Here is a 58,418-nt window from a genome sequence, read left to right as displayed (position 1 = left end):
AAATTGGATAGGTGAATTGTCTTTATGGTGCTGAGCGGCATCAGTAATATATTCGCCCTCTGAGATGATCCAGCACTTTTGTATACATAAAGCCTTCTGTGGTCACATTATTTAGTTGAGCCGGGATTTATTGTGGATTGTGTATTGAACAACACACCTCAAACAAAAGTTGAATGTAGTCGGCTGAAATTAAGTCAACGCTCTGTCGTCTTTTTTTAGCTGTGGTTCGCCTTTTTGAAAATAAAGTCTTGGGAGCAAATGATACAACACTCCTATGTGCTTAATTGTTGACAAAATGTATATTCTGTTTTATTCTATCGGAAACAATTAACAAATAGAAGTTTATTACACAAAAATATTTTACCTTTAATACTCTAAATACTATAATAATACCCTGTAATATCAAATGTTCTTTCCTCCAGCACCACAATTTAAAATCAAAGATAGAAGATGGATACAGGATTTGGTGATTCCAGCTCCGCTGTCACAAGGACAGATACAGGAGAACATTCCTGCCCTCTGCTATAACACTGTATAATAAATCCCCTCTGGCCAGATCGTCATCCTTCAAATGACTACAACAACGCTACACGGTTGTTGTTTGCTGTTGGTGATTCTTGCACTACTGTTCAGTTCATTTAGTTTACCCAGTTGTTAATTGAATACCGTCCTAATTCATTGTATATACTGTGCATTTTTTCCATTTGTATTTTTTATTCTATTTTATCTTATTTTTTATTATTATATTTCTTCAAATTCAATATCTGCTCTGTTATTTTATTGTACTGTATATATTGTGCATTCCATACATAATATTTCATATTTTATTTTACTCTGTAAAATGCTGCTGCTACATACTAACTTCCCCCTGGGGATGAATACAGTTTCTATCTATCTATCTATCTATCTATCTATCTATCTATCTATCTATCTATCTATCTATCTATCTATCTATCTATTCACTGACCTGTTCCATAGTGCCACCCATCATACATGTTAGCCTCCTGTCAGCAAGACTTTAAGAATATCAAACTCATTAGTATGTTATTTATTTAGTTGAGTCCTTTTATATTTCTGGGTGACTTACGGACAGTTCTGTCCTGTTTTTAGGTCCGTCTCATTTCAGAATGTATTTCTGTATTTATTTTTAGTTCTTTTAGTCAAGTGTATTTTAATAAATACATTTTTTAGGGCAGGATCTCTCAATAAGTCACGTTTTCGAGGGCAGCATATTGTCCATAAAGTTGGATTTCTAATAGCAGCATATCAGTAATATTCCACAAGGAGTCTGTCACCATCCTCCTCGGCCAGCGTCATTTGAATCAGTGTCAAGGCTGCCTTTTCACTCACTTTTGTTTGGTAGAGACAATTTTTGTGTTACGTTTGATTCAACCCTTTCTTTCAATCAGCACACAAGTCGGTCTCAGTCGATTATTTAAGCCTTGTCGTCTTGCCAACGAGAATAACTTTTGAGAGCTAATGCTTCTTAATAAATCTCTGTGACTTTGCTGTTGTAAACATTACTGTTGCTGCTCTACAAACAACATTTAGCCAAGTTATATTTAAAATAATCTATTCTAATCCGCCTCTGAATTTAAAGACAACCAGGCTGACATAGGAAATGTATTGCTAACTACATACATAATGTTAGAGCACATTGCAGATGACTCATATCACAGTGATGTATGTTCAAGTGATACTTCTTTTGACAAGTTTGGTCTAATTTAGTTATTTGATGCTTAAAAAAGGGGGCGTGACATCCTGATTGACAGCTGCTCTGAGTGAACTTACAGTCGTGGAGCCAGAGGCGACCACATTCTCACTCCCAACTCGTCAAATACTGCTTGGTCAGTGGCCGTACGCTTCAAACTATGACACTCTAGGTTCCCCTCTAGCAATAGTTTTAGATGTGTCAGTTTCCGCTCATTACACAGTGTCTTTTCAAAATAAACTTCCAACGTAAATTCACTTAGTTTTAGTATTACTTGGTTGCGCTTAGACAACAAAACTACCCAGTTAGGCTTCGGCAACAAAACTACCCAGTTAGGCTCCGGCAACAAAACTACTCAGTTAGGCTCCGGCAACAAAACTACTCAGTTAGGCTCCGGCAACTAAACTACTCAGTTAGGCTAAGGCAACTAAACTACTCAGTTAGGCTCCGGCAACAAAACTACTCAGTTAGGCTCCGGCAACTAAACTACTCAGTTAGGCTAAGGCAACTAAACTACTCAGTTAGGCTCCGGCAACTAAACTACTCAGTTAGGCTCCGGCAACTAAACTACTCAGTTAGGCTCCGGCAACAAAACTACTCAGGTAGGCTAAGGCAACTAAACTACTCAGTTAGGCTCCGGCAACAAAACTACTCAGTTAGGCTCCGGCAACTAAACTACTCAGTTAGGCTCCGGCAACTAAACTACTCAGTTAGGCTAAGGCAACTAAACTACTCAGTTAGGCTCCGGCAACAAAACTACTCAGTTAGGCTCCGGCAACAAAACTACTCAGTTAGGCTAAGGCAACTAAACTACTCAGTTAGGCTCCGGCAACAAAACTACTCAGTTAGGCTCCGGCAACTAAACTACTCAGTTAGGCTAAGGCAACAAAACTACTCAGTTAGGCTAAGGTAACTAAACTACTCAGTTAGGCTCCGGCAACAAAACTACTCAGTTAGGCTCCGGCAACTAAACTACTCAGTTAGGCTAAGGCAACTAAATATATGATTGATAGATTGTGTTTTGGGTTAAAATAAGTGCCTTTGTTACGTAACTTGCGTCTGCAGTGTTGGTCAAGTAGGAAAGTACATAACAAAAGTAAGGTAAAATAAGTCAACATTGACTTGGTTTCATGCGGGACACATACAGCGGTCTCCTAAGTGAAAGTTTGTGTGTAGGACTCAATCATCCACCCTGATATCGTCCCAAGGTGGACCTTCCAGCTTTTTACAGTTTCTCTGAGCTTCTAATACTGCTGAGGATGGGTTTACATAGGAGTCCGTTGAAAGCCCGGTGGGTCTCATACAGACGCTAAAGGGTGCCTCCGTATCAGGCGCCGAGTGGGCCGCCGACGGCGCGTCAGTATTTGACGAAGTGACGAGATGGTTGGATGCACCTGCTATTCAGATCTGCACTACTTAGCTGAACTATTTTGCCACGTGAGCGACAGTATCAACTCTAAAAAAAAATCTGCTTTCATATCATCATTAGCTGCACAAGTGGAGAAAGAAGTCAATGAGAAAGTTACATGCTGTAAATAAAAAACTATTTTGGCAATTTTCTCCTGCCTATCCGCATCGCCACCGCCTCGTGAGTCTGTCTCCTCAATGAGGAGAAAACGTATGAAATCACTCTCCACCCATCAAGGAGGTTTATTTATATATGGTGGTGATGGCAGCTTTTCTCAACGGCTGCTATGGTTACCTTCACACCAGATACAGTGAAGAGCTCAGGTTGGCGGTGTTGTTGTCGCTTGTACGCTCACCTCACTTTTGTCTCATAGCAGATATTTTTCATTGGTGGAGGTGTGAGGCGTCACCAAGGAGTCAGTGGGTGGGGGGATGGCGGGGAGCTGCGGCAGCGTGTGATGGTGGTGATGATGATGCATGGAAAAGCCTACGGAGAGTTTACCTATCACGCACACTGTCAGCCACTCTGTCATGACCGTGATGATGTGTGTGTTTCTAGACATACGGGAGCATGTCGCTGAACCAGAACAAGGAAATGGAAAAGCAATGAGGACGGTCATGATTTCATGGCCATTGAACACAAGACAAACAATACAAGGGTACTATATGTGTGTGTGTGTGTGTGTGTGTGTGTGTGTGTGTGTGTGTGTGTGTGTGTGTGTGTGTGTGTAAATGTGCTGTAAATCATGACACATAAGATAACGCCAGGCTTTACAGTGTGTGTGTGTGTGTGTGTTTGTAACTACATGTGGGAGTATTAAGCTTGGCTTCTGTGTGAGATGCAGGTCTCCAGGTTACTGGGGAATGTAAATGCAAACAAGGTTGCTCAAACAGGAAGGGGGAGCGTTTATGAAGCCCAAGGCGACACACATTGTTGAGTATTGTGTACATGTGTCTGTGTGTCTGTGTGTGAGAGAGAGAGAGAGAGAAAGAGAACAATATTGAATTGGCCGATATGGCCACATTTACACATAAGCCGTATTACGTATGATGGTTTGGGACATCTAGGTGTTTTCACACTTCTCACACTGTTTGGTCCGGTTCAAACGAGCTGTGTGTTTACCCGTTTGGTTCGCTTCGTTTGGGATCGGGTGCAGACCAAACAGCAGGACCAAGACCAAGGGTGTGGGTCTCAGCCTGCTGTGACTCGCTAGTCACATGACTCGCTTGTCACTCGCTAGTAGCATGAGTTGTTAGTCAATCAAGTTAACGTCAACCAACCATTTTGAGTGTTTTTTTCTTGCCTAAACCTTAACATTGAAAACTAACGCTAGAGGGGAACCTAGATCGTGAATCTCCCATCCAAAGGGGTACTGACCAACAGTGTGCGAGATAAAGGGGGTGTCGGGGGGTCCGAGACCCCCTGAAAGCCTCAACAGCAAAATGTTGAGGGAGCTCTAAAATCATTAGACAAATATTTGTCACTCGCATTTGTCACTAAAATGTCTTTCTAAAGCTTACCAATGCCCAACTGTTTTTTTCTTATTCAAACCGCAAAACATTTATTTACAAATATGAATAGTGAATCAACATCCAACTTATATGGCAGGAAACTAAAAGAACTGTAAAAGTGAGCCTACTCTGGTCTGACTTTCAGTGAAGACTTCTTCTGTGTCCGTCCCATGATTCATTAAATGTTGTCTGTGCTGCTTTAGAATGTAGAATTGGTTCACTGTGACTGATATGTCCTTCTGTGTCAATTAAAAAATATCGGCACACTGGAAACGTTCAAACCCGTGTGTCTCTGTGTGTGTGTGTGTGAGTGAAGGAGTGGATTAATCATTTATTGAAAATACAGCAGAAACAAACACAGCCACGTCCTTCAGGAGGTGAGCAGAAACATCAGTGTCTTATCGGGTTTGCTGGACTGGAAGCTGTTTCAGGTGGCTGGTGATCAGAGATCCTCTTCACTGGGTCATCTGACTGGAAGAGGTCAGTTAAACACTGAAGAACCTCAGTCAAATACCGTAGAAAGATACGGCTAGTGGAAATGTCTAAAACCAGCAGGATATAGCTGCTTCATAAAAATAACCTATATTGCTGATTTGTGTCCCAGATACGTCGGCAAACCAAAGGCCGTCAGGTCTGGGTTCATGACATCATCCGCAGGCCCGCTGTGAATTTCACTGAGCTGTAGTCACTGTATCTAGCAAGCCACACATAGGCTGGTTTACTACAGCGCTATGAACTCAAAATAAACAGGTTTGCTGTGATTTCATTGCAATAAACATGTAAAAACGATGCCAAAGTAACTAAATGATGATGTCATCCGCAACACGTCAAGCAAACAACTTTTAAAATGCTTGTTTTCTGAATGCAGTTTGGTTTGATCGGGGCTAGGCTATGCTAACATTGGAGCTGCTCCATTGACACTCAAAGTAACATAATCTAGACATTAATACTGCAGCAATATTATTGTTTATACCATAGACAGTTGACGGTTCATACACATACATTTATACGTAGTCACAGTTTAATCCGCTCTGTGTACAATATGAGGTACTATCGTAGAACTTTGCGTGACCACAGACTGCTACAATATTTTCCCTACGATCAAGCAGAGTATTGGTCCACTCTCCTCTGCTGCCCATTTCAACCTGCGTAACCTAGGGGTAATATTTGACCAATCAGTGTCGTTTGACCCCAATGTTAAGCAGCTGTCTAGATCCTGTTTCTTCCACCTAAGAAATATCAGTAAACTGAGATCCGTAGTATCAGCAGCTGAACTAGAGATGATTATACACGCCTTCATCTCTTCATTCATTGACTACTGTAACACACTTTTCTCATCACTCAGTGTATCTGCTCTCAACCGTTTGCAGGTCATCCAAAATGCTGCCGCCAGATTACTTACCAGGACAAATCGACGGTCTCACATCACCGTGATCTCTTCACATTGATCTCTTCACAGTGATCTCTTCACTGGCTCCCTGTAGCATTTAGGATCCACTTTAAAAATCTCACCCTCACTTACAGAGCACTACACGGTCAGACTCCTACATATGTGGCTGAACTACTTCACCCATATTCACCCGCCCGCGCTCTCAGATCGAACGTGATAGGTTATCTGTCTGTCCCACTTACTCGCCTTAAGACCCGTGGTGACCGAGCCTTTGAGGCAGTGGAAGGCTGTAGAATGCTCTGCCTGCACCCTTACGTCTTGCTGATTCTGTGAATTATTTCCAGAATCAGCTTAAGACACACCTGTTTAGACTGGCGTTTGTTTAAAACTCATGTCCTATGCTTTTATGCCATGTTTTAATTGTGTTCTTTCAGTTTTTTGTGTCGTCTTAAATGTTGTTCCTTACATGGTCACTTTGTGTTACTTATGCTTGTAATTCCACTCATGTTAAGCACTTTGTGACTAATTTCTGGGAAAAGCGCTTTATAAATAAATGTACTTTTAATGTACTATGTGGGATCGAGTCCCAATAAACTACAGTATGTGTTCATGGTGATGAAGGAACATGTCACCCAGAGCAACAGAGTGGCTCAATGATGTGTTTTTAATGGAAGCCTATGGTACAGAGGAAGACGCTCTATCAGGCTTTGATACTAACACAGTATATAGTAGCCACATGTTTAGCATGGGCTACCTTAGAGTCAGTGATCCCTACGTATATTATTACAGTCTTGTATTTTACTATACCATTAGCCATATAAACTGTTAGCATCCCAGAGGAGGAGAGTTTGCATGCTATGTTGTTTAAATGAGATTAAAACTGGTTGATTCAATGTTTAAAGGATTGTACAAAATGTCCTTGATCCCTGCAGATTTGTTTTGACAGATTTTTCTCTATAGCCCCTTTCCCACTGGACAAAAAAAACACTAACACCCATTAACATCTGACTTTCAAAATAAACCCTTCGTTCACTGTATAAGATGTGAAAAAGAAACAGCTGTTATATGGGCTCCTCAAAGCAACCAGACTCCATTGACAGAAACAGTCATTTAATCCCTCAGGGATCATTGTAAAACACACTTTATTCAAACTGGACAAAAACTAAATAACTCTCGTCAAAACCGACTTTGTTAGTCCAACGATCACTAACTCTGGTTTGAGAGTTTGAAAGAACTAACAGATATAAAAAATGAAGTAACCACCGTATCATTTCCTCTGTTTGCTAACCCTGTTTTCTGGCTCGTTTGTGACGTTGAAAGTGGCACACCAGAAACAAACAGAAAGACATACTCATTTACTGATAGTTGGAGTCTACTGCCTATCTCTAATGAAACCTACATACTGTGCTGATTCTGTTGGGAAATGAGCATTAGACATTCTGTCTCACCTGTATCTCAATGTAAAACAAATTTTACTGGCCATGATGGCAGTGGCTGATCACACGCAAGAAAAACCACTTATTTGTCAATCAACTTCTACGATGACTAATAACAGGGAAAGACTGTAAATTAATCATTCATAAAGCATTTTAGCTCGAAAATAATCTCCACAGTCTGAGAGAAGCTAGAGACAGTCATCATTGTGTCAGTAATGATGAACTTTTAAAAGCACATTTTGATTTGGGGACTTGGAAAGACTCAAATCAGCTCAACAACAAATGGAAACAATCCAGTTAGACTGGAGACTATGGAATGGCCTGTCAGCAGGTCATACAGTCGGATTTTTTAATATGTTGATTAAAATCAACTGGAAAAGTTGTGAACCAGAATAGCAAACTGATGACTTACAAGAGGTAGTTTGGTTGTTGGGTCATTTTAACCATGTAAGCTTGAGAAAAGCACTTACAAGTTCAAAGAAGCAAATCTTCGTCTTCCTCATTCCCAAAGTACCGTCCGAGGCAAACAAGCTGTGAAGCCCCTGCGAGAGGATGATGAGGAAGGTTGGATGACATATTTAAAGAGGCCAATAACACCGTTTACTCATGTGGTCACCTCGTATGTAAAATTTTGTTGAAGATGAATGTGTCTAAATCAGCTACTCCAAGTCAACGGTTATTCTGCAGTTTTTCTACGAGTAGGTTATCTGCTGTCTACTGGACTGGTAGAAGTTCTGCAGCAAGCCTGTTTCACACACCGATGGACCCCGAGTTTCCCCTCCCCACTTCCTCCCCCTCCTGCATGATAACAAGACAAGAGAGTGGAAGTGAAGAGATGTTTGCTTGTGTTCTGAATGTGATTTGCACTTCATTAAGGTCAGGCATTCACACCAAAAATAGCACTGCCTTTAAAAAAAAAAAAAACACAAGGAGCTGCAGCGGTGTGGGTGTGTTGCTAACGGTGTTGATGTAGACGTGGTTTAAAGAATGCATTGATAGTTAAAGGTCATTCCATATTGGTAACGTCACGCTGACAGTCACTTTCTCCGAGTAATCTGTAAGTGGCCGACAAAAAACAAGCTGGGTTAACACTGAGGATAGTCCACTGTCACAGTTGCAAGTGTGAGATGACGAATTCACACAATCACAATTAGTATCGTGAGAAAAGCCCCAATACTGTCGATTCACTGATCTTCATTATCTCTTTATTGACCTCAACTGCAGAACTGTCTTTATTTGAAACGGGCTCTTATTGCTTGTTTTATATTTCATCATATTTTATTATATTATTAGTGTGCATTTCCACTGCAATAATTCCATCAATACAACAACAGACTGATGTGGCACTCGTCATCTTCAGCTCTGAAGTTCTTTTCTGAAATAGATATACTGTTTCATTCACGACTTCCACTTTGCCAGTTTCAGGTCACTGTCAGTGACTATTAATGGAACTGATCGTATCCATTCCATACCTCTCCATTAGGATAGTGGAACAACAGGAATTGAGGGGACTTTTTTTTTGCTGTGCAGGCTGATGCTGTTACAGGTCAGTACACGTGTTGTAAGAGATTGTTTTGCTTGGTTTTGCATCTCATTTGGTCAATTTACGTCTCTTTGTGTTTGTTTTGCGTCTCTTTGTGCTTCATTTATGTCACTTTGTGGTAGTACGGTGTCTCCTAATGCTAATTCTGTGTATCTTTGTGGTGGTTTAGCGTTGCTTTTGTTCAGTTCATGTCTCTTTGTGGTTATTTGACCTCTCTTTGTGGTTGTCTCATTTAGGTCGTTTTGCATTTCTTTGTGGTTGTTTGATCTACTTTCCGACCAAAAATGTTAATAGTAACATCAAGGTAGGTCTATGCAGGAACCAACTGCCTTATCTAGTTTGGTGTGTACACTGCACATACTCATACATGTTATGTTGTGATTGCGGATGGGGGGTCAAAAGGGGTCAAACAGCATTTGCCCAGGGCCCCTAACAGGTTGATCTGGCCATTGCATCTTATATGCAATTGGCCTGTCTGTCGGTCTGAACACCTCTACAGTGTGAGCTTTAGGACATTGTTATACGATATATTTAACCGGTGTCTCATCCACCGCATCACAGGTGAATAATGGATCAATAATTATCAATGGATAATAAAGGACAGAAGTGTGTAAATATAAGAGTCTAACACAGGAGCCAATAAATCAATGCTCCCTGTCACACAGTGCTTCAGCCAAGGCGACGCTGAGCATTGAAAGAAAAGATGAAAGACCACAAAGAAACATCCCACTCCAGGTTGCTTAGGAACCTTTTGGCCAAGTGACAAAAGCTCATTAAGAAAGAGATAACGTGATTTTTAAACACTTCGTGGACGAAGAGCTTCTTCATCCTATTTCGATATGAATAGAGGAAACACGGAGCACATTTTGTCACCGTGTATACAATATGTCCTGAACACAAGGTCGGCAGCAACAAGTTCTGTGATTCCACCTCGTTTCCTTTTTCATTGATTCTTTTGAGTCTAAAAAGAAATGAGATTTAAACACAACTAGAGCAATACAATGAATAATTTGTTATTAAATTATTAAAATTCCTGTGAAAACATTTCTAAGTCAATGAATGATGTCACTCCAATTACTTGCATACGTGTGATTTCCAAATGGTCTGACTGACATAATTAACGTTTGTTCTCTTTATATCAGACCTGAAGAATGATTTGGTCATCAAATGTGGCATTTTGTGCAAACACTGCAATGGATTTGTTACTTTGGTTATTAGTGTGTTTTTTTAGTGTTAGTTCAGAAAAAACACTTGACATCACAGTTACATCGGAGGTTTCATTGAGTCCTCTACTTGACATCCAATTCATGAAGGTTTACGGTGTGGACATTATAACCTGACACGTGTGACTGTTGCTCTGCTGCTATACCCTCATGTCAATATCATTCCCTGCTGCAGCTGCTTCCACCATCACAACCCCCTCACGTGTTGTATTATTGAAGGGCGTAGTTGTGGTTTCAACATTATAACATATAAAGCAGGGGGGGTCTAAGGGGTCCTCCCCCAGAACATTTTGAGCATTGAATACTGAATTTCCTCTATTCTAGGCAAGTTTTCTGCAGCAATTTATGTTGTAACGGTCTGTATTTAAAGGAAAACACTAAATTTAGGCACCAGGTGACAATTAAAAGTATAAGTAAGAGTCTCAGGCATTCTGTACTGCTCTCAAATATTTATTCTCCTGTAGATCGACTTTCGTTATTTAATGTTACCTCTGCTGAGTAAACACACCTGTAGCCCTATAAAACCTAAACTAAGAGAAAAGACTGTTGCATTGGCAAGGCATACATCTCACTAATGTCTTATTGTCCACACAAATGTTAACTTCACCACCCCTGATAAAGTACAGACTAGATCCACCTGATCACAAACATTCAAACCAGCAGTGTTATTTGTTCTAATGAGCCATAACTATTCTATGAGCACCTTTCAATTGTCAAAGATATAAAAGATATGAACCAGGTTGAATCTTATCTGTGCTTTCTCACCATCACATTCTGCAGCTCAGAGGAAAGAGCCGGAGTGTCTGCTACTGACACTGGTGGTCAGCTGTGGATCAGCTGATGAAATTATCATCATCGTTTGTAGAAATATAACATTAAATAGCATAAAGGATGGCACAACAGAGCGCTAATAGTTTTAGATAATATCTTATAATACTGTGCAAATTTCTCCAAGTACGAGTTTAGCCTTCATATATGTTTTGTTATATTATTATTATTATAGGTTCTGACTCCTTAGAGTTTCTTTTAGTTGAGCTGACTGCGGTACAAAGGCTGGGTAGCGACCTGTCACTTTAAACGGGTGAGTTGTATAAAAATTCACCCCCTGCTCATGAACAGGGAAATTAGCTGAAAGACCAAAACCATTCTTTGTAGCAGGCTGTACACTTTTCTGCTGTAAAATTGGACATTTTAAAATGGGTCTCCATGGAGATTGACTCGCTTTTGGAGCCGCTTGGTACACTTACGTATGATTGTTCCTTCTCGTAGGTAAACCATAACTATACAAAGAATATCCCAGCATGAAGTCCAGTTTGTTCAACTAAAACGTACGTGTCAGGATGACATGCTGGTAAAAAAAAATGAACAGTTATATTTTCCAGCACTCAGCAATTTTTGTGTTGGGGTAAAGAAAAAAAAGTAGAACCAGGATTACCCGAAAAAACAGAAATGCTGGACAAATGCAGCTGAAAAGGTGTACCATGGTAACCATAGTAACTATTGTGTTCTATATGCTATCAATCCACCAGACACCCCTGAGCGTTACTTTGTGGTGTCAGATTTTTTATCTTGCACTGTATAGAGTCACTGCATTCAGCGTGTTCAGGGTCAGTTCTGCTCTGTGCAGGGAGAAAGCTCACTGTTGCTGTTGCTGTAGAATAAGAAGAAGAAAGAAAGAGCTTGTCAATACGATGCACAAACTCAGCCTTTGAATCCCCAAACTGTATATGTCATATATCCATGGGCCAGGCAGTGATTAGTCACATCACACACAATTGGATCTAAATCATAAAAACAGAACTTTCTGGCTGTAAAAAACACAAAAACTTTTTGTGATGATGTTCAAGGTTTTCTGAGTCAGATGCCCTTTAAAGATTTTCATCCCAGAAAGATCGATGCTTAAGCAAGTACCCCGATACAAAAATGTTTCTTGTTTGTCTCACTAGCAGCCTTAGAAATGATGGCTTTTGTCCGTCAGGTGATGTCCATATAGAGCAATAAAGTCAACAGACGAAGGACCTTAGGGTGGGGATAGATAGATCAACAACTACATATAGACTTTATCACCAGAGATCAATCAACAGTCAATGTTGATTTATTTTAACCATGACCACGATTGTTCCATCCATCCATTAACTTTCCGCTATCCAATGCCAGTTCGTTGGGGCGGCAGGCTTAGCAGGGCATTCCATTGGTCCTTCTCCCCAGAAATGTTTCCAGCCCTTTATGGGGAACCCTGAGACGCTCCCAGACCAGACGAGATATATAATCTCTCCAGAGTATTCAGGGTCTACCCTAGGGGCCACTTACCAGTTGGACTAGCTAGTAAAATCTCTAAAAGCAAGCATCTAGGAGGATCCAGATCAGATGGCCGAACCGACCTGCCTGCCTCTGAAAAAGGGCGGAACAGTTTGTGGCAGGTGTGGTTGGGGTCTCTGTTGGCCTTTTTAATGCACCACTGGTTGCAAAGGTCCTCTATGGATGGCAGCTCTGTCCTGGTGATGTGCTGAGCAGTTTTCACCGCTGTCTGCAGACCTTTTCTCAGGGCGGTGCAACTGCCACACCAGGCGATAATGCAGCCGGTCGGGATAATCTCAATGACCCCCTTTACACCTGGCATTAAAATGGATACGGGGCGCATTTGTTTTAGAAGTTGAAGAGAATCCTGGACTCCATGTTGAGCCTCCACAACCTGCAGAGGAAGAAGAACCACTATCTCGCCATGCTAATGATGATGTCGGTGTGGTGAGTCCAGGTCAGGTACTCACTGATGTGAACCTAGAGGAACCTGACGCTTTTGACTCTCTCCATCGTAGTCCCATTGGTGGAGATGGGGGCATGTCCTTCTCTGTGTCACTTCCTGTAGTTCCCAATCAGCTCCTTTTGCCGACATTAAAATGCAGGTTTTTGTCCTGGCAATAAGATGTCAGGGCTCTGACCTCTCTGTAGGCTGTAGGCTTGACTTTCATGGAAGAGACCGGAGTTTTTTAAACTTTTTATTAACTTAAATATAATCTTTGCCTAATCTGAACCAGGTGTAATGGTTGAGGTTACGCAATGCTTTAGTGTCTCCAGAGTGAGCTGTGGGAAGTCTGATAAACTGTTTCAAGTGATTTCACTTAAGTCAGTGTTGGTTGGGGCTGAAGACTACAAGTTTGAAAATGAAAAAATATATAGGGGTGTGGAGTTTGAAGGAAGCTGACCAGACCTCTGTTGGGAAACATTGGCATTGAATGTTAAAAAACTTCAACATAATCAGGAATTTTCATTCCATTGGGTAACAATGTTTAGGCCTTCTAAAAGAAGCCTGTAAAACAAACATCACAAAAGACACTCTAATTGTTCATTTAAACAGCATGCAGGGATCAGCACCAAACAAAATAACCGATGGCCTTACCGTGTTTATGTTGACTTTCCAGGTGGCTTTCCTGCGTGCTCGCTGTAGGTTTTGACATTTTAAGAGGGGTGCTTCAGAAAAGAACAGGAAGAAAAAATGGAGAGGGTTCATCCTCTGGGGGCCATCAGCTCAATAAATTCTTGACAATCTGTCCATTATATTTTGTCTGTAATAAAAGTGGAAATATGTGTCTTGATGGTGGCGCTAGAGGAAAATTTTACCAAAACCATCAGGATTGATCTTCTGGTGACCTAAGAATTTCCACAGCTAATTTCACAGCAACCTGGCCAGCAGCAGCGGGGGTCAATCTTGGAATCCATCGGCTATTGGGCAAGAGGTTATATTTCTGGGATTCGGATGTAGCCTGCCGATATCCAGGCCAAGACTTCCTTTTCTGCGCGCTGCTCATTGTGTACAGTCCACTTAGCAACTTGAGATGCGAGACTGGAGTTGGGGTTGAGAGACGACTTGTACGACCGCGTTGTTTCACAAGTAGCCAGTTTACAAGCTCATCTAAAACCAATAAAAATCTACATCACAGCCAGACAATACCCGGTGGGTTGCTAAATTTCATTTTGTCCACCTTCTTTTCTCTACACACAGACTGTTACCTGCACTCAGCAAAGCCTGCTCAAATGGGATTGGTCAATACTACTCAGACTACAAACAGAAAACCAGAACGCTTGAATGTAGAAAATGTGTATGGAGATTACAGTGGAGCTATATTGCTCTGGACCAACGTGTTGGGCGGACTGACAGAGTGACTGTGTTGGTGACTTAAATCCTCATGTTTAAGCGCTACGTGTTTTGTGTGTTAAAAGGATGTATTTTAACTGTAGAAGGTGTCAGCCCCCTGAGTATTGCTGAGCAGCACCTTCTACTAACTAGAGGAATATAACGCCGTCACAGCGTAGTAAGTTATGACTCGATGAAAACAGTTGTCATGATAGTTAAAGAGATTCATTTCTATCTCGAAGTGAAGATGGATGAAATAAAAAGTGCAAACAGGATTAAATATCACATTGTCAACAGGACTGTAATGTCAGTGCAAACATCGGCAAACCAAGAAATCATTTCTTATCTTGGAATAAGAAATATGAAAACCAATCCAAGTGAAACACTTGCTATCATGCCAGAGTGAAAAGCACTTGTGGACTGCACCAGTCAGTCGCACGGCCGAGGTTTCTCTTCATTTGTCAACTAAAACAAAGATACGGAGGCCCGACGGCGTAGCCTTGATCTATCAATGAGCTTTGAAAGGCTTCGACCTTGAAATGGGACCAGGCCCCCCGATTGTCATGTGTGGATCATTTCACCGGGGACCTCCCACAGCGCAGCGCAGGGCGCTCGCTGACCTCGCTTGCTGCTAATTTACTGCACAAAGCGGCCTGAAAGCATCCACCGACCACACGACACAGCATGAAGGCAATGATGACACCACGGTAGGCGTAGATTTGCCCGAGAGGCGAGGGAGGCGCGAGCATATTCCACTCAGGTTTGAGAAATCGTTAGTGCCCGACACATGTGGTGCATCATAAAGCTGCGCTTCGGGAGAAAGTCAAAGATACAAGGCCAAGCTTTGCAGAACAGTCAGCATACCTCTTGAGTTCCGGGTAGCATTGTGCTTAAGGCGCAAGCATGCTTCATAGTTAGTGCTTATCGGGTCGTTAAGCAATGTCCGAAATCTTCTTTCCATGGCCTCGATGCAGGGGTAGCTGTGGCCCGATCAGATTTGTAAGCTTCCGAAGCACAATCTGACAGTCACACCCAGTTAACACAGGGATTGGTCAGGTGTGCAAAGGTATGAAAGTAAGCGGGCCTTTAAATTCTCTCTCAAGTTATAGACAGAACTACCTTTTCATGCAAAAGGCCGAGTGCAACATAATGAATAACTTTGAGGAAAGAATGTCCAACAGTGTGCAGCAGTTTGCCCGTGTGTTCAATGAATTGCATCAAGACTTTACTCTACCTTTGAGTTTGGCCATTTGAAACAGGTACTGTATAAACACTTGTCTTTAAACGTGATAGGACGGCACTTTGTTAGTTTAAAGCAAACCCACTGACTTATCACCAATACTGCAGTTCCCCTGGGTTTTACAGCCCAAGACTTTATTGTTTTGGTTCAGTCTCAGTACCAGCAGACAGCAGGCAGCTGTTTTCAGTGAGAAAGCTCTGATAAACCAGGCGGAAACCCTCCGGGTCTAGAAAGTGAAGGCAATGCTGAAGTGCCTTTCATTTGCATTCTCTCTAACATCCATCAGAGGGCAACTGCTCTGGTTGTAAAAAAAAGAAGTCTGAGTGTACAGTAATCTATAAGAAAAATGACCCTACTTCTATCTGGATTTAATACCTAAACATTGTAAGCAGGGGCGGTTCTAGATGGGGACCAGAGGGGGCCGGTTACCCCGTAATATTAAGTTAGGACTCCTCCCCTCCAGCCCCCCTAACGGGGGGGATCAATTAAGGGTTCAGTGTCTTGCAGGAACACTGCCTGTTTATGGTCTCAATTGCTGTATTTCAAGTCTTCTTCAATACAGCATGATGTTCTTTTAGTAAATTATGGTCCATTTAGAGTCAAACAGACCATAAAGCAGGGTATGCTTTAGGGGCGGGGCTACCTTTTGATTACAGGTCGCTACCACAGCGTTGGAGTTGTCTGTGTTTTCGTCTTACAACTTTAACCCTTTCACTGTGTGTTTTCCCTTTGTCAAAGTTAATTGAAACATTTTGGTTGCCTAAAAATGTCAAATGCTGCTTTCAGTTGTACTTAGCTCCGCCCTTTTGTGTCACTTGTGGTTGCAAAAACAAGATGGCGACGGCCAAAATGCTGACCGTGAGACTTCAAAACAGAAGTCCACAAACCAAAGGGTGACGTCACCTTGACTACGTCCACTTCTGAAAGTCTATGTGATAAAGGCACTGTTCACAACCTGCTCAACAACAAACAGCAGAACGACACAGCTAGAGACGAGGAACACACCGGTGCCTTTATATTCCCCTCAGGAATAGTTAGAGACCAAAAAAGAGCTAAACGAAGGAATATTATACTTACATTCATCAGGTGGACACAAGCATATTTCAGATGAATGATCGTGCTGCTCCAAATCTGCTATGTGGCAAAAGACCCATCTGTTAACTGAAGTACAAAGTTAACAACTTTATATGGTGATAATGTTGGTGTTGTGTTCACAGCTTGTTCCACTACACTCAAATGGTCAAAAGAAAGGTGTGAGCTGAAGGCCAGCAATGTCCAAACCAGTCCTTTCTCTTAAGATGTGAATGACAGCGATGAATGAAGATCTCATCATCGTGTTTATATCAAACAGTGTCTTCTATTGAAGTCTCTCCTGTAGGTTACTTTCTTTCAGTCTTACTGAAAAAGAGAAATCACTTTGTTCATTGATGTTCATTGTGTGATTTTTTTTTTACAGCCCAGGTTTCTGATCGAGGCCCCCCGAGAGATGGAATGATGGTATACCTTCTCTGTGTGGGCGTTGTTTTCAAAAACCTCCCGAAGCCGGGAGGCGGTGGGCTTATTTACGCAGCACATTCCCCTCCCATTGGTCCCTTATTAGAATGCTCTGATGCGCCGCGGTGACACGACCGAGTCTCCGGCGATAAAAAGCGAAGGCGACGAGCCGCGCAGGAGAAACACAAAGAGTTGGAGGGCGGACGTTTGATGGTAGATGCGCCTCTGTGAGTCTTACTACGGCTGGAAGAATCTGTCCAACTCCTGAGGTACCGACTCTACACTTTTTTTTTAACTTTACTGTCTTTTCTGGTCTGAGTGAAGACACACTTCATATTTCTATTTTCTTGTAACAAAGTGCTGACAGAAAGACTTGGCTTCGGTGCGCCATTACGCACTGCGCACAGGTCCACATGATCAATATCATCGTGTGTTTTAACGGGCTATTATCAAAGCTGACTCAATTAAGAGTGTTTTCAGGAAGCAAGTCATTTTCTTGAGTAGCTACAAGTTAAGTTATGTATACAGTCTGCGAGTCCTCAAAACCAAGCCAGTTCAATTCTGAGCCTTACCCAGACTCACTGCCTGTGTTCTTTTTTGTGCGTGTGTGTGTGTGTGTGTGTGTGTGTGTGTGTATGCGTCTTTGCGTGTGCCAGGGATCTGGTGAAGAATGGAGTGGTATGTCCTGGTGCTGATGCTGAGCTTGCCGCCCTCCATCCACGCAGATTGCTCCTCGCAGTGCGAGAAATGCGTGCAGCAGATCCTCGGCCCCGACGCCGCCTTCAGCAGCCTGGTAAGACCGGAGACAACTTAACACGAAGCACGGAGAGAGAGAGGGAGAGAGAGAGAGAGAGAGAGAGAGAGAGAGAGAGAGAGAGAGAGAGGCGGAAAAAACTGCTGCTGTTTGGAGAATTTATTGGGCTTTAGTTGCATTCTTTTTTTTTGTCAGTTTAATTTTGAAATGATTGGCAGCGGGCGCCTAAATTGGAATTGGGTTAACTTCGGACATCTATCCACGTTTAAACTTGGAAATTGTTTTCTCTTCAACGAAACTTCGTTTATTTTTTTTGTCTATTTCAATTTCCTAAATCCTAAAGTTAAAAATGCCAAATGTGTCAGTGTGAATGCATGTATAGCCTCATATTGTCTCATACTCTTTTTCTCCTGTGTCCCGCAGTCGTGCAACACCGAGTGTGAGGGGCAGCTGGAGAGCTGCGACCGGGTTTCGGGGCTGGCGGACTTCAGCCAGGACGAAGCTGCGGCGGAGGAGGAGAGCCAGCAGGCGGACCTGGTCAAGCGCTACGGCGGCTTCATCAAGAGGATCGACAAGAACAAGAACAAAATCTTCGCCTCTCCGTGGCGCGACAACTACGTCCTGAAGGCCGGGGCGCTGCCCAAGAAGTATGAGGACTTGCTGAAGAGGCTGGAGGAGAGGGACGCGGACGCGCCGCCGGACTCAGACGACGCCGCGGAGGACCGGCTCCGCAGTTACGTGAAGCGTTACGGCGGCTTTTTACGCAAATTCGGTCCTAAATCAAAGAGGATTAGCTCCGCGGAGACGGAGAGCCAAGAGCCCGAGGAGCTGCAGAAGCGCTACGGGGGCTTCATGAGGCGGATCCGACCAAAGTTGAACAACCTGAAGTGGGACAAGCGTTACGGAGGATTTCTGCGCCGCCACTTCAAAATCTCTGTGCGCTCGGCCGAGGAGCCGTATTACTACGATGACTTGAGCCTATAGATGAACTCTGCAGGGGGTGAAAATAAAGAAAAACTACGAAGAACTTGTGCAGGTTCACTTGAAATGACACCATTTAACCAGAAAGTATCATATGCCTGCCTATATTACAGCCAGCTCGGTTGCCTTCTGTGTAAAAATAATTATCATCTCTGTGTTGTTGGCATCATCGTCTGTCATTCAATAAATGATGCTTGTTTAATAAAAACATGAATAAAACCACTTTCCTGTTTGCCAACGACTCAAAACGACTTGACTGATTTCAGCCCTCGCGCCAAACTCCCTTCAGCATATTGGTCCTTTTATTTTTCCTTATCGGCGGACTCATACCTGGACGTGACGAGACTGTCATAAATAAAATAAGATATTAAGATACTCTTAAATTTGGCATACGTCATAGTGGAATTTTAAATACTTATTTTTGTTTAATCCTAAATTTGGTTCATATTGTATGTGTATCCTTCATTAAAGGAAGGCGTGTGACATATTAATAAAATAATGAGATGCCTACGTTTGTGCCACATTTTCTCATAACTGACAATTTTTTTTTCTGAAGTGAGTTTGAAAATAAATAATAAACTTAAAACAGTAAAACATTTCAATGATCATACCACCATAACATTTGGTGAGGAAGCTATTGGTTAATACAAAGTTTAAATATGAGATCCATATACCCGAAACCAATATGGCATGGTTCGATTATTCATGTTTCTACAGGTATGCTTCCTTTTTATTTACCGTTTCTGTCAGACGTTTTTTTATAACGAAATATCCCGCAAAGCCAAAATATAACGTGTTTGCCGTTTTCCCGTTATTGGCGTCCATCAATCTAACCCGTTACTGAGATTCAGACAGTCAGTTCACGCGCTGCTTATTATTTTACCGTGATCCAAAAACAATCACATTATTGTGCGCAAAGAGTCCAAGAGGCACTTCTCAGGAGACCAGGAAGCTCAAATCTGAAGCGCGTGGACAAACCAGAGGAACGACCGGGAGCCGCTGGACGGTGAGACGGTTGCGCCATCTTGTGGCCAAACGACAGACGCGATCCAGAGCCCGGTTCACTGGTCCAGGTGCATCAGTCCTTCATTCTGACCTTTGTTTAATCAAAGGACTCACTGACCCACCAGATGAAGAGAACACTGCAGCCCTGCGATAGTGCTGAAATACACAGAACTGATCTGATATACTTTCTATACTAGTTATACAGCCTGATGGTCTATATCACTTTCCTCAATAGCAAAAAGAACATATTAGTGTATGAAACATTGGTCTCTTACCCTCCTCTTTCTAATTAGTAATAGTTGTCATGTGACCACAGCTGTGAAGCTTCCATGACAACCGAGCTGTTTGATGAAGACATCCGGGGAAAGCTAGTGAGTTGACCGCGAGTTGGGATTTAAAAAAAAGCTCTAAAATGTACGATCCAGTTTTCCTCTGCCGGTTGGTCGCTAGAGAACACGTTCATATTTACTAGAAACAGTGAGACACAATCTGTTCTTGAAAAGTGAGCGTTTATTATCAAACTAAACAACACTGTTTGTTACTCCAGCCTATGTGGAATAAATCCCTACAGAAAGAGCTGTATCAAATATATTAGTTACCAATACATATTTACAGTCACATCACACACCACTCACACCAGATGCCACGATAGAAATCTAGGTATCTTGAAAATTGACGTACACCTACAAGGAAGGCTCGTGTGTTAAGTGACAAGTGAAGACCGTGCATGAGCTGATGTGAAAAAGTCAAAATGTGGACGATCCCTCCATCCATCGCACGATCAGTCCAGCGTCCAAAATATTGAAATGAAGGTGGCTAAGGAGCTGGGGGACTGGGGAGAGGACAGCTGTCGTCTGTCTCACTGCTGCTCCCTGTCCTCCTGCTCCGGCTGCCTCTCCTCATCGCCGTCTGCCTGGCCTTCCTCTTGAGACTCATCAGCGGTCGCCGTGACGTCCACCACGCTGATGGTGCCAACCGGCTGCTGCGCGGCGGCCAAGCTCTGCAGCGCGGCCTGCAGAGTCACCAGCTGGAACTGGGGGCCGACCACCTTGAAGCCGCCCTCCTGACCCGCCGCCGCGGACAGCACGGTCAGGTTGGAGGCGTCGGCCCCCAGCTCGGACCCGGAGAGCGAGGAGGTCAGGAAGGTGTAGCCGCCCAGGTTGGTGCCGGGCGAGGCCCCCGCCACGGTCAGCATCTTGCCGAGCTGCAGGCCCGTCAGCTGGCTGAGTGGCAGCGTGATCTGGGTGGCGTTGACTGAGGCCGGGCCCGAGACGGCGCGGGTCAGCCGCGGGCGCTTGGGCGCTGGGGGCGCGGGGACCGGGGTGAGGGTCATCAGGACGTTGTTGAGGTGCTGGGATTTGCTCTTCAGCTCCTTGGCCTGCTTCCTGTGCTCGTCGCACTGCTGCTCCAGAGCTGCAGAGGGAGACAACACATCATCTGTATGCAGGGTCCGCGTTTCTCCACAGCTGACACACAAAACACGACTCCATCCTGAATGCTAAGACTCTGTTCAGGGCCCTTGTACTGACCGGCGAGGCTGCGAGTGTACTGCTCTCTGTAGCGGTCCATCTGGCTCTTGTGACTGGCCAGAACCTTCTTCACTAGGTCCAACATCCCGAAGTTCTGCACGATGTTGTTGAGCAAAACAGCATCTGAAAAAAACACCGCATGTTAAACATGAAAGGGGATTTTACACATCAAGGTGTTTCCAGTAATATAAGGTAATAGAAGGCCTTTAATGTCTGCAGAGGGAGCTGTGTGACGTCTGACTCAACGTCATTCTCACATCAGTCTAAAGACTTACAGTTAATGCTTTCAATCTCCATACGGACAAAAATCATGTTACTGACACACAGTAGAGGGAAAGAGTTGAATATTTTAGCCAATGTTAATACAATTAATCCTGAGTTTAAACTAATCACTTAACTCTAAATGAGGTGTGTTTGAGTTGGTAAATAATATGCGCAGTCACAGAGATGCACAGATTCATGTGAAGCTGTTGGAGACTGTGACAGACTACACAGGTTACAGCTGTTGAAGCACAGACCGTTAAGCTGCAGCTGTAAACAGCTGTATTCACTACGAACCGATGTCTACAATGAGCCGCTTAATATCAGAAACGCTGTTTTGGTGTGAAACCTAGATTACACTCGCTTCCAAGCTCTCATCCGCCTGAACAAGCAGAGAAACATTACATTTTGGTCTCTTTTGAGTTGGCTGACAACAAAACTTGTCCAACTAATTCAACTGAAACAGCTGTGCATGACGTTTAGAACTCTGACCACAGGGAATGTTGGAGGCCACAAAGGGTTGCCTGTGTAGCCGTGTCTTTGGTGGCTAAGCTCGTGTTGGCGCTTGAGACCGGAGGGAAAGCTCCGTTTCTAAAAGCCTCTCTGCGTTCAGCTCTCAACACGTTCTCTGGCTTCCACCTGAGTCTCAGTGGTTTGGACTTTCCTGTTTGTACTTCGGCGTTATTTTACCGTTTACTGATTGCTCTCACATTCCCTGCTGCCGCCTCTTCACATTAAAAGCTTTCCCCCGTTCCAATGCTATCATTATCAACGATTATAGGAAACGCAGCGGGTTCGTTGCCAAGCCAGCAGAGCTTCATTCTTCAGTGAAAACAGGTCCAACCACCCAGATACGGACATGAGCAGGTCTGTCTGAAATACTGCAGGGAGGAACGGTGCAAACAGAGAGCAGCGAGCTGTTGGGTGAAGAGATGCAGGCGACAGACTCTAACTGTAGTTTGTGACCAGCACAACTCCAACACACCGTCAAGTGTGGAGGCAGACCGCCTTCTGTCATGGTGATCATTTCCACTGCAGTTCCAGAGAAAAACAAGCGCAGGGTGGATTTCAGTTGGAATGTTTCCAAAAGCCCTGCTTCTGTGTGTGTGTGGTTCCAACCTTTGACCTGAAGTGGTGGGTCACACACTCTCTCCTGCAACCCCTTCAGCACCTCCTGCAGCTCCTTCTGGAAGTCCTCCACCACCTCCTCCAGCAGTCCAGCTTCCTTCACCGTGCGCCAGAATGCCACAGAGTCCTCTGGACACGGACACGGACACACACACACACACACACACAATTAAGAAAACGGTCCACTGGACTAGTCCATTGCACATGATGGTGAGTGTGTCTGCAGGTTGCTGATCACCTCCGATGGCTGTGACCCACTCTGATGTTTCCTCCGCCACGTCTGGAAACGAGACGACTGCTCCATTCACTGCAACACAAGCAGCAGAACAATGCTCACTGAACAGCGCCCCCACACTGAGACACACAGTGTGTCTAAGCCTGCTGCTGGACTCATTCTGGGTCACGCTGCATTACGATCACATTTCACTAGTGTTGCCACTGTTGAAGCCCCTGGCTCTGTTCCTCAAACGCTGAGTGTAATCAGGCTCATCCACTTTGTTCACAGCCGCTGGTGGTCAGGGAGGCAACTCTGGTTCTGTGAATAGCTGCTCACTCAGAACCTTTAAGGGTGAGAAGATTCTGAGCGGCCGGGTGTCGTCTACATGTCATGTATGTGACCGATATGAAACCTGGACCTGGAGGCAGATCCACCTTGTTTACTGCCACTGGCAGTCATCCAGGAATTCTGCAACCGGATTTACCTTTGTACCTTCTGTTATCTTCAATAACAGCGCTCTTAATTTGAAATGATTGGATGAGTGCTGATCATGTGATCAATGTAACGTGAGGTAGGTGTGCCGACGTCATCCCGTCATTACATTGGGTTAGATATTGATATTCAGTCTAGTTAGGTCTGGTAGGGTCCTGTTGTATTGCTACAGAGCTCAGATCAGGGTGTGAAAATCAGCTGTAATGTGTCATCGTCATCATCATCATCATCACTACAGGAGAAACATGTCTGTGTGTGAGGAAAACATGTAGAAACAGACACGTGTTGGTGCGTGTTAATGTGGAACTCACAATCGGCCGATGAGGGCGTGGCAGGAAGCAGCTCCGCAGGCTGATCTCCGCCGATGGACACTTTGGTTCCCACCAGGTCGATCTTAGTGCTGCGGCACGTGTTGGAGCAGACCTTTGTGTGCTGGTAGAAGTCCAGCTCACTCGAGTCCATGATCTTCCTGTGAACGGAAATACGATGAAAGGCTTTTAATGGGCACGATGCACAACATGAGGACAGACTCGCTGTGTTTAGTAACAGAACCATCACCAACACCCGGAAGGAGGAGATGGAACCAAGTTCTTTATGGAAATATGGATCTACTCAAATATAAGAGGTGATCTGTACAAACTCTTACAATATTTGTTTGTCTCTGCCCTGAAATCCAAAATAAAATAAAATAATAAATATGTTATAAATATAGAATCAAATAATGGAAGTATTAGCAGCAAAATGCACTTAGGTTTCAGAAGTGAAGGTACTCATTCTGACTGGTTAGTTATCAATGCATTACTTAAATCTTCAAAATCACACCGTGATTCAACCCGACTGCATTATTTATGAAAGCCTGGATTTGACCAAATTCCTGCAATATTTCTGCAGAATGATCCTGGTCATCAGCATCATGATCCGGTAATAAACTGGATTCACCCTGACATGTTTCCACGAAACATGCAACTCACTAAATGTCGCCTTTGTTGAGGAAAAACGGAGCCTTTGAGCTTTGTGGCCCATATCCCCGGACCAAGTAGAACTCCCTGTTAGTGCATGTGATGAGTCCAGACCTGAGCATGGTGCCGTTGAGACGGATAGCTCTCTTCCAGTCCTTCAGGGTGGATTTCCCCGCTAAGCACACAAACTCCTTTGGGCTGATGAGCTGCTCATTGAACTGATCAGAGAGGCGAGAAAAGAAAAAAACAACTACCATGAGCCGTTGATGATTTCCTTAAACGGGTTCACAAATGAGCTTTTGTTATTTTGCATTGCAGGCTCTGTTGTTCCGAGGCGACGGCGCGTACCTGGACGCATTTCACGTTGATCCCGGGGCAGACAAACTTCTTCCACACCAGTGTGGCTTTGGCATCGCCGCAGGTGATCGGGTAGAAGACGTCGGCCTCCACGTCCACCTCCTCGGTTAGCTTCACTGCAGAGACGGAGACCAAAAACATGATCAATTGTGTCGTCTGATCATGCAAACTGAAGATGGACATTATTCTGTGCTTTGGATCACTGGGAAGACTGCATATGTTAACACAGCCTTGCGGGCCACGTTACCGATGACTGCCTCTTCCCTCGACAGTGAATCAGCTTCTGACTCCACCTGTGCCACCGTGAGGACGTCCTCCCTGGAAAACCCACACGGCGTTTATGAGTTTCAATATAGCGAACTGGACAACAGGACAAGCTCCTCAACGACTGACATTCCGCTGTGTGTGTGTGCGCGCCGATGACCACTAAGCAGCATGTGTGAGGTATGTTACCCTAGCTGAGGGGTCAGCTTTGCAGTCACCAGCACCACCTTGTCCTCCTCCACCACAGAGGGGAGGTCCTCTCCCACCGTCTCCGGTATGGTGACGATCACGACCTCGCTCACGTCTTGCATGCTGACCTCTGACGAGGCCATGAGGACAGGGGGAGCTTCACACACAGAGTAAGACAGCAGAGAGAGAGAGAGAGAGAGAGAGGGAGAAAACATGAGGTATTAATAATATTGTTTTTATAGTATTGAGAAAAGTTTAGTAATTACAACAACAAAAAAAGTATTTATCTTGTAATATTAAATCCAAAACTGGCTACAACTTAAATGCACTGTGGAAAGCAGTGGGCATCAATGTTCAACATATGAAATACAGCGTAGAGATGGGTCCATGTGATAAATCACTCACAATAAGTCAATTGTGGTAGATTTCCATTATCAAAAAATCATTAAAAGAGCTGTTTAGCTCACTGTCGAGAAGGGAAAAATAGAGCCTTTAAAACAAAGTTAAAGAGTACAAGGCACCTTATCATTTATATCTTATTTAAGATTGTTTATTCTTCAGGGGAAAGATTCATGTCCTACGTGTGAACAATATTTGTCTCCTAACAAAATGTTAGGTTCAGTGATTTTGAAGTATATTTTGGTGTACTCTTCAGACTTGAATAATACAACTGACGACGGTGAAAACGGTCAAAGACTTGAAGGGACTTATGGGTCACTCGTTCCGCATCCGGTGGCTCTCTCTGATATGAGCCTGGCTGTGATCGGTGGAGACGTCCTGACTGTCACGTTACACTACAGATACAGTGAGCAACGGCGTGTCATGCAGATGCTGTCTCTAACTAATAAGAACTTTTGGTAATGGCATGGTTTTTAAACTTCCACCATAGCCGATATAACTAACGTTACGTGCGTTAATACTAGATAATAGAGTAAACTAAGCTACATCCCTGTTTAGCTAACTCGAACAGTGCAGTGTGCAATTAACAATGACAGTATCACGAAGGTTACCGTTAGATTAAAACCAAACTAAACTTGTAATTGAATGCTATATGTTGTGCACTCATATTTAGCTGAGACCCAACAGGACCGCATACGCATTTGGGATATTAAATACATCTTACCTTTTGGTCTTAATAAAAAAACAGTCGTTAGTTGATGAATGTCGCCTCGTCTTACGGTGAAAATATGAGGGGATGTGACGGTTAGCCCCCACCGGGTGGCTGCTAGCTAACGTTAGCTCAGTGTTAGCTAAAAGGAGAATGCAGTGAATAGAGTCATAGCAGTTGTTTCCTTCATATTTCTAACACCACACTGCCGCGCAGTTCTTTACGATGTTTGGGGACTACTCTTGCAATTCATTAAATTGCATCCTCTCAAAACTACTCCATATTATTCCTTCTTCTTTGTGTTTATTTTAAGCAGATCGTAACAGCCTTTTTCTTCTTCTTCTTCTACTTGTCTGCAGTTTAACGGCAGCTAGCGTCAGTAGTTTTGCGCTACCGCCATCTTCTGGAGCCGGTTAACTCCTACAGTGTGCGTGTTCAGTGCCTTGTTTTCTTACCTAAAGTAAATCTAATTCAATTTCAATGCAATAAGCTTTATTGGCAAGACATTTGGCAGAGCACAGTTACGATTATGAAAGAGAGAATGAGTGAATAACAGTATTAGTTAAAAATAATAAAATAGATAGAATAATAGATAGAAAAAACAATAATTGTGCTATAAACTACACTGCCTTAATCTAGCCTTGGTCGAATTAGAGCTATAAATAGGTTTTCTTTTTTTAGAGAAATAACGAGTTTGTCACATTTCAATTTGTCTGTGTCTTATGTTTATCACCATTACATTTTCAATTCCAAGTTGGATTTATTTTATTATGATGTCTATGCTACTTATCCCCAATCAAACCATGTGCTTCTTACAGGGAAAATCTGTTTTCTCTTTATTATCTGCATGCAAAACATTACGGAGGTTGAATTGAAAGTATTATTTATTTCTTTACATGTCTAATTGAATGGTATGGCACTGTGGACGTGTAGAGGAAGATGAAGACGGTTGACTGCACCTTTAATACAGATATCTGATTTGTTTTGATAAGTACACAAATGTGGTTTAAAGTAGGATTTTTTAAATGTTTTTTACATGATTTATTGAAGTGATTACATCCATTTTCTGTCAATGAACCTTTGTATTGCCTGCATATACATGCTGCTTAATCAATATCTGAAATAATAATGCATGTCCTATATGTAAGATGTTGTATTAGAACACTAGATGGTTAACAGACAATAGTTTAAATACAGTTTATTGATGGGCCTAATCGATACTAGTTCAATTTAAGGCGAGATAAACAGATGCCTCAAGTCCATGTAAAAACTCACGAAGAAGAAGCAGACATGCGCAGAGCGCTTTGAGAAAAAACATGGCGTTCAAAATAATAGCTTGATTAGCATTGGTGTGTGATTAGCAGTCGTCTCGTCCACCTAGTTTATCCACGTTTACTCTATCGGGGCCTGAGAGGTGGTTAGTTAACATTCTATAAAATGGCTAACTCTGCCTGGTCCGAAAACATACTCCAGCTCCTCCGCCGAATGAATAACTTCTATTTACCCGGTAAGTTACGAGTGACACTGAGTTAAAATAGCACGCAGTCGACGGTGTGAAGGGTGGCTTATAAAGTATCAACCTCCGCCTTGTTCCCGCAGGCTCCTGTCGTTCTAAGTGCTGGAGGTTTGAGATAAACGAAGCACAAGTGGGCTGGATTCCTCCACATGTAGCTTCACTGTTGACACGGTACCCAGAAGTGTTCAGTCCGCCGCACGGGGGCGCTGTGTCACTGTGTCGCAGCTTGGACTCGTACGAGAAGAGGTCCGAGGCTGTGGACGCGGTCCTTCAAACCCTGAGACAGGAGAGCTCCCTAACGTGTCTTAAAGGGTGGAGAGACGAGGTGAGGCACTGTGGAGCGCTCACACTAAAATCCACGTGACGCTGTGCCACGGAAGAATAGGTAGTAAACAGTAGCAGCATGTAAAGAACATGTTGATGGTACAGTACAAACACACACAAACAGCATACAAATTTAACTCCCTGTCTTAAATCGTTTTATTCCTTAAAATATTTATAATATTGGCATTATTGTAATAACAATTATATTATTTATTTTTATTATATAATTTGGCGACTAAAGTAAACAAAAAAGGAGAAATAGGGCAACTCTGCCTGACCCCTGTATTAATTTAAAATGAATGAGAACCAAGCTTTAAATATCTTTGTAAAACATGCTTACAATGTAAACAAAGTTATTACCAAAAGCCAAATGCTTTGAGAGACAGAAAAAGTAAGTTGTGATGGATTGTGTCAAAGGCCAACATTGTATTGCAGAACTAACACTAAATGTACTGACAGAGAGCAGATGCCTTTTCCTTTACATTGTATGTATGCTATAATGTCACTAACGTTTTTTAGGCCTTATTTAAAATGTCATTTGATTATGCTAAACTGTGAAGTGTATTTTCTATGAAAGGGGACTTTAAAATATAAATATATAAAAAAAAAAACACAAACCTCACATCAGATTGTTAAATCTGTACATGTGATTTTGGTAAACAATGGCTGAATTTCCATGAGATATGACATTTACAATGCAATTGCTTGTACTTTACTGCTGACCTGATGACAGTTTATATCATCTCATACACTGGAATTAAACCTGGGACTGTAAAAACCACATCCTCATACCTCATTCTAAATAATAATACAAATGTAATCATTGGTATCGCAGTAATCCTGAAGCATTCCTTATCTTTCAGAAGTACAGTGTGATGCCAAAATTCTCCGACCCTCCTTTAATGTGGATGGAAAGAGCAGCTACAAGTAAGTCACGGCACACGCTGTGGCAGCTCCGTCTGTTGTCATCAGCATTAGAGTGTGAGCTCACTGTGACGCTCAACCACAGGTCTCTTTGGAGTGAAGCGGTATGGAGTCCACGTCAACGGCTACACTGTCAGTGACAGTGGGGAAGTCAACATGTGGCTGGCACGACGCTCCCTCACTAAGCAGACGTACCCCGGACTACTGGACAATGTGGTGAGCGCACGCTGTGACTGACTGACGGTACATGCCAGCAATCAGGGATAGGAGTGGGAATTATAATTCAATATTCAACTCAATATTTCAGATTTCAGAAAAGAATCTAGAAGGGTGATGTGTTGTGTCTTTCGAAGGCAGCAGGTGGTCTTGCTGCTGGTGTTGGCGTCAAAAACACTCTGGTCAAAGAATGTGAGGAGGAAGCGTGTATCCCAGCAGCCATTGCAGAGAAGGCTCGCCCTGTGACCAACGTAAGGTGAGCGTCTCGCAGTTAAAGGGTAACTCCGGTGACTTGTTCTCAAGTCTGACTAACAGACTCATTCCGACAATGATCGAATCTACTAATAAGTAGATGTATCTTCTCCCTCTGTGCCGTAGAGCTCCATTGTTGTCCAACAGCTATTAATTATGGGACATGCTGTTGCACCCGGGGACATGTCAGGGGCTCAGTGATAGAGCGGTTCGTCCGTCAATCACAGGATCGGCAGTTCGATCCCCATGTTGCTGTGTCCTTGTGTCCTTGGGCGTGAATGGTTAGTTCGAGTCCTGATGGGCATGTGGCACCTTGCATGGTAGCCTCTGCCATCAGTGAATGAAGGACTATAAAAGCGCTATACAAGTACATTTACCATGTTCCTTCATTACAGTGAACACACACACTGTGGATTCATCTGCCGCTGAAAGTAGTTCCCATCAATTGCCCTATTTCCTCCTGTTTGCGTAAGGTTTGATTAAAAACTACGGTAACCAGCTGATTCAGGAAATTACTCAACTTTTTCTTTTAATGGGCTTGGAACTGAGTGTCACAGACAGGAAGTCATAAAGTATTGAGAGCCAGACTACCAGTTGTTGGTTTGGGCCTGCACATGGGATTTGTTGAGAATCAGAAAAACATAGTGACACCAGACTTATGCTTGCAAATGTAATAAAGATGGCGATACAATCAAAAATACACTCTTAACTAAATCCACCTCAGTGCACTTTGGAACTTTTGTCAAGACAGTAAAGTTTATTCAATGTTATGAGAGGTCCCTTTAATGACTCCTTCAGTCCGTAGTCAGCAGTGGTAATGCCTCCAATACTACCGATCCGATATCACGTTTTCGTATCATTGATTTACGCTACACAGGAACAGCAACACTTGTCACTTGCTACCCTGATCCAGCTTCACATGTGTGAACACACCTACACACCTGTGGTTAAACACTCTGGTGCACCCTATTGGTTCATTGCTAACGCTACACTGTGAACAACAAATCTGTGTGGAAATCGGCAGGGGGAGAGCTAGTTAACGTTAGCTGTTAGCAGCCGGTGGGCAGCACAGTCCTGTCCTGGCTAAATAACGGAGCTCGCATTGAGTAACATTATGATGCGTTCAAGCTCTATTCAGTAAAATGAGCTCTGGCCGTAGGTCAAGTTTAACGTCATCTTTTTTGTTATCAACGCACTGATATCTGATCGGTACTCTGTACGCAAATTCATGTAACGGAATCGGTACTGGAAAGAAAATCCGTATCAACAGCTTTCAAATTATTTAAAGAAAATGTTTTTTGGAAATGTTTTGTAAGAAAAGAAGTTCATTAAACAGACCTCAAGGATACAGAATGCACTTTGGTGAGAAGCGCTACATGTGACTTAAACTTTTGTGTGTTTACATTAACACCACACAATAAAAAAGGGGGTTCTGGGATTGGTGGTCTACTAGGATGCACCAGAGGTTAGACTGGACCGCGTCCTTCTGTTCTATGTTATGAAACAAAGTAGAAGCGTTGTGCAAGTTCACACTTCACAAGCGCTAGCTCAAAGTTCAGATCACACCGACTGAAATGAACTAGCTAATGTTTAGAAATTAGAATGAAGTTCACCGTCTTAAAAAAGAAACGAGTTCACGTTCATTTCTTATGAACTGGTCTGATGCTATGGCCTTCCTGTTTTATATCGGCCTACATATTCAATGAGCATTGTTGAAGGGAGCATGAGCCTGTGACGAGCGCTCTCTCTAGCACGTAGCTTAATGCGTTCCATAACTAACCACTTGAACGTATTGTCTAGCTACACCTACAAGGATGAGGACGGGGTGTTTGCAGAAAGTCAGTTTGTCTTCGATTTGGAAGTTCCTCCGGAGTTCAAGCCCCGAGCAGGCGATGGAGAGGTCCAAGAGTTCTACCTACTGCCCATAGATAAGGTTGGTGTCGCTGACGTAATCTGTGGGTTGACATTGAAAGCTCCAAGACTTAATGCCACTCAAATACATGTTGAATTCTGTCTCCTGTCCTGGTTCCAGGTGAAGGAACTGCTGGCCACTGATGACTTCAAACCCAACTGTGCCATGGTGGTGTTGGACTTCCTCATCAGACACTCGTTTATTGAACCAGACACAGGTTTGTGGCTATCTTACAAAATCTCCACTGTTGAGATTAATAGAAATCATTTGACAACTTTTTTTCAATACGTCTTGTGTTGACTGTATACTTTTCATTTCAGAGCCATGCTATCAGGAATTTGTGGCAGGACTCCATCAGACATTATAGAGCAGCTGAGGACTGAGCCCAGTGTCTTTATATTTAACCCCGCTAACAGGGGCTCGAACTCAGGGGCAGGCAACTTTGGAGAAACCGGCACGAGTAGACAACATTTTTTAAGTATCCAACAGAAAAAGTCCCTGCCCCTCCCTTTATGCCTCCCACCCAAAACGAGGAGGACGAGGTCACAAGAGAGAGCTGTAGAGAGGACTGTCGTTCAGCGCTGACCGTATCAAACCACCTCATGTCTCCATGATGTGCAAGAAAACACGTCAATTTATCTTCATTAACAGGACATGTTATTGTTAGTACTCACAGCTGGTAATGTCAATGCAGATAGGTAGCATCTGATGCATTGAATGCTGTAAAGAAGATAACAAATATATTACAAAAAACCTACCCTAGCTTTAATTTAAACTGTTAACTTAATAATTACAATAGTACAACACTTATTAGAGAGACGATGAATTGAAGATGTAAAAATCTCACTTTTTCACAAATCATTAAATGTGCACATTGTTTCAATTTATTAAAGGTCTTTCCACAAAATCCAACCTGGGAGGTTTAGGATCTTTACTAGGATTCTAGAGAAGAGTTGGTTTGAACCTTTGTGAAGACCAATCCACCTGTGAGGGCCGGACAAAAGCGTGATTCATGACAATAACTGAAATAAAGACAAAGCATGTGGTATCTGGTCATTCTCAGTTACAATTTATTTCCTTTAGAATACATTAAAAAAAGATGACTGGTGAAATGTGAGGATACAAAACAATAGTCCTCTTTCAAATAACCAATCCTTTAGGAGTTGCTTGCATTTTGTATTTCATAATTTTTTCAAAGTGTGTATACCACACTGACATTTTAGTTTTAAGCTGTGTGCAAACAATACAACATAAGGCAGTAGAATATCACGTAGTTCAAATAACATACAACAGAAAAAGAGGCAGAAATAAAAGAATAGTTGTAGACATCACGAGTGAACAGGCAGAGTGGAAACGAAACACACTTCTGATAACAGCCTGGCATTGAGCGACACCAGAACTTTCAAAATAAAAGCTGGTATTTAAATAATGGGAGTGTCCAACAACAGCTGGACAACAAATAAGGGCTGGGTTAAAACACTGAGGGTGGAGTTACTGTACTATCATGTCTCGCATGCTTAAATTCAGTATAATGTATCAGTCACGTCATAATCATAACAGAAAAACAGTTGCTTCCATGTTGCAGTTTTTGTTATTGCTGTTAAGTTACTGCCTCTGAAACTCCACTTCCTGTAAATGTTTCAAATTAAAAGCATACCGGTAACTAGAGGACATCCTATGACCTGATGGAAGGATTTCAAAGTAAAATCTGTACATAAAGTGTAGCGTTTCATTGATGGTGGCTAAACAACACTAAGGGGAAAAGAACAGCAAAGTGACTAATTAGTAAGTGGAAACAGCATTTGTGTTAGAAAGAGAAACTCCGGCATGAAGCTAAGTGTAGTGAAAGGGAAATGGTGCAGTAGAAATGATATGAAGACAATGGGGAAACATGGCCAAGGTGTTGAGTTTGCATTAAAAGTCAATTAAAACGGGAGCAAATCAGAAATCAAGGAGGCTTCCTCCTAAAGTTAGCAGTTACTGTTAGGAGGATCAAACCACTTTTTAACCCTTTAATACCCAACTGTATACAGTGCGTCTGACCGTCCACGCCAATTCAATCACAGTTTTCTGATTGAAAGTAGAGGTTAACTTAATCTCCATTTGTTAAGTGTTACATTCATTAACAAGCTTGTACAAAACACTCAAACAAGTTGGTCTCATTACGCTCAGACGCCAACAATTAAAATCAGCTCTTTAAATGAATGGAATTCTATATGAAAGACTACAGGTTGATAAAACGGAAAGTTGGGTTATGTTTCCCCACGGGAATGAAGGAGAAGGAAAGACCAGCACGGTCCCGCTGCAGGCCCTGGAAGTCCCCCCACAGTTAGTTAGGCAGGCATGCATCTGGGGTGAACTGGTCTCAACCCTCAAACCACAGCGCTATGGTTCAGAACAGAAACCCTTCACACCCTCCCACTCCTTTAAAAAGTACGAGTGAGAGCAATATTCGCTTCTCTTCGCATTCTCCTAATAATGTCATGTCTAAAGAATCCTAAACACAAGATGACAGTATTTTCATCTGAAAGCTAAAAGCTATAACCTTGTACATAAATGTATATACTCCCTTTCCCATTGCATTCGACCTTCCTTCTTTCCCCTTAAGCCCGGGTTGACTCTTCTCCTCATAACACCCCGTTCAATTGTGCCCACCTTGGTGTCGAAGCAGACACGGAGGAGGGATGTTGATTTATTTTTTTTGGCCTGGTTTGTGTCTCCCTCCCCTCCCGATCCTGTGTGACCGACACTCTATAGCAGGAGGCAGCCGCCCTTCTTGCCTCGCCTCTTGGCCTGCAGCGCTGCCCTGGTGGCCATCTCGAACACCTCCCGCACGCCGTCCTTCGTCTTGGCCGAGCACTCCAGGTAACCAAAGGCATTGATCCGGTTAGCCATGTCCCTCGCCTCGTCTGACTTCACTGGCTCCTGTTTGGATAAACCAAAATCATGAAGGGGTATCATCCACTTGTAGAAATCATTCATAAAGTAATATAGATCGGTCTTATAAGTGTCTAAAGACATAGAAAGGAACTTACAAAGAAATGAAAACCTTCCCGTTACCTTTCGCTTTCTCTCGCTGTGACAGTTTTGAAATGGATGTTTTGATATAGTTTTGCTATTGTTAAACACTTACAGTGCATCCGGAAGGTATCTATTAGAAATATAAAACGAAAAAAATCACATGTATTCACAGCCTTTGCCATGACACTCAAAATTGAGCTCAGGTGCATCCTGTTTCCACTGATCATCCTTGAGATGTTTCTACAACTTGATTGGAGTCCATCTGTGGTGAATTCAGTTGATTGGACATGATTTGGAAAGGCACACAGCTGTCTATATATGGTCCCACAGTTGACAGTGCATGTCAGAGCACAAACCAAGCCATGAAGTCCAAGGAACTGTCTGTAGACCTCTGAGACAGGATTGTATCGAGGCACAGATCTGGGGAAGGGTACAGAAAAATGTCTGCAGCATTGAAGGTCCCAATGAGCACAGTGGCCTCCATCATCCGTGAATGGAAGAAGTTTGGAACCACCAGGACTCTTCCTAGAGTTGGCCACCTGGCCAAACTGAGCGATAGTCAGGGAGGTGACCAAGAACCCGATGGTCACTCTGACAGAGCTCCAGCATTGCACAACCATCTCTGCAGCACTCCACCAATCAGGCCTGTATGGTTGAGCGGTCAGACGGAAGCCACTCAGTCAAAGGCACATGACAGCCCGCCTGGAGTTTGCCAAAAGGCACCTGAAGGACTCTCAGACCATGAGAAACTAAATTTTAAAAGAAATGTTTTTCACTTTATTATTATTATGGGGTATTGTGTGTAGAACTTTGAAGAAAAAAATGAATTTAATCCATTTTGGAATAAGGCTGTAACATAACAAAATGTAGACAAAGTGAAGCGCTGTGAATACTTCCCGGATGCACTGCATCTGTTTTTTGCTTTGTGTAGGCATGCGAGAAAAAAGGTTTTCTTGGAGGGAGCAATAAACGTCATTCAGAGCATGAATATAGCGGCGAACAACTACGTTCTATGTGAAGATATCGTGGAGTAATGTCTACCTGAGCAGAGCATTGTTCTCCCTCTGTGTGTGCTGTTTTTTCCAAGCTTCTCTGTGCATGTTTAAGTGCATGTGAGCTGCCACTCTGCACTGATACTCGTATGATGTTACAGCTGATGGCTGCGTCGTCACAGAAGCATAGCGCCCACCCTCCTGTTCCCCCCTCAGGTACACACCGTTAGCCCTGTCGGCACGTTTGTCATTGTTTATACTGTTAGCGTTGTTAGCGCCAAGCCACCGGCTCAGGCGTCGCCATGTTGAGAGCCAATCAAAACGCTCCCAATCTCGTTTTATGCACCTGTCAAGAATTCAAGGTAAACAGCTGGGAGTAATCGATAAACAAATGGACATTTTGGGGGTGTTCCTTAAGTGTATGCTATATTTAGAATATTTTCAGCCTTTTCTGGTGGGGATCTGAAGCCGCTCAAAGCCATGCGTCGTACGTAACGGGACGTTTTACAGACTGTGGCGAGTGTGAGTTTTGTGTTAAGTCGGCGAGCTTGAAACCCATAGCAGCTTAAGTGAAGAAGCGACCTCACTGACCTGTTTCATCTTAGCCAGCTCCCGCCGCGTGTGCTCGTCATTTCGCAGGTCTTTCTTGTTTCCCACGAGAATAATGGGCACGTTGGGGCAGAAGTGCTTGACCTCGGGAGTCCACTTCTCTGGAATATTCTCTGCATCAGGCACAAGGTGGACATGTTGAACATGGACCGGGATGCCAACAGAATGTTTAAGAAAAACAACCGACGACAAAGAAGAAGCCTCACCCAAACTGTCAGGGCTGTCGATGGAGAAACACATGAGGATGACATCTGTGTCTGGGTAGGAGAGAGGCCTCAGGCGGTCGTAGTCCTCCTGACCCGCTGTGTCCCAAAGAGCCAGCTCCACCTGCAGCAACACGGGATAATAGGACGCGTCTGTAGAGCAGTTTCTAACTTCACTCACTACGTAGATTTTGACATCTTGAAAAGGAGCAAGTCACGACAGACACTCCTGATTTGCAGCAAGAGGCATGGCTCTCTATATATTATGCAAACATGTACAGGGAAACTCAAAAGTTCTTTGTAAACGTGGGAGAAAAAAAACTCAATTCAAGTTTGTGAATGATCAGAAAAGATTTGTAAGAAAGAAAGTTACATAATTTGTCAGTATAATAAACAGCTTACCTGTTTACCGTCCACCTCAATATCTGCCACATAGTTTTCAAACACTGTGGGCACATAAACCTCGGGGAACTGATCTTTGCTGAACACGATGAGGAGACAGGTTTTGCCGCAGGCGCCGTCACCGACTATCACGAGCTTCTTTCTGATCGCAGCCATCTGAGAGAAGAAGAGTAAAGACATTAACCAGCATACGGGAGAGTTTGGAGAAGTCTGAGATGAAAACAAACAAAAGACAGTAACTTTTATAAAAACTTGTATTGTATGAACAGTTTGGTCATGGGGGAAACAAAACTGTTGAGCCATGGAATGTGAAGAGGCTCAACAGGAAGTGCTGGGGTGCGTAAAGTGTGAAAATATTTGTGCACCGGTCTGCAATGAATGGAGCATGTTCTTTGCTCAACCGACCGTTCAAGTTGATCATAATCTATGTTTTAGCACGGCTTAATTAAATCCCTCCTCCATTCCTGATCCTCAAATCTTATCGAGTTCAGCTGCAATGTTTCATCACAATTTATTTTCTAAGTAATTCTTCTCACACATTCAGAAAAACCCAGCCCTGCATCAACATGTTTGAACTACGGATCCATGACTTTGTAGGTTCATAAGACACCAGAACATTGCACGGCAGCTTATAATATTGAATAACTCTAGAAAGATATCATGGTGACAATCCGTCTATCTTCCTCCTTTTGTGGCGATCGCAAGATGAACTGTAGAATTTTTACAAGGTTCACGTTACAAAAGTAATCTACCGAGAATGTTCGCTTGCATGTACTTCATTGGCAAACCAATGCTTTGCTGGGTGATGGTGCAGCCAGAAACGGAGCCAGGTTAGAGTCTTAGCTAGAGACCTCCTCATTGACATGAGTGAGGGGGCTTCACTTTCACACACAGTACTGTTGTGGGTCTGAACAAAGCCCACATCTCACAGTAAAGCTCAAGTTGACAACAGTTCTTAGTGGTAATATGACATCAGCGCTGCATTGTTTTCGATGCAAGCCCACACTGACATCACCTGGATGTGTGTCACTGCCGGTTCATGCGCATAAACACACCACTTTCCTATAGTCCAGTGTCGACCTGCGTCCACTCCCAAAAAAACTGCAGTCTTCTCACATTCGATGCAGTCACTTGACCTTCTGAGACACAGCTGATCCGTGTTGCACTTTAGACAAGAGATAAATGTGACCTACTTGTGGCTCTTCATGAAAAGTCTGGGAAAGTCCACAGCATTCATCCTGTTAGAAAATGTAATATCTGGCATATATTTAATGGAATACCTATCCGACATTTCCCCCTTGACCAAACTGTTTCTTCTATTATTCTGGCACAAACAGTATAGGCCTGACAGACTTGACCTTCCTTAGAGTCATGTCTTTCAGCATGGCAACAAAACACTACATCAGTGCTGTCCATGCTTGAGCCAGTAGTTGTTTAGTTTGGGTTGTTGTTACCAATAGTCACTTCACTGAACAAACTGTGACAATAAACCAGAGTATAGCATGACAACAAACAAAACAATCTTACTCTGTTTATCAAAATTGACCTAAATCAACATATCTTGGTGATTTGATGCTGACATGCGTTAACCTCTTAATTGAACTGCCTACTGAAACTACGCTGTTGTCACTATTTTTAATCCAAATCAGGTAAATGTGGAATATAAGCCTTCACTGAAGCTTCACCATTGTGCCTGAATACAATTCAGTTAAACCAACTATAGTTTGTTCGATGACATATAACCTACAGCCACCTGTATGAACTATTAACCCGCTTCAGAGAGGGGAACACAGGGGACCGTCCGAGCAAAGCGTTCAGCCGTCTGACGTATCTGTAGAATTTGGCAAGTTTTCGTTGCGTTATAACTTCACTTCCTCACTGCTATTCACCTCTTAATGTAAAGGGCTATTGTATCTGTCAACTCAGCCTCTGGTGAATTGCGTCACGTTACAGTTAACTTGCAATCCAATGTAACCTTAATCTACATTAATATGCTTATTTGGCCTTTATTTCTCACCGAAAATGTGGAGTATGGGCTAACGTCTAGCTAGCAGCAGTTTCCATCCCATCTAAGGAGGCTAACTATTAGCTTGCTAACTTTGCTGAGTGTTCCGGGACAACTGGCCTCTTGTCAAAGTGGACAACTCACATTTTGAGAGCGCTATATATTGCTTGGTTCTAACACCTACCCTGACATGTAAAGCAACGAAGCAGAGAGCTGTTGTGAGTAGTTACTTAGACGCAGTTTTACCGTATTAATGGATATCCTCGCCTTTCTTTAGTGTGCCTGTCGGACCTATCAGTCCCGCCCCCAGTGCCACGAAGATTACGCCCGCCCACACCGCATACTTTAAGCCAATGGGACACGGTGGAATAATGAGTGAATAGTAATTTAGCCAACCAGCTAATGTATGTATAAAATGCCGAGTTTAGTTTGATGGTTTTACACTATATAAACACTATATAAAGTTCTATGAGCCCCGTTTTGCCTCGGAGTGATGTTTCGCCCTCGGTTTGCATTCAAACCGTGCCGCCAGTGTTGGCTTAACGCGAGTAGTCTGTGGAAGTGGACGGAATAGAAAGCCCAATATTATTGTATGGAGACGGACATGATGAACACAATCTGTCTGTGGCAATATCAGTTCAAATGTAAAAGTTCCTGACTGATTATTTCACCATACAGATCACATATATTTTGCAAGAAACATATGCCACCAGGTTTTTTAACAATAAGTCAACAGCTACTTAAAAAAAGTTGAGAAAACAAACAAGATGTACATGTAGACATACAATATATAAATAAAAGCATTAAATGCAATACAACTAAAATGAAGATAATATACAGCAACAACAGCAAAACAATTGTGAAAAAGTGTCAAACAAATGAATGCAGGGGTTGAATAAGAGACTACAACGAAATGCAGTTATGCATTTAACCAGAAGTGCAAAAAGCAGTAAAGTGCAGAGTTATTAACAGAATATATGCAGAATAAAATATAGAATAAGAATGTGGTGATAGGTAGCTTCAATATAATTTAATCATTTTGCTAAGACTCCTGAAAGATGAGAACCATTCTGATCATTTATTAGTTTAGTAGTTAGTAGCTACGTTTGATACATGCTGGATATTAAAGAAGGTTGGAACATTGTATGTTTACAGAATTAAACCCACTGTGTAAACAAAAGGCCAGAGGTTTCATTTATAAAACAGTGTGTAGGATCCACACTAAATGTTTGCGTACGTTGAAAGGAGGAAAGGCACTTACGCCAAAAAATATTCAGATTTATAAAACATTGCTAATTTACACCATCGTTGTGTGCAGATTGTCAATAAAGTCATGTTCGCTGCAGCTCTTTTACTCACAAACACTTAATGCAAACTAAGCTTGCTCTGTTCTGCATTTCTTTGATGCTATTTGACGTTATCTTACAACTGATGATAACATCATCAGCTGAGCACAAGTGTCGGTAGTTCGGTCTCGCCTCTGTGCTCCGGGGTTTGTGATAAAGACAGTATATAAGTGCAAAGTAACGTGTGATATGAAGTGAAATTACATGTGAGAGGCATCATTATACGTATAATGATGCCTCTCGCATGTAATTTCTAAAATCCAGCTTCATTTCAGCACCTCACCATGTGTGTCGCTAATTTCCTGTGTCTCCAAAATATTCGTACATGGGTCAGAGTTTCCGTACAGGTGCACACATTCTCCCGTCAAGTTTGTTCTTTAGATCACACCGTTTGCGTGGGTGCCATACGCCTCTTTCAGGCCCATTTTTCTGCGTATGCAACGGTTATAAATTAGTCTCTTGGTCAGTTGTCTTTGTAGCAAGTACTGTAATGAAGCAGCTTGATACATTGTATTGCAATGCAATCCATCAATCAATTTTATTTACATTGTGACAAAGTAGAACTAATCAAACAAAGTTAGCTAACCAAAAACAAGTAAATGCATATAATGAATTTGGAATTAGTCCTCCACAGTGGGACGCCAACAGCAATCTCTGAAGAATCTCTTCATCCTTCTTTTAGAGCAACCAGGGAAGGCTGAGGCTGCAGCAGTGTAGTCTGTTGGTCTTGCTACATCAGAAGACCAGGAGGCTGGATCTTCAGCAAAGGGGTAGGGAGGTAGTCCTTCATCGGAAGACCAGAAAGCTGGATCTTCAGCATAAGAATAGGGAGGTAGTCCTTCATCAGAAGATAAAGCAGCTGGATCTTTTTCATAAGAGTAGGGAGGTAGTACTCCATCAGAAGACCAGACAGCTGGATCTTCATAATAGGAGCATGGAGGTAGTCTTTCATCAGGAGACCAGTCATCCCAATGTTCGTCTGAGTATGTGACTTGATCTCCTTTCAGATGACGGTATGGTGGGACTGTTGTCATTGAAGACAATGACTTTGGCTCCATCAAATGACCTGATAGCTGAACCATCGTCATTGGAACCAGAGGGTAGACCTCTGACATAAAACCCAGCGTCTGACTCTTGGTCAGGTTTGGAAGCTGCAGAGATGTTCACCCTGTCTGCTGAGGCCTCCATTGGGCAGACACTAATCATAGTTCCTGAGGTGTTCAGACTGGATGAAGAACAACATTCAGTGAAACAGCTGTCAGTCTGCTCAGACACGTGGGACTTTGTAATGAATGAGTTCTGCAGAGCTCGATTGGGAGAGATTCTCTGATCCCCGTCAAGATGCAGAAGCTGTTTGATGAGGTCGACAAAAGCCTTCCTGTCCTCAAATTCAGCAGCCTCCCCTTTTGGATAGATCTGTATTTGGAAACAGGTTCAGGTCAGTTGATCCAGCCCCTACCTCTCAGACACTGGTTAATACCTGCTACTGATTCAGTCTTTACTCATTAAACAAAGCTGAGGGTACCTACATTAACACGGTCATCCAGAGAGCTGGGAAGGTCGATGAAGCTCTGCCACTCTTCTGCTTTCACATCGTTGGCAGCTTCATATTCTTCAGGCATCTAAAGCAACAATATGTATATATATATATTTATATGAGAATCATTTTAAGAGTTAAAATAAAATGATTTCACCAACTCAATCAAAGAAGAACATGGTTACTCTACCATCAACCTCCATGTTGGACGATCAGCAGCCTCTTCCTCAATGAAAAAATACTGCGTATATATCCCAGGACGGAGCAGGTGGTCCTCCGGCTGACCCAGAACCTCAACCATGCACTTCATCTGCAGGCAAAATATATAGAATCACATCAGCTAACATTCTGCAAAGTATCCACATGGTTCTGGACGTTTGTCTGAGGTAGCTGACCTACCATCTGATAATCACATTTGACAGGGAAAAGATTGTCAGCCAGATAAAGGAATGCCAGGACGCAGCCGACTCCCCACACATCTATAGCCTCAGTGAAGGGGAGGCCGAGGGCAACTTCTGGAGCTCTGAGGAAGCAAGACAAGTTCCAATGATGAGCACGCTTGAGGTAAGGACCAAGAGCACAACATTGATGCTTAGAAGAATGAAGGATGAAACCACCTGAACCCAGTCGGCTGAAGCTCCATCCCGAGCTGGACTTTAGAGGTGGGAATGGCTTCTCCAAAGTCTATTAATTTAATCTTAAAGGGCTGGTCCTGCATATTAACAAACATAATGTTGTCGGGTTTGATATCGGTATGCAGGATACCGAGACCCTTCAGGGCATCCAAGGCCACCAATAGCTGCAGGGACAAAACGAGAAAAAACAAGTTTAGGATTGGGTTTTCCATTTGCTACTGTATTAGGGTTTTTATCATTGATGAGTAATACCTATATAGAAGAATACACAATTGGTTCCATACAACAATAATACATACCTGCTTTGCGATTATGCGGATCTCCTTCAGAGCGAGTGGCTTCCAGTCTCGTTCGTAGAGCAGGTCATAGAGACTCCTGTCCAGCATCTCGAATGCCAGACAGGTCTGTCCCATATGTTCAAACCGCTCAAAGAACTTGACCACGTTAGTGTGATCTGGATTCAGGACACTGATGACCTCTAAAATGGACACCTGGGGAACAAAGAGGTTCCTTGTAGATACTCTGATAGAGCAGAGAAAATGAAAGCAAGGGAATACTGTATGTCACGAGAAGAGGTCCAAAAATCTACCTCTTTCTCAGTGTCCGGGATGAAATCCACGTCCTGCTTGAGGATCTTAACAGCCACTGACTCTTTTGTTGCCAGATTTCGGCACTTGGCCACTTTACCATAGCAGCCTTCACCAATAAACTCCAGAACAGAATAACCGGAGGAGCTGCCGAACAGAGTTTGACCCGCCTGAACCTCAGGTGTCAGTGCTGCGGGCGGGAACATGGAGGCAGTGTATTCAGTCAACACAACATGATCAAATACACATCTTAACCATGAGTTATGCCCTTATATTTCAGTGTTTTCTTGTCATTCTGAGACCATGTGAAGGAGAATAATGTATCAAATATTGATTAATTCATGATCATGTTAATCAATTTATTTATTTAGGAAAACAGGTATAAATGTCTGCATTTATGTAACGCTTTTCTAGTCTTTGCGGCCGCTCAAAACATTTAAAAACTCATGACTTTGTAAGTTACTTTGTTCCTAATGACTTCTTAATTTCTGTTTTAATAACTGCTTTTTAAATAATAATTTTAAATGCTAATGTATTGGGGTCCTGGGGGACCACAGTCAAAGGCACCAAATTGCAGCAGTTGTAGTTTTAATAGATAGATGGAATAGATGGATCAAATGTTTACACACAATTCGTGCTTTGTCTCTAGTTTACACAATATGCAAATTAACTATAACCTTCCTAAAAGATGACATAATTACATGACAAATAATGCTTTGAGAATAAATAAGTTAAGATTGGCTGTGCTGGTTGTTTGTCACAATAGTCCTAGTATGTTAAATGTGTTGGTAGGATGATGGATAAGATAGAGTAATTGTAAAAACCAACAGTGGCCTCAAGTAACAAACACTGGTATGGTTTATTCTCAAGAGTAAGAATGATCCCCCTTGCACAGACTGCACAGCATGTAAACCAGAGCGGCTCTGTCTTGTAATATATTGAAGGACTCGTTTTAGACTTGTTGGTTGGGAAGAAATGAGTGTCCACAGTGTGATTTCAAAGCAGATACATTCAGCATCATGTCAAATGTATTGTGAGCGTGGTGAGTCGGTCTTACCTGACACACCAAAGGCATCTGAGCTCCACGATGACATTTTAAAAAAGTAAAATCTTCTCAGTTTAGTGTTTCCAAGGTTGAGAATGAACCTTCAAGCTTGAATCTTTTCAGATTCAGAACGTGTGATTGTCTTTCTGCAAATGATGCTCGTCTTAAATGTGCGTCTCTCTCTCAGTGCTAATGGAGAAATGACTCCAACATGGACCTATTTCTAGAACTTTACCCCGTATGACAACGTGCTGTTCTGTTCTTTTTAGAACTTGCTGACACACAATTAAAAATACAGCAGCTACATTCTGAAAATCATGTTTTTATTCAAACAATCTCCTAAATATACGAGTTCTGCTCCTGATATGGTGAAGAAAAATGTTTTCTTGCACTTTGTTAGATTTTACAGTTTATTTAGTTTTCATACAGTCAAAAGAGCAGCTGGCAAACTGTGTGTGTGTGTGTGAGGGATGAATGAAAAATAATCAACCCACATTCTTTTTTATTTGCTATTGCCACATTTTATTTAAAGGACACTATTCCCAAATATTTCATCATGTCCATCCCATATCACATCCCATTAACATTCCATAAGGGCAACTGATGTGTTACATGAACGTGGGGGCGCCGTGCGTGATTTTGGTCTGTCTCTATTTTCAATTCAATTCCATTCAATTTATTTTTTAAAGCCCAAAATCACAAATTAGCCTCAGAGGGCTTTACAATCTGTACACATGCGACATCCTCTGTCCAGGACCCTCACATCAGAACAGGAAGAACTCCCCCAAAAAACCCTTTAACGGGGAGAAAAGAGGAAGAGACCTGAGGGAGAGCAACAGAGGAGGATCCTCTATCAGGATGGACAGAAGTGTGATTGATGTCATGTGTACAGAATGAACATAACAGAGTTACAACACATTCAATGCATATGACAAGTATTCATATAATGAGAGGAGTAAGTATATTAATGATGGAAACATTACGATTACTAGTAATAACAGCAGAAGTGATATAGTAGAATAATAATGATAATGAAAGCAATGGTATCGGCAATAGCAAGCAATGCGACTACTATACTAATAAAGATAGTAGCTCTACTTTTCATTCCCTTTATTTTTTTTGATGCATAGGCTACTCACTTTTTACATTTCACATCGTCAGTGTAAACACACTACAGACTCTGGATCAGAGTAAGTCGTAACCGATAGTAGTTGTAAACCGTTAAAGTTGTGCTAATCTGGCTATGAGTCAGTGCCAGTGGGGGGTCCCGCACCAGGGGGTCAATCCCCCACCTCCAGGCGGGCTCAACCAGAGACTTGACGGACTGGTGACTGGAGGTTCTGCCGTGGAGGGGAAGCGACGCAGCCTCGAGGGGATCGGATCCAGTGCTGATCGGTCTGAGAATCGGAGACGTCTTTCCACAGCTTCACGTGCTGCTTGCTGTCAGAGATTTACCTGCAGGTTTGCTGCAGGACAAAGTTCTGAAGACGATCCCTTAAATCTGGTTCATAGTTTGCAGCCATCCCATGCATCCTGTCAACAATAAAGGAGACACTTTCAAATATCTCTTCCTCCCTAATAAAACCACCGGAACTGAGTGCGGTCTATAATTAACAGAAAAAAAACAGTTATATTAGAAACTACATTATTACTCAGAAACATCAGAGTGCAGCTTATTCTAAAGCTCAACAGAGGGCACTCCATGACCACACATTTACTTTACTTATTACAAAATGGTGCTGTTGGTGCATATATTTTCTAAATTAAACTGTTTAGCTGAAAAATTACGTTTTCTTATCGCACTATATATATTATTTGGGCACATGATGGGACTACTGTATTTTTTTTATATTTCATTATATTTTAGGAGGTAGTCCCATGTGCCCCAAGACTAACTATAGTATGATAAGAAAATGATCAGGAGCATAATCAAGTATTTGCAATCTATGAACTCAATACAGGTGATGTCAAAGGTATGCACACATATGCAGGGTGAATTATTTCTAATATTGAATATTTAATAAACACAATGTTAGCGTTTTTCTACGTTTTTCAAAAACTTTGACGACTTAAAAGTTGTACTGTTAGATACTTAGCCAAAGCATTATCATACTAAATATAGTCTTTGGGCATAAACTCATCTCGTTGCATCCTCTTCTTCTGCAGCGTTTTGGCACCCGAATGGGTAATTTGGAAAATGGAAATTCAGTTAAAATGTGCAGTAATTGACTAATAATGCCATTAACCTTCTCCCTCTCCCTCTCCATCTCTTGTCCTGACTTCCTCTTTGGTTCCTCATCATTTTGTGTGCTTAAGGTGTCCTCTATCTCTTCCTGTTTGTTGACGGTCATCCCCTTTAGTCCAAGACCTCATCATCCTAGCAGGCTGAATGAAATACAGGATCCAAGGAGTCCAGGACATACTGAATGCTCAAAGCTATCTCACACTCACTTACTTCTCTAACTCGTCCACAAGAGGGTTACAAACTCCAGAAACTGCTTTTGATCATGACATCCTGAAGGCTGAGAGCAGGACTGATGGTCTGGGTGACGTCAATGTGGGCAAGACACTTAACCCCAAACCGTGTATGAATGGGTATGAGTTAGTTAGAGCAGGTGGCACCTTTCATGTTAGCCCCTGTCATCAGTGTATGAATGGGTGTGAATGGGTGAATGATGACATGTAGTGTTAAAGCTTTGAGTGGTCGGAAGACTAGAAAAGCGCTGTACAAGTCCAAGTCCATTTACCATTAAAAATGCTGAAGCTGGTGGAGAAGGAGCTTATATTAATCAATAACAAATAATCATAGTTTATAAACTGTTCATAGTGTGTGTAAATTCTTCAACAGCAGAGTAACTCTGAAATATAGTGGAGTAAAAGTATAAAGTAGAAGTACGGAAGTAAAGTACAAGTACCTCCAAACTGTACTTAAAAAGAGTACTTTAGTGAATGTTCCTAGTTACAGTCCTAATTAATTAATATAGCGCACTATGGAGCGAGGTGGTATGTGATGTGTTTGTGTCGGCTATGGGCGTTATCTGTGTGTGAATGTGCTTGTGTGAAGGTATGAAGGGAAAACTAAGGAATGAAAGGAGAGAAACAAAACAATCGCTGTAATAAAACTTGGCCTTCTATGGAATTACAAAACAGAACATCCTCACCACTGACATTTGCATCGTCATCCTAAAGTCCACGGCCGGGTTTTGAAATCCCATATTAACATATATTCAAGTATATATTCACGAAATATTAGGGAAAATTGAGTATGTAACACACTCACATTGCATTGTATGTCGATTTTGTGTAGAAGAGAAATGGATGGGTGTACCAGCGTGAATTCCGAAGTATAAGGCGTGAGCTTACTGCGCAACTGCCCCACAATGCATTGTGTCTGAGTGCCTTGGGACCGGGCTGTCACTCGTAAGACTTTGAGCCAGGCTAAAGGCTCTTAATATGTGTTTAAAGACTAAGTTTTAATATGTTTTCGTGCAAGAAAGTAACTGCTGCCACTGGCGAGCTTCCTTGAGACCATGTCATGTGAGATTTTGAGCCAAGTTGTTAAAATGTCACTTTATTAAGTTTTAAGGTGAGAAAGTAAACGTATGGATTGCCATATATGGTAAGTATAACCAAAAAACTTTTCTTGTGCAAAACAAAATGTCTTGTGACGCATTCGGAGCTGTGACAGAGCCGCATGGCGGGTGCCTTGAGACCGGATTAGTCATGTGATACATCTTGCTTGAGCATACGTCAGCATGATCAATCTGCTGGTAACATGATACTCAATCGTTCTTAGTATTGTGAGCAGTATGCATTAAATACTGATGTATTTAGTCAGCATTATTTCATTTTAGAAACGTATACCTCCGTCCAACCTCTCCTGGTAACGAGTATCACTATTGTACAACGTTTAACCAGCCTGAAAATGAAACACAATCTGAAATCACTACATGAGGGCAGAGATGGATAGTTGTCGGCAGACAGCTGGTCGATGCTACGCTATGATTGGCCATTCTGCGTTCCAGGGGCGGGAATTAGCGAAGGGTCAGTTCCAGCTAGGGGTGGTCGGTGTCTGCGACTTATTCTGTGAATAAAATACAGACATAAAAGACAGACAGGCAAGAAGAAAAAATGAAGCAAAATGTGTTCATCTAAAAAATAATTTAAAAAAAAAACCCTAAATAAAACCAGTAAGCAAATGACATTCATGGTCATTGTCAGTCATTGCTTTCTATTGTAATGCAGGTACATGCACATATAGTGGGAATTACTTAATTAATAAATATATTTCATCATTATTTATTTATTAATATACAACTATTACAACAGTTGTTGCCACTGCTGATTTGATAGTGTGCCAACATCAGGAGGAGGCTTGGGGACAATAGACTTGGTGTTGGAGAGCCACCGTTTCACACTTTTTCGGAAAGTCTATGAAGAACATCTTCTATTTTCTCTTAATTACAAACGTTGTTTTTTCATGATAGCATCGCTTGATGGGGATGTAATGGAGAAAACAAAAAAAAGATATGCACACTTCTTTTTCGTGCTCTCAGAGTTACATGCTGTAGAGCTAAACATAAAACCACAGACTATACAGATACTTTTTTCGGGTTCCCGCTAATGGAAATGTATGTTACTTTTACAGGCAGTCGCTGATGACAGACTTGTTTAAGTCATCAGATTTTTCTCCCCTGAAAAAATAACAAAAGCCATGCAGCCATGAAAATATGGAAGCAATAAAGAGTGATGATTTGTTTTGAATGGAGCTGCAAAGTCAGGAGAAAAACACAACAAAGGAGAAGCCCAACAAGGTGAGAGCAGGCTGTGGGCCCTCTGTTTCGTGCAGGGACCGGGTGGACACGTAATTAAACCGCCTTCAAAAGCTAACCTTGTGCATTACGTCCCCTCATTGCCGTGTGAATGCATGTGTATGGGTGTACGGTAAGGGTGTGTGTGTGTGTATCTGAGGAGTGGTCTCATTGTACCTCTAAGTCCACAGTAAGCTACTTCATTTGTTCTGTAAGAAAGTGCTGCCTGGTTAACCATGATTAATACCTACAGAATAGTTATCTGTGGTTTGGGCTGTGAGGCGCCATGGTCTACTGTTGTGAACCGGCGCGGTATCTTCATTAATCAAAGCCGGGAGCTGCTGTCTAGTTAGCATTCATCATGGGCTGTATTATGATATTCAGATCATTCAGTGTGTGGGGGAAGCGTGTGCTGAGCTGGCCCCGGACAGTGAGAGAGAGAGAGAGAGTGTGAGAGCTGAACGGGCCGGAGAAATCAATGCATGCGGGGAAAGGCTGTTCTCAGCAGTAAGGGGGTTCGGAGCTCAGTAATCGAGTCTTTCTCTGCAGAATTAATGAGAGGGCTTTTCATGCCGTGCAGGCTGCGGAGATCTGTCGACATCCACAACCCAACACTGGCCTAACAAACGGGAAGGGGACGGTGATGCAGGGGCCGGGGACAAAGACTGCAGAGGAGCGAGGGGTTGTGGCCTAGCTTATCGACAAATACACACGTGTACACCAGTGGTGCGACGGATCATACAACTCAAGGTCCGGATCGTATCACTGATCAGAGTCACAGATCGGATCTGCACAATAGAAAAAAAGGAGCAAATATAACTTTTAGAGATCCCTGATCCCGCTGTTTTGCTGTCGATACTAATTGCCGATCATTGATGATCCATATTAACAGACACAGATCTCTTTGTTGTTTGGTTATAGCAGCTGGTCCACAAGGATCCATCTGTCCCAAAAATCATTTCCACCGCTCTGAAGTCAGTGAACCATCAAACATTATAAATGTTCTCCTTTTACTTTGTTATAGTCATAGATTGTGTTTTTTTTCTTCATGAAAACACACAACTCAAATGATAAGGAAATAAAAGATTGTATTTTAATGGATTACAATAAATCTAGTCATTAGTAGTTTTAATGATGTATTATTAGAGCTAGTGTAAACAGCTCATAATTCATCTCTAATATCTATTTATGTTGTGAAAACAACTCCTTCAAACTACTGGATTTATTCAAGTTTCTCACCAACACTACATTTTATGAGATCACATTGAACACATCATGATAACGTTATAATTTACCTTCGTTCAATACTCACAATACTTCACTGAACAGAGCCTGAACGCATCATAATGTAACCAAACGTTAGCCGTTAGTAACGTTAGCCGTGCTGCTCACGTTAGCAGCTCTCCTGTCAAATTAAACACGGATCGATTGTTAACAATGTCACATTATCAGAGATCAGCGACTAGAAAAGCATAAATTATGTCCTGATCACGTATTTTACTGAATATTGGCGGATAACGATTGCAAGTAAAACTTTTATTTCATACCGTGGTTAATGTTAAACTGTGTCATTAATCCACGGTTCACATGCTTGCCGAACCGTGAGGGGGATCCGTACGGATCACGGATCGACTGTGGTCCATTACACAGCTAGTGTACACACACACACACACACACACACACTCACGGAAAAGATGGGAGAGCGAATTGGACCCAAATGCTCATCGACATACACAGGTAAGCTGTGATGAATGTCAATCAGTATATTTACTCAAGTACTCTACTTATGTACAATGCTGTTCTTAACTTGAGTATTGCATGTTCTGCTACTTTAAACGTCTTTCATTTTGAAGGTAGATATTGTACCTTTTTACCCTGCTACATTCATTTGATAGATATGGTAAAAAAAACACGACAATGTATAAGAATTGGATGTAGTCACCGTGGCATCACCCATTGGTCATGACTACCATTTTGAAGCCTTGAGTTTGACATGTTGGCCGTCGTCATCTTGATGTTTTCGGAGCCAGAATTGTCCATATTTGGACAAGAGGGTGGAGCTGGGGAAGCGCGAGGCCCATGTACAGTTAGCATAAGAAATGCTAAGTTACCAGCTAACACTTTCTCGTTTGCCCTCAATAGCTAGCTAGCTTGGTTATCAAAGTGGATTCCCAATAACTGTCACATTAATTTGGGTGCTCTTTCTGGCCAGCCACCTAGCGGCTATTCACCGGGGACGAAACTATACCTGTCTCTCAAAAAGGCCCTTCCCCTTGCATATGCATAGTTTTAAGCGGTTCAGTTGTATAAAATTCACTCCCCGTATAGTTGTCATGAACTGGGGAATTAGATGTAGAGACATGTTGTTGTTGTACCAGGCTGAAAACATGTGCATAATTCTTGCTGTAGAGCTGGGCATTTTAACATGGTGGTCTTTGGGGATCGACTCACTTTTGGAGCCGACCTCAAGTGGCTGTTTGAGGGACTGCAGTTTGGTTGCCACTTGGGTTTCACATCATACATAACATGAGTTTATATGATATGATGCACTGTTATGTATTAAACTGTATATTCAGTACCCCACCAGAATCCCCAAGGTCACTGTGAGATATAAAGGTGTGGATAGCATTCAGAGGCTCCACAAGCAAAATGAAGGATATCAAGGCAAAGCTGGGGAAAGTACTGCAAGGAAAAGTAGTTGCCGAGGTACATAAGCCATTTATCTGTGTTACAAGTAAATTAGGTGCCTGGTTTGAAGAGTGTTCTACCTCTGCTTTAGTGGTCAAAAACTCCACAGGGTACCTTTAGTGTTGCCGGGCATCATTGTTTTATCATTATTGTATTGTAAATGTTGTTTGTACTAAACACCATGTATTGGATCAAGTCAATAAAAATCTGTATCTGAGGAAATCCAGAAAAATGTAACATGACCAGACTCAACATGAAAGCTTCTCTAATAAATGTTTTGGGTGAAATGGTTATGTGTAATATGAGAGGTGTAACTTAACAAACCCACAGCTGATGGGTTTCTGAGATCGATCTGCCCATAATGCCGGTAAAGTGTTGGTGTCAAGATGCCGAGGAGCAGTGACCAGGTTGCATTATTTGACACATTGTGAGTGAGAATGTGTCGGCCAAGCACCAAGCAGCAGACGGCCACAGTGAGCGCAGAGCTGGTGAACATAGCGGAGCATTTAACAGCTAAAGACATTTAAGGATAATTCCCTCAGGGGTTAGTGGAGACCAAAAACAAAGCTAAAAAGAGAATGGATATTGGAATAAGCTTCATCAGTATCACACTTTAAAAATGAATGCTAATGTCTCTCTGTCACTGCTGGATGTGTAAAAGGGCAAGTGCTTCAATTCAATATATCAGCTCAAATGTTGATGTTTTATGTCATTTCTGCGGCTTCCAAGTGGCCAAAAAAATCAGTTATTGCCGGTTTATCATAAATACCAATCCAGTGATACAACAAATGATCATTTCATTTGACTTTAAGGATATTTTTTTGATAATGCTGCCATTTTTTTCACAAAGAAACATTTTGAATGCAGGACTTGATATATTTATTTATTAAAGGATCTGAATACTTCACACACACACTTTCTAGTAATCAGTCATCACGGTGCTCCTTCAAACACAGCTCTCTTTACTGCTACACATTGTAACAGTCGTAAGCTCACTTAGGTTATTGCTCCATCTGAATACAGAGGAGATGAGGAGGCAAGGGGGGAAACTTTACACTATTTCTTTATGAGAAGCATGCACTCATGCACATTACACGGTGTGGATGATGTGCCGTGTAAAGAAAGAAGGATTGATTACAGTTGAGTGATATAATGCTCCACAAATAATCCCGTGTAGGCGCAGTGAATATCTGTCTGCTTTATTGAGCATTGAGCAGCGTTATCATATTTACAGTATTAAACGTGAGGAGCAATATGTTTCAGAGGCAATGTAGAGGAAGAAAAGGTCCTCTTTACTGGATGACTTCTCTTGATGCTGACTGCATTTGATGTCTCAGCACCCTTTCACTGTGACATCCGCTCGCAAAGGTTTCGGGTCCTTCTCCATGTTGAGCACTAGAGGGCCCACCCTGCTCTCTCCACTGCCTCCTCTTCAGTCCGGCAGCCCCAGTGTGAGATATTAGTTGTCTCCCTGAAAATTGCCAATGATTTCTTCCTGTTCTTCGTAATTAAATGGCTATTACTCTGAGGAGACGGCAGGATGCCGCGTGTATTGGTGCAGGTTGTTTGTAGCACTGCTGGAGACACTTCTGACTGGGGGTAAGTATTATTACTTTTACATTGATCTCGGTGACAGATAACCGCTATTCCACAATAGAATTGCAAATGGAGGAGGGAACTGGAGACAATAAGCTGAGCTTGTTGTGGCTTCAGGAAACATAGAGCTTGACGTACATAAACAGGCCTTGAAGTAGAAACTTCTTTGTCTGCTTCTGATTGATATATATCTGCTCTACAGTTACCAGCAGGTGATGCGTACTGAAACACTACTATACTGATATTAATTTAGGACCAAAGATAATTGTAATGTAAAAAAAAAAGTTCTTATTTTTTAGAGATCAGGAGTTTTCCAGTTTATTGTAAGTAAAATATGATAAATGACCAAAGATAAAAAAATTGAGCTCCCCAGATGTTGCCATAATAAAGTACTGAGGGATAAGATTACTCTCTTATTTGTGGTTCTTGGAGACATCTTGGAGGAGTCTTACCCAGAAACTAAGTAAGCAAGCGAGTAAGTAAAGTGTTGGAGCAGTATTGAAGAGTGAGGACCAAAGACCACAGAGGCCTTCACAGGTACGCTTACATGCTGTAAATACGTAACATGACCACAACCTCCTAACAGCGCATTTTGTTGGATGGCACGTGGTGTCAACACATTAGTAGGGAAACAATGTCACAGGAAAGTCAATTAGGATCCTTTGTTGCAAACTCTTTGTCATTTCAAATTCAGTAAGTGATATGTGATATACCAACCTATTGCATTTCTTACTTCCTTTGGGCAACATCAACATAAAAAAGTTTTATTTAACGGAATTGTTGAGATGCCAATTACAGATTTCTTTTTACTTTTTATACATTTGTCTCCATTTGAGTGAAATTTCTAACATAAATTTCCCGACAACCTGACAAAAAAACATTCTATATCAAATAAACATGAATGGGTAACACTTTATAATAACTACACACTATGAAGCATTAGTCATTAATGATGGCTTAATGATGAATGAAGTGTTTACTTAACTAATGCTTCATAGCGTGTAGTTATTATAAAGCGTTACCCATGAATGTTTTTGAAAGATACATATAAAATAAGATAAATTGCAAACAGTGACAATCAGGCATACACAACTTTGTGCACATCGGTTGTACTAGTGGCGGTCGGCGCTACTGAGCACTTGCGTGGCCATCGGACAGCGTGGCACTGGATTTGACATCTTGAACATTTTGAAAGGAAGGCTACATGAGTAAATGTGTTACTTTCCATCGCTGACTAAAGTCAAATACTGCATAGTCTTTTCAAAAAGCTACAAATCTTCTTCTATCATCCACCCTAGCTCTCTCATTAACCCTGCTTCTCTCTAGTCTCCTTCATCCCTCCTTCACCTCCTCTCACCTTTCCCCATTTGTGTTTGGTCCAGCTTAGAGGTGGGACTCTCCCTGACCCACCCCAGCCTCGGCAGACGCTCGCGGGCCAGACGGTCGGTGACACAACACATGCTGCACGGGGGGTGGACCTCGGCTGCATCCCACAAAAAAAAGGCCACAAAGAGGATCACGTTGCAGTTGGTTCTTCCTACTGAAGCGTCCTCCCTGAACGAGACACTCATTACAGGCATGGATAAAGAGAGCGAGAAAGCTTTCCTGAAATGTAAAATGTAAAAGCTATTTGACAGCCAGGTATCAGACTGATGGATCAGAGGTTTAACAGGCTTTATTGTCAGGGACCGTGAGATCTGGCAAGAGACTCCTAATGAAGACGTCCTGGGATGAGTCCACAGAGACGGAGCCCATAGAGGGGACATTGATCAGAGCCACCAGACGGAGGAGACACATTACAGGGACTGGGGAAGAGGATAGAATGGAGGAATTCAATCCCTTGATTAAGGCCGATGGCTTCATTCAGTTTGCACAATATCTACGCGTGTGATCTGCCCCCCCCCACTCCGCCCCTCAGTCTAGTTCTGTGTGTGTGAGTGTGAGTGTGAGTGTGTGTGTGTGTGTGTATGTAGCAGGAAGGCGGAGGTTATCCCTAAAATTATTAGAGCAGGTGCAGTGCATTGAAAATCCATTCAGTGTTGCTGTCACAGCGATTCTCTACCATTGAATTAAGAGGGGTCAATCCCACAAATCAAGAGATTACACTGCGGGGAGATAGAGGACTATCTGCTCAGTGGTGTACATTCAATACACACACAGTCCCTTTAATGTAGGCCTACACGTGTGTGGGTTTGTGTGTGTGTGTGTGCGTGCGTGTGTGTGTGTGTGTGTGTGTGTGTGCAGACCTTACACACTGAGGATGTGGTGAATAAACATCACAAAAATGCGACATACTGACATGCAAATATTTTGCACCAAAACTATTCATACCAGCAGTGATGCAAATTTGCGACAGTTGCAGCACCTTTCTGATAAAAGGTTCCAATAGATGGACGCAAGCAGACGATGCGGTCTTCACCTTGACTTTGTTAAGGTAGAAAGGATTAATAAAGCTTGCCGTCTTGTGCCAAAAGAAAGCTGCTTTCATTGCCAGTATATAAAGAAAGTGAAATAAACGTTTTGCTATTCAAATTACACATATGTATTGAAAAAAATGTACCAGAATAAAAAAAGTGGAAAATAAAATGACAAAGACATTCACACTAAGCTCACTTGGTCACACTGTCTCTCACTGCCTCCCCCTCTCTATCCCCCCCCCACCTTCGTAAAACCCTGTGTTGCGTGACCATGCAGCGGTCTTGCTGTGCCTGTGCTGGCAGGAGGAGAGCTGGTTGTGATTGTGCTGAGTGGAACGATCTTGAGTTGGGGACCTTGGCATTCATCACACACTCGCACACATATACACTGCAGTAGCCCCGCGGCTCGACCCGCTTTAATTATTACACGGCCAGCTAATCAATAGCAAAGAGGCTAATCCTATTTCATCCCGTCATATTCATTTACACCGGTGTCAGATTTAAACTACCTGCGCCGTGATTCCCATCATCTTGTATACCCCTGCATGTGTGTGTGTGTGTTTTTCTGCATATGCACGTGTGCTGCTGCTGATGTGCATAATAGCAGTCAGTGTGTGCTGAATAAGAAAATAACCCTAAGATTTAACATTTTATTTTAATTCTGTTTCTCATTTACAAGCAGTATATAAACACTTGATAAGTGGTTTATAACACTCAATAATGTAGTTATAAAACAATATAAGGACATCTGCCAGAGTTGATTCATGTATTTTTAACAACTATAACTCTTCCTCAGCATTAATGTAAACATAATAATGAATTATTAAATAGTTACTTCGGTATAACCTGGACCCTATTTCTCCGGTTTTGGGGACCAGACAGGATCAAGCCAATGGTCAAGAACAAAATGTATCTGTAGGGTTCTTTCCATAACAATGTCAGCTCACAATGTCAGAATCAGAAAAGGTATTAGTTACAAGTACAATACATATACAAGGAATTTGGCTTGGTGATTCTTGTGTAAAAGTTAAAATAGTGCATTAGTAAAAGACATAATTTAAAAATAGAAAATATGAAAATGTACAATCAACTATGATAAACAAACAAACAAACAAACAAATTAAGAGCAAGTTTAAAACAAGTATGTTATTAAAGTGTCGAGTAGATTTGTAGAGTTGTACAAGGGAGTGTAACAGTAGGAAATTGTCCTGGGGATGACAGGGTCAGTGGGGGTCCTGAGCTTAGTTGATGAACCCAACTGCAGAAGGGAAGAAACTGTTCCTGTGGCGTGAGGTCTTGGTCCTGATGGACCGCAGCCTCCTGCCAGAGGGAAGGGCCTCGAACAGTTTATGTCCAGGGTGAGAGGGGTTGGCTACAATCTTTCTTGCTCGCCTCAGGGTCCTGGAAGCGAACAAGTCTTGGAGGGACGGCAGATTGCAGCCAATCACTCTTTCAGCAGAGTGAATGATGCTCTGCAGTCTGCCCTTGTCCTCGGCGATGGCTGCAGAGTACCAGAAGCTGAGAGGATGGACTCAATGATGGCTGTGTAGAAGTGCACCATCATTGTCTTTGGCAGGTTGAGCCTGTCAATGGCAAAAGCAAGCACTTTTAGTGGACGTACATTGAGTTGATCCAAGTGATGACATTGCGACCCATTCAGAGGCTCACTGCAGCGTTTTCCTTTAACACTGGACCAATTTCATAAATTGTTGTCCTCATTAGTCACTGAGACATAAAAACATGGGAAATATAGTTATTTACTATGAATTGAATACATATAAGAAATTCACTCATACATATGTCGATGAAGTTCAGGAGATGCTGCTTAAAGCTCGGGGAGAAATCTAGAGATTGGACCTTGTGTTAAGATTTTTTGACTCTCCAAGGTCAAAATTGAAAATAACTTTTACGTGTTTTTATGTGTATGTGTATTTTGATAATTTCTTGGCGTTATCTATTGTTTTTTAGGCCATTTGCTCATTATTACCAAAAAGAATTGTTTCCATTTAACTAACCATATGTTAGAAACATTTTTGGCCACATTAGACACTATCTACTATTTTATGGTATATTCGGATGTTCATGTCATTTCTGAAGTAGTTTTGTTGCCTAACCTAGAATGTTGGTCGTGGTCCTGAATGCATTTCTGTGAGATCATGTTGCGACATCCATCAATCCACCCTCCGTCACCGCTTATACTGTTCAGGGTCGCTGGGGGGCTGGAGCCGATCCCAGACAGCCAACCATTCACGCTCACATTCACACCTACGGGCAATTTAGATATGGCATTATTTCCATGGTGCCCCTACTACTGTTAAACTCAGGTTCCATCCAACAAAATGGAGGTTGTGGTCATTTTACTTACTTGCAGCAAGTAAACGTACCTGTGAAAACACTCTTGGGTCTGTGGGCCTTACTCTTCAATACTGCTAACAACATGCCATCTTTCCATGGCTTGTGAGGACATGCACAGTAAATGTGTAAGTTTTAATGATCAAGGTTTATCTTAAAATGTCTTTTTGTTTTGTTCCATAATCATTTGTGGGGCAAAGTTGGGCCATTCTTTATTTCATTATTGAGTATTGAATTATATTAAAAAGTAGTGACTAATATTTGATCCACCTCATTAACATATCCGATGAAATGAATGTTAATGTAATGCTGTCCGATACAGCACAAATAATAACGGTCACAAAAACGACCACACAGTATTGACAATTTAAGAAAAAGTCGATTATTTCCTTTTGGTATGGGTGGTGGTTGCTCTGAAAGATAAACTGATGACACTTAGTGTGATGAAGATGTTACAAGGGAAGTTATGAAGCACTCTTTCACAAATTCAAAGAAAGCAAACGGAGAGAGAGGAAGAGAGCGGGCCGATGAAGCAGCGATCTGGACCTCGGCCAAATGGTCTGACTCTTTAAGTGTTTCCAAGATTAGAAACCAGCTACTCGCTTCTTCCCTCAGACTACTCATCTCCTCTGGTTCATTTCCCTGTCATCACACACACACACACACACACACACACACACACACACACACACACAC

General features: G+C 42.3%; 5 protein-coding genes across 5 annotated transcripts; 2 read left to right on the top strand and 3 right to left on the bottom strand.

The window, feature by feature from the left end:
- The first annotated feature begins 17,278 nt into the window (after positions 1-17,278).
- Positions 17,279-19,058, top strand: pdyn (prodynorphin). The gene is made up of 3 exons (XM_031876974.1): positions 17,279-17,357; positions 17,745-17,881; positions 18,266-19,058. Exons 2-3 carry the CDS (start codon positions 17,759-17,761, stop codon positions 18,824-18,826), a joined length of 684 nt encoding a protein of 227 aa, XP_031732834.1. The 5' UTR covers positions 17,279-17,357; positions 17,745-17,758; the 3' UTR covers positions 18,827-19,058.
- Positions 19,059-20,320: 1,262 nt separating this feature from the next.
- Positions 20,321-26,739, bottom strand: gmeb2 (glucocorticoid modulatory element binding protein 2). Its single transcript, XM_031876933.1, has 10 exons — positions 26,348-26,739; positions 25,225-25,381; positions 25,019-25,089; positions 24,763-24,887; positions 24,529-24,632; positions 23,767-23,924; positions 22,985-23,053; positions 22,738-22,875; positions 21,358-21,480; positions 20,321-21,241 (listed from the first exon to the last, which is right to left on the bottom strand). Exons 2-10 carry the CDS (start codon positions 25,365-25,367, stop codon positions 20,688-20,690), a joined length of 1,485 nt encoding a protein of 494 aa, XP_031732793.1. The 5' UTR covers positions 25,368-25,381; positions 26,348-26,739; the 3' UTR covers positions 20,321-20,687.
- On the top strand, positions 25,795-34,701 carry tpk2 (thiamin pyrophosphokinase 2). The gene is made up of 8 exons (XM_031876934.1): positions 25,795-27,839; positions 27,932-28,173; positions 29,036-29,099; positions 29,182-29,312; positions 29,450-29,568; positions 31,365-31,497; positions 31,597-31,693; positions 31,797-34,701. The coding sequence occupies exons 1-8, from the start codon at positions 27,770-27,772 to the stop codon at positions 31,841-31,843; spliced, it is 903 nt and encodes a 300-aa protein (XP_031732794.1). The 5' UTR covers positions 25,795-27,769; the 3' UTR covers positions 31,844-34,701.
- Positions 32,527-39,018, bottom strand: LOC116399644 (rho-related GTP-binding protein RhoA-C). The gene is made up of 5 exons (XM_031876935.1): positions 38,955-39,018; positions 36,704-36,859; positions 36,305-36,425; positions 36,081-36,211; positions 32,527-34,401 (listed from the first exon to the last, which is right to left on the bottom strand). The coding sequence occupies exons 2-5, from the start codon at positions 36,857-36,859 to the stop codon at positions 34,228-34,230; spliced, it is 582 nt and encodes a 193-aa protein (XP_031732795.1). The 5' UTR covers positions 38,955-39,018; the 3' UTR covers positions 32,527-34,227.
- A 1,766-nt stretch (positions 39,019-40,784) lies between these two features.
- On the bottom strand, positions 40,785-54,413 carry LOC116399649 (homeodomain-interacting protein kinase 1-like). Its single transcript, XM_031876944.1, has 6 exons — positions 54,311-54,413; positions 42,816-43,003; positions 42,526-42,717; positions 42,209-42,390; positions 41,991-42,114; positions 40,785-41,054 (listed from the first exon to the last, which is right to left on the bottom strand). The coding sequence occupies exons 1-6, from the start codon at positions 54,411-54,413 to the stop codon at positions 40,785-40,787; spliced, it is 1,059 nt and encodes a 352-aa protein (XP_031732804.1).
- Between the last annotated feature and the right edge of the window lie 4,005 nt (positions 54,414-58,418).

This window comes from Anarrhichthys ocellatus, unplaced genomic scaffold, assembly GCF_004355925.1.
Source record: "Anarrhichthys ocellatus isolate YVR2014 unplaced genomic scaffold, GSC_Weel_1.0 scaffold120, whole genome shotgun sequence".
In the NCBI taxonomy this organism is placed as follows: Eukaryota; Metazoa; Chordata; class Actinopteri; order Perciformes; family Anarhichadidae; genus Anarrhichthys; species Anarrhichthys ocellatus.
The sequence above is the reverse complement of the archived record's forward strand: the minus strand, read 5'-3'. Positions and strand labels throughout refer to the sequence as shown.

Coding starts and splice junctions, on each gene's coding strand:
- LOC116399649 (XM_031876944.1), bottom strand. CDS start 54,413: ATGTGTTGTGTCACCGACCGTCTGGCCCGCGAGCGTCTGCCGAGGCTG. Junction 42,115..42,208: donor CTTCAGCCGACTGGGTTCAG/GTGGTTTCATCC, acceptor TTGCTTCCTCAG/AGCTCCAGAAGTTGCCCTCG. Junction 41,055..41,990: donor TCAAATGTGATTATCAGATG/GTAGGTCAGCTA, acceptor GTCATCTGAAAG/GAGATCAAGTCACATACTCA.
- tpk2 (XM_031876934.1), top strand. CDS start 27,770: ATGGCTAACTCTGCCTGGTCCGAAAACATACTCCAGCTCCTCCGCCGA. Junction 29,100..29,181: donor GATGGAAAGAGCAGCTACAA/GTAAGTCACGGC, acceptor GCTCAACCACAG/GTCTCTTTGGAGTGAAGCGG. Junction 31,498..31,596: donor ACCTACTGCCCATAGATAAG/GTTGGTGTCGCT, acceptor TCCTGGTTCCAG/GTGAAGGAACTGCTGGCCAC.
- LOC116399644 (XM_031876935.1), bottom strand. CDS start 36,859: ATGGCTGCGATCAGAAAGAAGCTCGTGATAGTCGGTGACGGCGCCTGC. Junction 36,426..36,703: donor TTGAGGTGGACGGTAAACAG/GTAAGCTGTTTA, acceptor GTGTTGCTGCAG/GTGGAGCTGGCTCTTTGGGA. Junction 36,212..36,304: donor CGACAGCCCTGACAGTTTGG/GTGAGGCTTCTT, acceptor TGCCTGATGCAG/AGAATATTCCAGAGAAGTGG.
- pdyn (XM_031876974.1), top strand. CDS start 17,759: ATGGAGTGGTATGTCCTGGTGCTGATGCTGAGCTTGCCGCCCTCCATC. Junction 17,882..18,265: donor ACGCCGCCTTCAGCAGCCTG/GTAAGACCGGAG, acceptor TGTGTCCCGCAG/TCGTGCAACACCGAGTGTGA.
- gmeb2 (XM_031876933.1), bottom strand. CDS start 25,367: ATGGCCTCGTCAGAGGTCAGCATGCAAGACGTGAGCGAGGTCGTGATC. Junction 24,633..24,762: donor TCAACGTGAAATGCGTCCAG/GTACGCGCCGTC, acceptor CTCTCTGATCAG/TTCAATGAGCAGCTCATCAG. Junction 23,925..24,528: donor CTCAACGGCACCATGCTCAG/GTCTGGACTCAT, acceptor TTCCGTTCACAG/GAAGATCATGGACTCGAGTG.